The sequence below is a fragment of the Neltuma alba genome, unplaced genomic scaffold (assembly GCF_004799145.2).
Source record: "Neltuma alba isolate B1F8T4 unplaced genomic scaffold, ASM479914v2 tig00011873_pilon, whole genome shotgun sequence".
Classification (NCBI taxonomy): domain Eukaryota; kingdom Viridiplantae; phylum Streptophyta; class Magnoliopsida; order Fabales; family Fabaceae; genus Neltuma; species Neltuma alba.
Genome location: NW_021636475.1, coordinates 1 through 68,657, shown reverse-complemented (window position 1 = coordinate 68,657; position 68,657 = coordinate 1). Strand labels below are relative to the sequence as shown.

The 68,657-nt window shown below is 34.9% G+C and overlaps 11 protein-coding genes, 1 non-coding gene and 1 pseudogene across 15 annotated transcripts; 7 read left to right on the top strand and 6 right to left on the bottom strand.

Moving 5' to 3' along the window:
• The first annotated feature begins 196 nt into the window (after positions 1–196).
• On the top strand, positions 197–3,358 carry LOC114718843 (uncharacterized). Of its 2 annotated transcripts, none has more exons than XM_028904286.1 (4): positions 197–331; positions 896–1,777; positions 2,666–2,798; positions 2,915–3,358. In XM_028904286.1, the coding sequence occupies exons 2-3, from the start codon at positions 1,240–1,242 to the stop codon at positions 2,773–2,775; spliced, it is 648 nt and encodes a 215-aa protein (XP_028760119.1). In that variant the 5' UTR covers positions 197–331; positions 896–1,239; the 3' UTR covers positions 2,776–2,798; positions 2,915–3,358. The 2 variants fall into 2 exon arrangements, with proteins under 2 accessions (XP_028760119.1, XP_028760118.1); XM_028904285.1 differs by lacking the exon at positions 197–331 and adding an exon at positions 344–446.
• A 1,642-nt stretch (positions 3,359–5,000) lies between these two features.
• LOC114718844 (cell wall / vacuolar inhibitor of fructosidase 1-like) lies at positions 5,001–6,031 on the bottom strand. The gene has a single exon (XM_028904287.1). It carries the CDS (start codon positions 5,807–5,809, stop codon positions 5,216–5,218), a length of 594 nt encoding a protein of 197 aa, XP_028760120.1. The 5' UTR covers positions 5,810–6,031; the 3' UTR covers positions 5,001–5,215.
• A 2,693-nt stretch (positions 6,032–8,724) lies between these two features.
• LOC114718845 (cell wall / vacuolar inhibitor of fructosidase 1-like) lies at positions 8,725–9,772 on the bottom strand. The gene has a single exon (XM_028904288.1). It carries the CDS (start codon positions 9,467–9,469, stop codon positions 8,948–8,950), a length of 522 nt encoding a protein of 173 aa, XP_028760121.1. The 5' UTR covers positions 9,470–9,772; the 3' UTR covers positions 8,725–8,947.
• A 70-nt stretch (positions 9,773–9,842) lies between these two features.
• On the bottom strand, positions 9,843–9,914 carry TRNAW-CCA (transfer RNA tryptophan (anticodon CCA)). The gene has a single exon. It is a non-coding gene; the product is annotated as a tRNA-Trp (tRNA).
• Positions 9,915–14,902: 4,988 nt separating this feature from the next.
• On the bottom strand, positions 14,903–20,687 carry LOC114718842 (nuclear poly(A) polymerase 3). Of its 2 annotated transcripts, XM_028904282.1 has the most exons (10): positions 19,785–20,687; positions 19,557–19,634; positions 18,626–18,733; positions 17,903–17,965; positions 17,651–17,812; positions 17,237–17,350; positions 16,961–17,023; positions 16,548–16,853; positions 16,117–16,281; positions 14,903–15,615 (listed from the first exon to the last, which is right to left on the bottom strand). In XM_028904282.1, the coding sequence occupies exons 1-10, from the start codon at positions 20,052–20,054 to the stop codon at positions 15,286–15,288; spliced, it is 1,659 nt and encodes a 552-aa protein (XP_028760115.1). In that variant the 5' UTR covers positions 20,055–20,687; the 3' UTR covers positions 14,903–15,285. The 2 variants fall into 2 exon arrangements, with proteins under 2 accessions (XP_028760115.1, XP_028760117.1); XM_028904284.1 differs by lacking the exon at positions 16,117–16,281.
• Positions 20,688–28,635: 7,948 nt separating this feature from the next.
• On the top strand, positions 28,636–34,354 carry LOC114718839 (protein REDUCED WALL ACETYLATION 2-like). The gene is given in 17 exon segments (XM_028904280.1): positions 28,636–28,873; positions 29,065–29,156; positions 29,638–29,769; positions 29,872–29,928; positions 30,014–30,086; positions 30,686–30,844; positions 31,087–31,236; positions 31,337–31,592; positions 31,672–31,793; positions 32,007–32,093; positions 32,190–32,278; positions 32,366–32,428; positions 32,652–32,708; positions 33,214–33,310; positions 33,389–33,494; positions 33,497–33,546; positions 33,996–34,354. Coding segments are annotated over 17 exon segments (1,629 nt in total). The 5' UTR covers positions 28,636–28,840; the 3' UTR covers positions 34,002–34,354.
• A 2,700-nt stretch (positions 34,355–37,054) lies between these two features.
• On the bottom strand, positions 37,055–37,627 carry LOC114718838 (uncharacterized). The gene has a single exon (XM_028904279.1). It carries the CDS (start codon positions 37,625–37,627, stop codon positions 37,109–37,111), a length of 519 nt encoding a protein of 172 aa, XP_028760112.1. The 3' UTR covers positions 37,055–37,108.
• A 2,680-nt stretch (positions 37,628–40,307) lies between these two features.
• Positions 40,308–41,903, top strand: LOC114718841 (F-box protein At5g49610-like). The gene is made up of 2 exons (XM_028904281.1): positions 40,308–40,545; positions 40,639–41,903. The coding sequence occupies exon 2, from the start codon at positions 40,667–40,669 to the stop codon at positions 41,747–41,749; it is 1,083 nt and encodes a 360-aa protein (XP_028760114.1). The 5' UTR covers positions 40,308–40,545; positions 40,639–40,666; the 3' UTR covers positions 41,750–41,903.
• Positions 41,904–45,427: 3,524 nt separating this feature from the next.
• LOC114718846 (uncharacterized) lies at positions 45,428–52,070 on the top strand. Of its 2 annotated transcripts, none has more exons than XM_028904289.1 (10): positions 45,428–45,716; positions 46,399–47,505; positions 48,651–48,780; positions 48,951–49,396; positions 49,629–49,709; positions 49,791–49,895; positions 50,350–50,508; positions 50,687–50,773; positions 50,970–51,041; positions 51,451–52,070. In XM_028904289.1, exons 2-10 carry the CDS (start codon positions 46,696–46,698, stop codon positions 51,772–51,774), a joined length of 2,214 nt encoding a protein of 737 aa, XP_028760122.1. In that variant the 5' UTR covers positions 45,428–45,716; positions 46,399–46,695; the 3' UTR covers positions 51,775–52,070. The 2 variants fall into 2 exon arrangements, with proteins under 2 accessions (XP_028760122.1, XP_028760123.1); XM_028904290.1 differs by having other exon boundaries at positions 45,478–45,778.
• Positions 52,071–52,873: 803 nt separating this feature from the next.
• On the top strand, positions 52,874–55,402 carry LOC114718847 (uncharacterized). Its single transcript, XM_028904291.1, has 5 exons — positions 52,874–53,216; positions 53,665–53,719; positions 53,838–53,894; positions 54,160–54,237; positions 54,802–55,402. Exons 1-5 carry the CDS (start codon positions 52,929–52,931, stop codon positions 55,278–55,280), a joined length of 957 nt encoding a protein of 318 aa, XP_028760124.1. The 5' UTR covers positions 52,874–52,928; the 3' UTR covers positions 55,281–55,402.
• Positions 55,403–57,247: 1,845 nt separating this feature from the next.
• Positions 57,248–59,931, top strand: LOC114718849 (desiccation-related protein PCC13-62-like). The gene is made up of 3 exons (XM_028904292.1): positions 57,248–57,665; positions 57,759–57,984; positions 59,402–59,931. The coding sequence occupies exons 1-3, from the start codon at positions 57,355–57,357 to the stop codon at positions 59,777–59,779; spliced, it is 915 nt and encodes a 304-aa protein (XP_028760125.1). The 5' UTR covers positions 57,248–57,354; the 3' UTR covers positions 59,780–59,931.
• A 442-nt stretch (positions 59,932–60,373) lies between these two features.
• Positions 60,374–63,149, top strand: LOC114718850 (desiccation-related protein PCC13-62-like). Its single transcript, XM_028904293.1, has 3 exons — positions 60,374–60,717; positions 60,812–61,037; positions 62,526–63,149. The coding sequence occupies exons 1-3, from the start codon at positions 60,407–60,409 to the stop codon at positions 62,901–62,903; spliced, it is 915 nt and encodes a 304-aa protein (XP_028760126.1). The 5' UTR covers positions 60,374–60,406; the 3' UTR covers positions 62,904–63,149.
• A 3,821-nt stretch (positions 63,150–66,970) lies between these two features.
• Positions 66,971–68,652, bottom strand: LOC114718840 (lysine histidine transporter 1-like; annotated as a pseudogene).
• Positions 68,653–68,657: the final 5 nt, after the last annotated feature.

Genomic DNA, 68,657 nt, shown 5'->3' with positions numbered 1-68,657 from the left:
AACTTCATTACCAAAAAAAAGAGCAAGATTCTAAAAGAAAAGTTAGATGGAAAATTGAAGGTAAAAAAAAGAGCTAATTTTGAAGGGAAAGAAAATAAAGATGACTAAATTGGGGGGAAATTATAAAAAGAAAAAGGATTAAATTGAGGGCCACGGAACACAATGCCAAGCTGGCGACTGTCGGTGAGGCATTTCTTCAATCCTTGGCTTCCTTGCAATTCCATAGTACCCAACACAGCATACCATGTTATGGTTTTGGTTTTAAAATATGACGTTTTGAAAGGATCAAGGTGATCTCCCTGGGAAAGAAAGCAAGCTCCGTGCTTTCCCGGTTATTTCCTTTCCCATCTTGTTCGTTTATTATCTCTGGCTTTCCTTACCTCTGGAATTTTAACTCTTCCTTTCTTGGCCTATCATCTGATGTGGGGCTCTCTCCTTTCTTGAAGGTTTTTTACCTTTCTCCTTGTTCGTGTTTGTTTGTTGTTTATTGTTATTATGATGGCGGACCCTAGTTTCATGGGGTTGGGTTTTGGGCTTTTGTGGGTTTTGAATCTTTTGATTTATGTGGGATGTATTGAAATTGGTATTGCAAGCGACATGTAACTTCATATGACGTGGGTAATGAGAGATTTGTTTCTGCTACATTTTGTGGGGTTGATTGATTGAATATTTTTCTTGTCATCCCCTCCTTCCGGCGTCAAGTCTGAGATGCACTTTGGTGCTCTTGTTAGGGCCTTGCACGTTTTCCTGGTGATGTTCCTTGCTTTTTTCTCAAGGGTTTCTTGAATTTTTTTCCCCTTAAACTTTTCTGTAATTGTAGTCTGTGAATGGTGCCTTTAGCTTGCAGTTTCTTGATTTTCAATGTAACCGCTTGTATTTCGACCATGTAATGCAGAGTCAGTTCATCCTTGGGATTGCATTTGAATAGTTGGGAATATGAGATTTTGACAGAAGGGCTTCAAAAGAAGGAACTGAGCAGCTTGCAGTTAGCATTGAGAATTTTCCATACGTATATACATTTTGAAACGTGGTCAGTTTGAAATTTTCTGGATTCTCAGTTGTGGTAGTAGAACAGAGAAGGTATTTCTTGATGATTTCTGGCCATTGCTGGTCCTTACCATAGAATTTATGCCCGAGAGGCTGGTAGGAGCTACGTTTGGAAGAAATTTTTGGGCTAGTGTACTTTTGTAGTGTGACAAGAAGAGATAGATTATAGACTGGATTAGGTTTGGGACATTCATGGGGATGGGTCTCATAAATGCAGAAGATAAGGATTCTGAGTTTGATCTTGAAAAAGGGTGGTCTGAAACTGAAGACAACTCAAAGAAAGAATCTAATCCATGTGCTGCAAAACAAGAGAAGTCATTGTTTGCGAAGGTTTCTGGTGGGCTTGTTGGTACAAAGGAAGAAAAGCCAGATTTGTATTGTAATGAGTCGAATTTAAGCAGTGTTTCCAAGGATGTGCCAAGCAAGTTATTCTCTGGACAAGACTCAGTTGACATGGAGAACACTCAAGTAAAGGAGAAACGTAAGAAAGGCAGTAATAAAAAGGCACCCAAACCTCCAAGACCTCCACAAGCTCCATCACTGGACGCAGCTGACCATAAGCTAATCAGGGAGCTAACTGAACTTGCCGTGTTGAAGCGTGCAAGAATAGAGCGCTTGAAAGCCTTAAAGAAGATGAGAGCGTCTAAATCATCCTCTTCCACCACCACCAGCAGCAGCATACTTGCCACGGTTTTCACTATTGTCTTTTGCATCGTGATAATATTGCAAGGTAATGTTTTGTGATTGAAGTGAATATTTATCCTTATACAGAATTGTATTGCTGATACTGTGAAGTGAAAACTGAATTGTGATTAGAATTAGGCTCATACATGATATAACCATCGGAATGTGCCCATTGTTGAGTTGAGTTTTAGACCAATGTAGGTGAACTTTGGTATCTGCTTTCTATTTACTTCCCATGCCAATTATTATTGTCTGCAGAGCTAGACCTTTCTAATCTCCTGATTAAGAGGTCTGTAACATCTCTGTTGTTTACACGAGAAGTCATTATTTGGTGATCGTTGCGTGTTGAATGGAGACCACTGTAGCATGTGTACGATGAGTAATCTCTAATGAAATGCAATGATTTGAAACTTTAATTATCATTTGCTAATTCTAGTTCTAAGGTTCTCTTATTTGATCCCTTTTTTTTTTTGGCCATCTTATTTGATCCTGATTTGGGATTGCTAAGCCATGGTAAAATTTTAAGATTCAAAAGATCAATGAGGCAAAAGCCTTCCATTATAAACGAGTCCTTTTAGATGTTGAGCTCATTATCTTGTCTTCAAATTAGGAATACTTTAATATCCACCGGATCTTGAAACTTGCTTGAAGGGTATTTTATTGACAAAGAGTATCCATGCTCATGCAATATATTTGGATCGTGGATTTTGGTGATGGCTGACCTGACTATATTTTGGATTTGGTTTTATACGTGCTTTCTGCCATGTTTACTCTGTCTCCTCTATCCCCCATTATTCGGGGAAAATTTTCAGCATAAACCTACTTAGAATGCAAGTTGGGAAATTGAGTCCCAGTGACCTGGTAGCCTTTCATGCCATTTTTGAGGAAACTGTAGCTTTCCTGTCTCTTATGGTCCAAGAAATTTTCTCTGCAGGAATGTCATCTGGAAGCAGTTCTGTGGCAAGCTTCCAGGGATCTCCTTTAGTTTCAGCTCAATACCCTCTCAATCCATCAGCAAATAACCCTAATGCTCCCAGTTTATAATCTCACAACAAGCAAGTTAAAATGTAAAATACACACCTTCTCAACCTCTCCTCTGGCTGTAGATCTTTCAACTATATTCATATAACACCATGTTGCAGCCATTTTAATGTCAATTTTGCAATTCCATGGTGTCTTGCAGTTTTGTAAAGCAGGTCACAAGTTCAGATTGGTCAGAACAAACGAGAAGACGCACGGATGAATGCATTTTTTTCCCAAGAATAACAATGGTGCAGTATTTGGCCAATATAAAAGGGTTTAGTGTTCTTATTCCTCTCACACGAGCCCTTTTATGTGTTTCGTTGTTCAGATAGTAATTCGCTTTATGTTATGAAACTGAGTGACAGAACCTGGTGAGTAACTTACCCCTTTATGTATATTAATCAATGTTTAGGGGGTGATGTTTCATTACATAGCTGTACTGCTAGTAGTGTTCTTCATTGGCTTTGCCCAATTCTTTTTTTCTTTTTTCTTTTTTTCCTTTTTTGGTCTCTTTGGCTAATGGCAACTTTCTGTTGCCTAATTGTTTCAATGGTTGTAAGTTGCATAATATTCACCGAGTGTTGAAGGAAAATTTTCCTCTAGATTCTTCAGGAGCACATGACTATCCTCACTTTTACAGAATTAATGAGTGGCCAAAAATTTGGAGATCAAATATATTATTTTAGTAAGCTTTTACAAATCTATTTGAAGTTGTTTTAATTTATTAATTTTCAAAAACTGGGTCTATCTAAGTTATCATCATTACGCATCTTTTGTGGGTTCACCTTGATTGCAATAGCACCCAGTGATATTGAACTAAGGAAAAGTGAAAGAAGTCATATAAACTATAAAGCATATGGCACCATTGACTCTGCTATGCCAGCCTCACAACAGCAATCCCTCCGATATTAAAATTCATGATTGATTCCCTTTTTATTATTCCCTCCAAACTCCAATGAAGACACAAAAACCCTAAAACTGGAGGGTGGGGATTGGTAGGGAATTCATTATGATGTTTTTTAGGTGCATCTATTGCATTCCCCGCTCATGTCTCATAGTCATAATGAGTCCTTTTTCTTTTCCTTTTTAAGACGGACCCAAGAATGTGGATGTTAAAAAAAAAAACAAAAAAGAATTCAAATTTAGCCTCTCTTTTTTTGGCAAGAAAAGAGGCCTCAGGCCCATCAAATTTAGCCATTTTGTCGTTTTTATATGATACATATGGCACTAGCAATTGTGAACAATAAAAACATGAATATAAAGATAAGATTTGAATTTCACCTGCCAAAAAAAAAAAAAAAGAACACTATCATGTTAAAGCCTTGTCATTAACTAAGAACATGTTCGGTTTTGCATTAAAAATCACGAAAATCATAGTTTTGGTGGAAGTAGGGATACCACTTGCATCAAATAAAATCATAATTTTGGTATTTTCTTACGTTCCCACCAAATTGTAGGTTGTAGTTTCTGTCTAGGAACAGAGCCAGGAAAGTTTCTCCTTCTCTGAATTGTTTCTTTTATCTGGTAATTGTTTGATCTCTTGAAGGGAACACATTTTCTAGGAAACTTAACCTAGCTTGCAAGAAAACACAAAAAGTTTTCATTTACGGGCCGAAAGGTGTGCCAGCCTTATTATCATTATTGCTCTCAATTTTCATTTGAGATGGTTGGATCTTGTTAGGGTCAAATGGGGTGTGCCAGTTTGGACCTTTTTTTCTGTTTTTTTAAAAGGAATATATTGAGGAATAGTTAAAACATGTGATCTCACATGTGACACCTCCGTCTGTCAACCAGAAAAGAAAATACTAAGGAAAAGTTGACCTACGAGGCTTCGCCATCTGATAGGAATTTGACACCTGTAACATCTGATCACGTTCACCGAAATGAGAAAATTCCAGATGCTTGGGACTGAAATTTGTTTGTTTTTTTCCATATGGTGATTTTGTTCTAGTCGTCTTCTTCCTCCAAGCCCACTCTCATATATTGAACTATGGCCACTATCTTTTCTTTTAATAACCACCAGAGATTGAGAAATGGCAGATAATAGAACCTTTTGGACAGCTGCTTGAGACAAACTTGCGAAATCTCAAGTTTCTCAAGATTGACTAATTTCTTTGGAGGATTATATCACTTTACCTCTTTTAAAATATGTTACAGATTAAAATATAGTAATTAATAAACTAAGCAAGTAGATGTCGGAAACGAATAAAAGATCACATTTTGAAACGTTTTCTGCGGAACTGGACTACAAAAATAAAAGGAAACATAGTATTCAAAATGCTAATAATCTTTGTATATATGACTAAAATGCTGAAGCAGAGGACATGGTACAATGATGAGAAAACTCGACAGTGACGGAAGAATACCTGCTTCAAAGTACAAATATATATAGTTTTGTACAAACCCAATAAATAACAATCCAAATTAGAGTAATGCCTTCTAGATCGGGGTGAACGAAAAATTAACCCTTGAGTAGTAACTTCATTATAGCAGAAGCCACACCAACAAGCTTCTGCAGAACCCCATTTCTATCCCCCAGAAGAGACTTATTCTGAGCAGAGCCTGAGAATCTCTTATCACAATTATTGATTTCTTTGGCAGCATCAGAGATACAGTAACTGGCAAACCCAAATCTGCCTTGGCTCACAGCATCGGCTGCTTGTGGAAGAGTGTACTTGACGATAGGTATGTAAGACTCTGCACAGAAAGCCAAGGCTTGCTCTAACTGTTGATCTGAAGTCTGCTTGATGAGCCCTTCTATGTAATTCAGAGTGTCACTTGTATTTGCCAGAAGGTTATTCACCATTACAAGAGCAGCCCCTTTGAGATCAGGTTTTCGGGTGAGAGGATTTGAATGGAGGGTGGCGATACAGAGGTCATAAAAAGGCGTCTTTCTGCATATCTGGTCTATGAAATCGCCATTACTGCTTGTATTAAGGTCAGAGGATTGGTGGGTTGGTGTGAAGAGAAGTGAAGCAACCAGAGCAAGAAGAAGAAGTGGAAAGGAGGAGGAGGAAGAAGAAGAGAGTACAGAGGCTGAGCTGAAGCTTCTCATTCTTCTGTCTCGAGAGAGAAAATGGCGGATGAAGAAGAAGATGATGGAGGAGGAGGGAGGGCGAATGTCTCTGATGTTCGTGCCTGAGGCTGACTGCTATTTATGGTTAGTTTGGTCGTTTGGTGTGTTAAAAATGGGGAAGTTAGTTTGTCGCTATTTGGAGAAAAAGAAAGAGGTGAAAATATTTGAAATTTGTTGTTGGCATACGTTTAGGATTTGAACACAATTAAAAAGAAAGAAAGAATATTTATAAACAAATTTAGTCTATGGAACAGAGATGTATAATAATCATATCATGTGAGTGAGCATGATTAAATTAAAACGTTTAATGTCCAAGTCTAAGAAATGGAAAGCGATGAGGCAGCTGTAAAATAATTGGAACAATGCATTTGTTAATGATGAAGTTCGAAGCATTATTTGAAGTCTAATCATGTGTGTGTGTGAGAGAGAGAGACTGGGAGGGAGGGAGGGGGTAATTGAAATTTGCAGGTTTTGAGGATACCATGGGCTGGAAAGAAGGAAAAGGAAGAGGTGTGTACACAAAGTTTAAGGTTTGAGGAGCTTGGGGCTGTCCCATGTATCACGGATGTCCTTTTTCTTCTCCTCCTTTTTCTGTTGGTTCTGATCCCATCACTGATTGATTCTGGGGTTCATGGGAGCCAGAGAGGGGAGAGAGAGAGGTGTGAGAATCAAAATTTCAAGTGAGGCTATAGCTTTGGTTCTTAACTGGGCTCTTGTGTTTTTCTCAAACTTTACTCCTTTCGTTTTAAAATATAAACTAAATTTTATCTATTGTTATGTTTATTAAAAAACTAATTAAAATCAATTTAAAAGAAAAAATATGTGAGGCATATATTTGTTTTTCTTAGTACACCCTTATTCATTAAAAGAATAAGTAAAAGATGTAATAAATGAATTAAAGAGGAGAGATAATATATAGAGATAAAATTAAAAAAATCTCATTAAATACTTGGACAAAAGTAAATGTTATTTTATAAAAAAAATAATCCCTTTAAGAAAATTTACCTTATATTTTGAACCGGAGGGAGTACTATCCAGATTGCAGAAGGTACCCCTAGTTTGTATATGATTTTACTTAAATTTAATAAATTGTCTTTTTATAAAAAAAATATGCTTTTTATTTTTGGTAGAATGGCATTTAGGTTTTAAAAAATAAATTAATGACAGGTGGATATTTTAGTCTCCAGTAAATTTTTAAAAAATAGTTAGATTAATATCTGTAACTCATTTTTTCAAAAAAAAAAAACCGAACCTGAGCAGTATTAATTTTATTTTGGGACTTCAATGCCACATCATTTTCATCTTTAGTTAAAAATATTTTTGAAAAAAATTTTTCCCACTGAATTCTTCCACTCACCGCATTCGTGTTTCTGTGCACACAGGTTTCGGCTTTTTTCACTTTTGTATGAATTCAAGATTTAGAATATTCATATTTATATTTTTAATTAACTTAAATTAATGTTAATTAAAAATTAAGATAAAATCTCACACTCTCCAAGGACTACCTAATTCCTGTATTAAAAAAAAGATGAGACGGACAGAACAACAACAGCCAATGCACTGGGGAAAAGAGACATGAATAAACTAATAATTTAATTTCCTTTTGTTTAATTATTTAGGTCCCAGGATTGAAAATACTAATACTTTAACATTGTTTATACATACCTAAAAACTCAATTAACAAACAAGATTGCCACTCTGTGTCCAAGAAAAGGAAATAACAATAATAATATGATTGCCACCTCATCCGTACCGTTCCATGTGTCAATTGATACATAATTAGCATTGGAGCTAACAACAACAATCATAACGAACAAATTTCCACCATTTAAATCATCGAAATTCTAAAAATTCATTCAAAATTTGTTTTCTTCTCTTTATCAAGTTAAATAATTTTAACAGTGTCAGGGATTTGTAATCCAAACGACATCAAGAGTTTTCCTTAAATTTTTTTTAAACATGATATAATGATTTTTTTTCCAAACATATGCATCTTATTTCAAGTCTGGACACTTCTTCCAATAAAAATTTAAATATTAATTTTCCTATGTGAATGGTAACAAAATAAAGTAAATCTAACATCTTTCTTATGGGTATGGTTGCATTTATAAATAAAAATAACAAAAAAAAAAGCATGTTTATAGCCGAACAAAACAGAGTGTAATTCATGGGGAAAACTCATTTGATTGTCTGAAATTTTGTTGGTGGTCCCAGAAAATTCTGTTTGTCTTTGTAAGTCTAGAGCTCAGGTTGGCATTCCATCATTGCGTTACTGTTCATTAGGATCATTTCTGAAGGGAGAAAACAGAGTTTTCTGTTTTTTTTTTTGGATGATAGGAGAAGACAGAGTTTTAATGAGATTTCTTTAAGATCGAATGCCTCTCTCATGATTATAAGTATATTAAAGTAATTTAATCAACTATAAAAAAAAAAAATTGAACCTTTTGTGTGCGTGGGTGCTTGTTTTCTTTTATAAATTTTATTTTGCAATAATTACAAGAATCTTGGTTTTTGTTTTTGGGCTATGGGACTCGTTTGATGAGCTTAATCCATACTTTTGTCCTGTTTGGATGGGGAAAAGATATCAAGAGAGAGATGAGGAGAGGTAATCAGAGTAATAATGTTATAACTCGTCCATCCTATTCAAATGAAAAAAAAAAACAATTACTTCTTTTTTTTCAAAATTACTGCTAATCTTATTCTGACGGATATTAAATATGAATACTTTTAGATTCAAAATTTAATTCGTGTAAAACTTACCCCTTCGCTACAGACTCAACCCATCAGTGATTAGACGAGCTCTTGATATGGGAAAAAACCACGAACAGCGTATTTGCCGCCCAGAGTTGATAAAAGACAAAGCTTGTGAAGTGGTGGTTTTTGTCTGCTCTTCCTTATCAATTTAGCCCCATACATTTATTGAATTTGAATAAGACATGTTAATGCTCTCCGTGTGAAAACGAGAAAAAACAGAGGAAAAAGACACACCAATACTTATCCCCTCCCAACAATTCCCATCAACAAAAAGCAGAAGTGATTGTGATCTTTACCACGCCAATACCGTTAACTGAACTTAAATCATTATCACAGCAAAGAGATCATTCCAGGAACAAAAATCTAAAGCAAGTTTCTGACAATAGCTGCAGTAACTTGAGCAATATCATGCAGAGCATTGTTCTCTGGTGTGAGTGGCGATTTCCCAGAGGAGAAGCCACTTTCACAAGAATTGGCTTCCAAGGCTGCGTCATTAGCCCCATCTTCTGCAAACTTAGGATCCCCCTTTTGCAGAGCTGCAATAGCTTCTGGAACATCAGCTTCTAGAACTGCTCTGTACTGGTCTGCACAAGAACGCAGGGCTTGCTTTTCCCTATCACTGTGGCTTCTTCGCTGAAGCTCTTGGCGGATTTTGGCGAGGGCTTGCTTGGCTTTGGCTTTCATGGCGTCCACCATGATGAGAGCTAGCCCTGAGATGTCAGCATCAGAGCTTCGAGGGTCTGATTTGAGGTATTGCAGACAGAGGGCTTGGTTTGGAGTGTGCTTGCAGGTTTGTTGTATGAGGTTGGCATCGTTGAAGGAAGATGAAGTTGCAGACAGAACGTAGAAGAAGAGGAGGAGAGGTAGGAGCTTGAAGTTGGTCATTTTGTCGAGAAATTGGTATTATGGGAAACTGTACTGAGAACTGAAAGATGATGAGTAGATTTTTATGAAGGGAGTGGGATTTATATACAGTGAGGAAGAATGGGATTGTGGCGTGCAAGGAAGGGATGAGTTATGGTGGGCTTGGTTTGTGGGCTTGAGGGTTTATGATGAGATGACTTTAGGCAAAAAGGGAAGGAGTTGGAGATCAAAAGAACAATCCGGAGATTCCATTATTGCCATTAGAGTTGCCACAAAGACACGCCTTTCTTTATTTGCTTTTCGGCCAACGCTCTATCATTCAGTGGATCGATTAATAATGATTATTGATAATAGTTGGGCTTGTAAAACGGAGGCAATTAAAAACAAAGGGGATTGAACCCGACGTGAATCGAACACGCAACCTTCTGATCTGGAGTCAGACGCGCTACCATTGCGCCACGGATCCACATCTGGTCCTTGTATTTAAACTTATATGAAAACGTATTTTTAGATTGTTTAAAAAGGTCATTTACTTTTTAAATATTTTATAAAAATCAGGAGTTATTTTTTAGGATTAAAATATTTTAGATTGCCCTATTAACATCATTAATCTTTGCATAGAGACTAAAAATACTAATAAAACAAAATTATAAGATTTAATATTTCTAAAAAATGAAATAATTTAATTAAAAAACCATATAAGTATCAAATTAAATTATTTAATTACGAGTATGAAACATTATTTTTTTTCATTGCAAGTAGTAGCATGTGAGCATATGCTCGTAACATCAAGCCCACAATATGATGCAAATAAAAGTAACGATGTTCTCGTTCGATCACAACAGTGCAACGCTTCAATTTTAAGGTGCAAGATATAATTTAAAAAAAAGCTAAATTTTGAGTAATATTCATATTACCAATATATATATATATGAAAAAACTTGGATTTCACATTTCGTAAAAAAAATTAATTACATAATTTCTTTAATATTTTTCCATTTTTTTTACCAACAATAGTTTTGAATTAATGCACAAAATATAATTAAAATGATATAAATGAAAGCAAATATTGTGGGGTTCCCCCAGTGACTTAAATAATAAGCACTCCATTAATTATGGACGTTGATTATGAAGACAAGTCGTGTCAATATGTTCGCGGACTTGCCCATATCATATGTCTTCCACTTTAATGTGATGTAGAAATTAAAAACCCTAATACTATGCAACCAGATGGGCAATAATTACCCCTTGGAAGATGATGTAAATTTAACTTCCTCTGATCTGTTCGTATTAATTTTCTTTTTATAAAAAAAGTTTACATTTCAAATTCATAGCCAATACAAAACAATATGCTAAATAAAATATCGGCTAAGTACTTTTGATCCTTTAATTTTGTACAAGGTTTTAATTTAGTCTCTTAATTTTAAAAAGTATACTTTTAGTCATTTAACCCTAAAATTTTTTTAAAAAAATGGTGACATTAAGATCTTAAATGTTGAGAAAATATTTTCAAATGCTAACATATTGATTTTAATTTTAAAATATCCATGATTGTTGCAAAAAATCATCATCAAAGCCTAATAATTTTAGAATTAAAGGATCAAATGTATGCTTTTTAAAATTAAAAGACCAAATTAAAACTTTATACAAAATTAAAGAACTAAATGTATACTTTAACCATAAAATATAAGATATTGTTGGGAAAAGAGGACGGTACCTCTAAATTTTATTAATTGCCCTCGCTTAAAATGGCGGAGGAATACCATGGTTACATTAAATACTCTCACCATCACAAATAAAATACAACATCTGACTTATACCCCAAAAAAAAGTTTTTTTTTTTTAAAAATGAGACTTCAAAATCCTATTAACCTATGAGTAATATCCCTCCAAGACTTCATTCATCAGGGTGGGTGAAGCACTGAATCCCAAGAAGAAGGCTCCCTGCAAAAGTTTTTCTCATACAATAATGCTAAGTGGCATTCATATATGCCAAGCGAATAATTAAACACAAGGGATTCATTAAGTAATCAATCAAGTGTATAAATAAGCAGATAGACAATCTACAGTATCCAATCCAAAAATAATGCAGAAGCACTTGGCTGACTTACTAACCTTTTAAGCTGCTCAAATTAACTTCATAATCACATGCATTTTGTTTGTCTGGGTGACATGCTTGAAAAGAGACGTATTTGAGATACACTTTGTCAAAGGTGCAAAAGTGCCTCTAAAGCTGTTTAAGTTTGATGGAATTTCCATTGATCTACCATATGCCAAACTCAAAGCATTGTATGTGAAGAGTCAACAAATTCTTGAACGTCCATGCTCGATATTTCCTACTGAATAAAATTAACTAATTGTTTAGTTTTGGTGCCATGGCATTGTTCTGATTTTTTCTGACCTTTGTCTAACAAAAAATTCCTTCACGTCTGTTATTTATTCCCTCATATATTGGGTTGCAAAGCCTTTAGTCAAACCATTCTTCACAAGGAATAGCTGGAAAAACCTGTCCGTTCCAAATGTTGAGGTAAGATGCATGCCACTCTGTTTTCTCTCATGTCATCAGGTTCTCTAACTTATGTCACTTATGTCTAGGTAACACAAAATAAATATTAAACCAGCATAATTTCTTGCTGATTAATTTGGGAAACAATAACAGAATCCAATTGGTCCTGTTTTGCTTCATTCCTCTTAGGCCGTCTCGGTTTTCTAGCCTCTCACGCGCAAAAACTGTTTTCAGGACTTCCAATCTATGCTGAGATTTCTTAAATTGCGGGCAAAAAGGCGAGGAGTGCATGGAACTGTAAGTGCATTCGTACCAGAGTAGCATTCACTTACATTGTCTGCTTCACTTGTGTACTTAAGTGCACAAGCTTTAAAGCTTATGTGAAAATACATTCTTGTTTACAGTTCCTTGGTTATTTGGGAGGAGTTCATTTGGCTGTCCTTGCAGCTTTTATTTGTCGAAGACATCCAGATGCCTCCTTAAATGCTCTAGTTTTGCACTTTTTTCAAACATTTGCCTTTTGGCCCTGGCCTAAACCAGTAATAGTGCATGAAGGGGTATTCCCAACAGTAACAAATGTTATAGAGACACAATCCTTGATGCCCATACAGCTTCCATCTAGTCCTCATGAGTATTGCCATTCAAATATTATTAGAAGCATATTCTATCGAATTAGGACCGAGTTTCTACAAGGATGTAATATGACATGGGGTATTTAAAAAAAAAAATCAAAATTACATAGATATGCTTTTTGGCATCTTACCTTGCTGCTTCGTTGATAACATTATTCACAAGCACTTAATCATAATGCTCCATATGTTGCAGTGCCTTTTTGATCTTGCTGGCCGACCATAATAGTAGCTTGTTCTACTATTTTCTTTCAATAAATTGCATATATGCGTGAACTGAAAACATGTTTGCTTATATGCCTGGAGTTTCATTTCTTTATTTTGGTTGCATTGAAAGATCTTTTGAACTCAGACTTTCATTGGGATAGTGTTTCTAAGCCTTCTTCATTTTCAAAAGAATATTCACTATTTGCCAAGATTTACCTCTCTGCTCCTAATAAAGATGATTTTGGAGATTGGGTTTGTTGGGTCAAGTATCAGCTTTCATGATTTTCTCCTCATGGTATGTATTTTACTTAGACTATTGCTATTTAGTTGAGTTACAGCATAGACCTTCAAAATCAGAATACCATCACTTATGAAAATAGTCATGTAGCCTAATGAATGACATGAGTAGTCATTGGTTAATAATAAGTGTATGATTTTATCTCATTATTTCAATAGTTAATCTTTTGGTGTAACTTCAGACTCTTGTCGATCACAAGACACAAAATTTCTTAATACTAAATGAACAAGAAATGATGAAGACAAATGCTTAATGACATTATCAAAAAAGTGGGATGCCTATTTCCTTTCTTTACAGATTTTTCCAGCATAAAAACCAGCAGTAATTAGAGTGGCCGTTTACAAATATGTCAAAATACTACATAAATGGACTGACTACATAATAGATGACAAGCACTTATCACTTGAAAGTTCCCATGATGACAATAAGGAATCATTGCTAACAATATCCTCTTTATATATTATCCTCATATCATTGTGTAGTTTCACTTTTGCAGCAGGAAGGAAGTCCTAGATTTTTGTGATCCCAACCTGATAAAATATGTGAATACTAAGAAAACTGAGCCTAACATGATTTTCCATTGGGGGCTTTCTAAACGGTAAGGATAATGTAACTGACAAGATACAATTGTTAGAGAAGGAGTTCATGAGTAATCTTAGCACATGCTACAATGTTTCTCTTAGAAAGATGAAATTGTCCATTCTACTGGCTTTCGAGCTGCCTAAGAATACTGTCTAATGATGACTTATTGCAATGCCTACAAAGACATGTTGAAAGAAGACAACTGACATTAATAAGCCAAAAAAACCCCTTAGAATAGTCACAGCAGTATCTTCCATGTCAACAAGGGCATCTAATAGTGAAGAGTTTGAGTGCTTGGGATCTCTGGGATAGATTCTAATTTATTACATTTCTAAACTTCCTACATATACTACAAGTCCTGTATTTTTAAGTTTCAATATTTGCATAGGTTTTAGGAAATACATTGTACAAGTTCTAATGAACAGGTCTCTTTAGCTGTAGAAGAAGAATGAATAGTCTAAAGTCAGCTCAAGATTTGCTTGGGTGAATCGAATAGCAAAAGAAAGAACCATTTAACAACAAAAATCATTCTCCTGGACGGATGAGAAAAATTCACATCTCGATTCTCGAATGTACAGAGTCTCAGATATACAAACAAGAAGATTATCAACCATACAAACAAAAAGAGAAGTAGTTATTCAAAATCATTAACATTAATCAATTTAAAGTATAAAGCGTATAGAAGCTTGTATATGAACAGTAATAGTAATATAAAATGTAATAGGATGTTAAATTTCAAGTAATATTTCATTTTATCGAAATGAAAACATTACATTACATTACATAATTTATAAATTTATTAATCACACGATTTCGATTTCAAAATATAAAAGTAATGGTAATTATAGTACTTTAATTCAGAAATTTAAGAGATATATTTACTATTCTAAATTTCAGATTAGTAAGCCATATTTACCGGGGGAATCACTCGCCTAAGGAGGTGAGAAAATCTCACGCCTAATGTCTCTTTAGAATAAACAAGTTTAATTGATACATAAGCAGACAGCAAAATTATTACTAAATTACTAATATCAATTTAAAATATAAAAACAGTATGGCACTATGATTTCAATATACCACATATAATAGGATGTTAAATTCAGTGATCTCTCGTGTTATAAAAAAAATTTATGAAAAAATTACATTTCATAGTTTATAGAACAAAAATTACATGATATTTCACTGGGTTTCAATTATTGCACGAAACATTAAAATGGTGAAAATTGTAATGATAAGCAATAAAAACTTTATAATTCCGAGCCTATAAAAAAAATTCTTGCATAATTTCATGACAGGAAAAAAAAAAAATCAGTTTTCATCAATCTGGCTTAAGCATAGTACAGTGAGATTTTATTCATATTCACCTGAGCAAATCCTAAATTAATTTTCAACACTATTCATTCTTCTTGTGTGACTAAAAACAAAACTATTCACAAGGACTTGTATCATCTATTCCCTAAAACCCAAGCAAATATTGAAGCCGAAAAAATACAAGGCTTGCAATATATACAGGAAATTGAGATATGAAATAAGTTAGAATCTACCCCATAACCCTAAGCACTCAAACTCGCCACTACTAGATGCCTTTGTTGGCAAAGTGATCTGCAAGACGCTGCTATGAGTATGCTGAGAGAGTTCTTGGCTTATCAAGGTCAGTTGTCTTCTTCCAGCATGTTTTTATAGGCTTTGCAGTATCATCATCAAGCAAAGCAGCATTCTTGGGCAGCTCAGAAGCCAGTAGAATGGACAATTCCATCTTTCCAGGAGAAATATCATGGTATGTGCTAAGATTATTCATGAACTCTTCCTCTAGCAATTGTATCTTGTCAGTTACATTATCCTTACCGTTTAGAAAGCCCCAATAGAAAACCACATTAGGCTCAGTTTTCTCAGCATCGACATATTCGGTTGGGTTAGGGTCACAAAAACCTTGGATTTTCTCCAACTGCATAAGTGAAACCACAAAAGAAGATGAGGATAACATATAATGGGGATATTGTTGGCAATAACTGCTTCCCGTCATCACTATTGTGAGCTCCCATGTAATAAGTGCTTGGGGTCTATTATATAACGAGTCCATTTATGAAATATTTTGACATGTTTCCAAGGCGACACTTTAATTACTAGCGATTTTTGTGCCAAAAAAAAACTGTGAAGAAAGAAAATAGCCATTCCAGTATTTTTGATATTGCCACTAACATCAATCTCCATTATTTCTTGCTCCTCTAGTATAAGAAATTTTTATCCTCATGATCAATAAAAGTTTCAAGTTACATTAAAAATAAATTATTGAAATAATGAGATAAAAGCATACACTCATTACTGAGCAATGACCATTCTTGTAATTCATTCAGCTCCATAACCATTTTCATAAGTGATGATAGCCTAATTTCAACGGTGTAAATTGTAACTCATACAGATAACACAATCCAAGTAAGGCACATACCATGAGAAGAAGACTACGAAACCGTGACTTGACCCAACCAACCCAATCTCCAAGATCATCTTTATTAGGAGAAGAGAGGTAAATCTTGGCAAACAGTGAATATTCTTTTGAATATGGAAAAGGCTCAGAAATACCATCCCAATGAATGTCTGAGTGCAAAAGATCCTTCAATGCATTCAAATAAAGAAATGAGACTCGAGACATATTCATAAGCAAACATGTCGTCAATTCATGACATATATGCAATTTATTGAAAGGAAACAATAGAGCATACTTCCATTGCAGTTGTCAAACAAAACCAGAAAGGCACCACAATATATGATGATGCGATATGATTAAGTGCCCTTGAATAAATCATTGACAAAATAAGGTAAGATGGCAACAAGCATATCAGTGTTAATTTTTTTTAAAGAAAAAACATAGTAACATACCCATGTCATATTACGTCCTCGTAGAAACTCATTCCTAATTCGATAGAATGTGCTTCTAGTAATATTTGAATGGCAATACTCATAAGGACTGGATGGAAGCTGCATAGGCATCAAGGATTGTGTCTCCATAACATCTGTTATTGTTGGGAATATCCCTTCATGCACTATTACTGGTTTAGGCCAGGGCCAAAAGGCAAATGTTTGAAAAAAGTGCATAATTAGAGCATTTAAGGAGGCATCTGGATGTCTTCGACAAATAAAAGCTGCAAGGACAGCCAAATGAACTCCTCCCAAATAACCAAGCAACTGTAAACAAGAATGTATTTTCACATAAGTTTTAAAACTTGTACACTTAAGTACATAATTGAAGCAGAGAATGTAAGTGAACGCTACTCTAGTACGAATGCACTTACAGTTCCATACACTCCTCGCCTTTTTGCCCATAATTTAAGAAATCTCAGCATAGATTGGAAATTCTGAAAACAATTGTCGCATACATGAGATATAACAAAACCAATATGGCCCAAGAGAGGAGTGAAACAGAACAGGACTACGGTTCCAGTCCTTCTTTCCCAAATCAATCAACAAGACATTTTTCTAGTTTTATATTTTGCATTACACAGATATAAGTGCAAAAAGTTAAAAAAACTTGATTTCATATGAGAAAAAAAGACTGCCATGCATTTTACCTCCACATTTGGAACGAGCTGAAGAATATGCTTATTTGCACGAACTCCAGACAGGCTTTTCCAGCTGGTGCCATCAATATTCCTTGTGAAGAAGGGGTTTAATATGTCTACATGCTGCGGACTAAAGGCTCAGCAATCCAATATATCCAAGGAAATAATTAACAAGGGTAAAGGAATTTATTAAACAAGGTCAGGAAAAAAAGAACCATAGCAATGTTCTGGTGTTAACACTAAGCAACTAGTTAAAGAGCCAATGACATATTTAGTAGAAAATACTGGGCACAAGTATTCAAGAATTTATTAACTCTTCACATATGTAATTGCTCCAAAAGTCATGTTAACAAAGTTTCATACCTAATAAATGACCCCAAAAAACAAAAAAGTGTTTCATAATTAGAAACTAAACATGCTCACCTCAGGAACATATAAAACTTTAAGTCGAGCATACGGCAGATCAATAGAAATTCCATCAAACTTGAACCGTATTAGAGGCACTTTTGCACCCTTAACACAGTGTATCTCAGATACTTCGGGTCTCTTTTGAAGCATGTCATGCAAACAAACAAAAAAGTCCTCCTGCATAAATCATAAGTCATGGAGATCAAGACAGTTGCTGCACAGCCAAATAGAAAATTACTGATAAATAGAAGAATACAACAGACTTACAGCCATTGAAGCAAAGAAAGGAGCAACACAGAGAGCATCAATATCAGATTCTGGACTGTGAACCTGAACATATTAAAAAGTTAAGAAGACAAAATAAGTTTTTGACATGTCAATAAATTGTGGCAAATCACAATAAATTAAAATATAAATGTTAGCTGAAGATCAAAAAGTAAACATTAGAGCTTTCAGCTTTAGGAGTCCTTAATGAGCCCCCGCAAAAGGCTTAGATACTCAAAAGATCAAGTAAAACCAAGTAACAGTGTTTTCATGGCTAAAAGCTTTAGACCAGACAAAGACAAAGCAGTTCATCATTTAACGGTGGATCACAATTCATTTTAAGTAATATAATTAAGGATATACCTCCAAACAAAAGAAAAATGAACAGTGTTTTATTCGTCAAGGAACATCTAATAAAGCTACAGAATCAATGAGTTGGGAGCTTGGTCACTTTGTTTATGTCTGTTCACTTTAAGGGGAAGCCTGTAGTTCAGTCATGTGTCAATTAATCCACATCTCTAGCAAGTAAGCATTTTATGAGCACAAATTTTTGCAAAGGAGCCCTTAAATCAGGTAAAGACCCTTAATAGTGAAAATGCAATATGATCAACTGAATTCAAAATGTTATATTTTCAAACTTCCACCACCGGGCCAAGACATAAAATATAAATAGCAAACTAACATCTTTGAAATTATACGGCACAAACTGAAATTGAGAGGACGTACTCCAAGGCCATAAGATCCATAAGTCAATATGGTGGCTGAAGTGACAGAAATTTGGTGCTTGGGAAGCCCATGATTCTGTGCAACCTTCTTAATCCAAGATGAAACAATCTACAAAGTTATGTGCAACATCAGATAAACAGTTTTAGAGATGAGGCAATATAATTGAAGTGCAGGATTGGTAATTGATTGATAATATCATCAAGATAGTACAACATAGAACATTTAAAACAATTATTCTAATGCAAGCATATCAGAGGAAACAAATACAAGATCAAAAGTAATAAGGGAATCCTATCTTGAACCTCCGCATTCATCATGTGGCAGGTTGCAATCTTCACATAAGGTATTATGATCAAGATGTCCTTACTCTTTCACTAAAGGCACAATTAATGCAGGGTATTTTATTTAGGTCATTAGCTACAACACAAATTTCTACAACTTCAAATTGAATGACCTGGCACTCACCCATTTTAAGGGAGGGATTAGAATAATGAATTCATGATTTTACATATTAGCTTTCACACCAAAGGCACGATACAACTCACCATGATGTGAAAAAGAAAGAAAGCAGGGGGAAAAAAAGGCATCTTCAAAAAAGATTGTCCAAGAATCTCCTGGGAACTATAATCAAATTTCTCCAAGAGTGAAAAACAATAGATGTCTAGATGTCAAGAATACATAGCCCCAATAAACTAAACAAGTACACTAGACATAAATTTCTAATACGTCAAAACCACAATTCATTGACAAAAAATATGGAATTTTCACGGGCAAGACAGAACACAATTCTATTTCCCAATCAAAACACTTAAAATGCCAAATACCTGAAGAATGATCTGAAAAAGAACTCTATATCTAAGGCACAAAAGAGAAAAAGGTAGAATGAGTAAACGGAGGAGACTTAGTAAAATGCTATGTTGAGCAAGAAAACCTGTTTGAGCTTCTGAATGGCAACTTTCCTTCTTAACTCCTCTTTCGGCGATGGAATAAGTCCTTCGTCAGCCATAAACTGCAAATTGAATTGAACCCAGAATGATAAAAGAAACTAAAAACACAGCCCCCCATGAACCCGCAAGAAAAGAGAATATTGAAAAAAGAAAGAACTACCAGAAACACAAAACAAACAAAAAGAAATAGTTGCCTCCAGAACATATATTACCTGATGCAAAGACATTGATCTTTCCTCGTCTACCTTGATGAGGAGAGCTGGATTCAGAGGGCACAATGATGGAGTGAATGAGGTTGGATTATGATGAACCAGCACCCCGAAGGGGGGCGGCGGCGGCACAGAAGGGTCAGTCAACGAAAATGGAGGACAAAGAAAGGGAATGTTGGGGTTCACATTTCCAGAATCATCGAACTGGTTATGCAAACCGGGAAGGAAAACGATGCCACTTTGAATCGGGTGGTGATAAGCATGCGCTTCCATACAAATAGCAAGCCCCGCCCAAAGAAAAATATGGCCTGAGAACAGACAAATCAAGAAGACGCACAAAATAAAGACGGAATCAATTCCAACGGCCAGCGTTAGTTACTCCCGAATCCGAAAAGCAAAAGGATCTTTAACTTAGTTGCTTTCCGTTATGATCTTTCCCGATAAGAATTCACAAGCCACCCTGTATTCAGAACAGAACAGCTCTCGCCTTCCTTTTATCTTTCTATCCGTGGCTTCTTTCTTAGACTCTCTTTTGTATCCTTCCTACTGCTCTGCTTTGCATGCTTTCTTTAAGTTTGATATCTATCGTTGGAAAGACGTTTTGAGGTTACTGGGCTGTGTACTGATTCTGACGCCGCGTCAGACACGTGTCCCAGTTTCTCGATGCCACGTGTAAAGATCCCAAAGATTTGTTAGCTGAGGCCTGAATTTGTTAATCGCGTTTCCCGTGGTCGGTCCGGTGCACGTGCCCCGAATCTTGGGATTTTCTTTTGGAAAATAATATCCAAATAGTGTAATTTCAACTCAGTAATTTGTAAAATTAATATTTAATTACAATAACTCCGCAGCATGTGGACGAAGGGAATCAAAAATAGGTTCTGATGTTTGTCTTTATTTTTTGGTACATTTTTTTAACGCAAATCTCCATTAAAAAAAACAAAACAAAATCTTTCACATCGTCCGGCACCGTGGCCCCCGGGGTGGGGGGTAACCGTTAGATCCCATCACCATTTCGGTTTTGTCTTCTTGTGTTTTGGGCTAAATGGGCTTGTTTTTTTTTGTTCATATGTTTTCTTTTCCCTTTTTAGGAGGTTCCAGGCTTCCAGCTTGTTATGGGCCCAAGCCCCTCTGGTCACAAAAGGAAAATTCCGTAAAGACTAGGATACGATTCGCCCTTTTCTTCTCCTCTCTCCTTCTTCTTCTTGTTTTTTTTTAAAAAATTAACTAAATTTGCCACACGGAGTGTTGACACTATTTTGCTGAGCTAGTATACGTAGTTAATGCTTTTTATATTTAATTAACATTTTTTGGGGGCAGTTAACTGGTTGGAAGAACTTATCCAATAAGAAGTTAGCTGGAGAGTTTGCGGGTTGGAATGGAATGATCAAACAATCTAGAAATTCCAGCGCGCATCATTTTCTTTGACTAATTAATTTCAAACAACCCAAAGTTCAGGAGAGGCCCAACTCAGTGATAATTGTTTTAGGTTTAATCCTTATGCCGCACGTTTGTGTCACATGATCACAGTGATGATTTTACCAAATCATGTTTTCACTCCTACTTACCCAATCAATCATTCAATCCTAATCTTACATCTCTCACTCAAATAAATCTTTCACTCAAACCTTGTGATTTATACTTATTACTCCTCCGGTCCTAATTATAAGACCCAATTGACTTATTTGAGGAGATTAAGGAAGTAAGTTAAGTTGGTTATTTATAATAAATAAGTATTGTCATTCCTAAAATATCCTTGCTAATTAGGTATATTGGCTAAAACTATCATTATTAGAAGGATTATCTTGGAAAAAAATGCATAAATATAAAAGACAAAATGGATTGGAGTCTTATAATTAGGACCAAATAAAAAGTCAAATGGGGTCTTATAATAAGGACCGAAGGAGTACTTAATTACGTCTTCTACATTGTTGGGGCATAAATACTTAGATATGCACTTCTTTGATGTCAGCAGCAGAATTGGTGTCCCCATTAAGGCAAAGAACCTCAAGTCCCTTGGAAAAATCTTTCCGGCTTTGTAAATCATTGGCAGTACAAAACATAGCTGGTTTTGCATCGTTCTGTGCCCCTACCCAATTGGTAACATCATTAAATAGTAGTAATCAATATCAATAATTAATCAATTCAGAGAGACCCGGGAAAAATTATATATCTCATAAGCTTGATCTAGTAAGAGAAGCCAGAAAACAGTCCAAGTTGCTTAGCTTCAAAGCTACCAAACAAGAGAAAACAAGGTAAGTTACCACCCATTATACTGTTTTTTAACCATTGTTACAAGGAAACGAAACATTTTTGGCATAGTTCTTCACATATTCCTTTCTTCACCTATTCCTATATTTTTTCACTGAAATTTTATCAGTGATGAAAAGTATGGATATTTTATTTTGTTTTAAATCAATAAGTATCTCTACGAAACAAAACTCAGTTGAGTATGGGGTTTCGGATAAGAACTATGATATTCTACCGGAGTTCATCCACACAACTCTGTGGAAAGTTCAAGAGCATCCGGGAAACTATCAACATAATGATCTCAATTCTTAAACTGGAATTTTTTTTTTTAAAAAAAAAAGCTAAATGCTAACTGCCATGGTTTGTCGATTCGAACAAATACCGATATATCCGTGATTTGGATTAACAGTGACGAAGGAAATCCCAAAACAATATCCGGAAACGCCGCTACTTAATGTTCCAATCTCCGACTCAAGAACGATCAGAAATATGCTGGAAAATCAGTTAATAGCTTAAAGACAAACGAAGCAAATCTATAGTTATTCTGAAATTATATGTACAAAGATTGCAGAAAGAATGAACGAAAAAAGAGGGTGGATCAGAGAGTGCAGCCACAGAAGAGGAAGAAGTAGCAAAGCATGGAGAGCAGGGCCACAGACTCCAATACCGTCACGAAAGCCCAGACGACGTCGTCCAATATGGAGAAATCGAAATTCAGCCTCCATAGGCTCTCCAGGTTCCAATCGCTCGTCCACCGGAACATCGATGACGGCAGAGAAAACTCGAATTGTGGCCACCGGAGGATCTCTGCGTACCACCACCTCAACATCGAGCACATGTTGCCGGAGCAATTAAGCGGAACTATTCAGGACACCTTTTTTAGAAATTTTGGGAGGTCATTTGGTCTTTTTCATAATATATAGATGCCTCATGCCCGACCCAAATAAATGAAGCAGATACGCAATGGTGTAGCGGGAGTAAACGTGGAGGTATGGGGTAGTTGGCGCGTTGATAATTTGTTTTTTCTTTTGCCGGAATTTTCTTGCTGATTATTATTATTTTATTATCTCATTGGTTTTTTTTTTTCTTACCTTAGTTTTTTTTTCCCATTTCTAGAGATAATTACTTCGTCTATATATCTCCTTATATATTACTTACAATTCTTAATATAAAAATTGGTTTAACTTTTAATTTAGTCTTAAATATAAAACTTTAATTCACTTTGTTTATTTATTCATTTATTTTTCTAAAGATAGTTTTTTAGTGGTTACACATGTTGAATGTTTCATTAAATAATAATTCTAACTAATGCATGTGATCAGTAAGGGTATTTTAAAGAAAACAACACATATTTATTACCAATAACTAACTTAACTAATTTTCTTAATATACTTAAATTAGTCAATTAGCTTTTATATTGAGGATTGAAAGTAATTTTTTTAATATAACTCATAATATTTTAAAATCATTTTGGATTTGAAACTAATCTATATCAAGCCAAAAGCATTAAAGTTAGAACTTTCACAGTCGCGGTGTATTTTGTATTCAAATATTTTTCTTGAAACATGAGTAATTATTTCAAAACCCTAGATAGTGGCATTTGATCATGTGTTTGAAGAAGCTACTTCCTCTAATCCTTAGTATACAAATTTATTAGCTAATATGTAAGTATTAAAAAATTAGTAAAAACGGTTATTTTACCGTAAAATATGTATTTATTTTCCTAAACTATACTTATTTTTATACATACAATTGAAAATATCCCCTTTCCCACACTTTCACCCTTCCATGACAATTTGAGTTATAAAACACATGGCCTCCTTTATGAGAGAGTATACATGTGATGGCAGATGAGTTATAATTTTTTGATGGACTTCTTTAACTACGTGCATTTAAACTGTTCAGAAACTTTTTTAATGCTATTTTCGGTTTTTAATATAAAATTTTATGTGACTTTTATTTTTATCATAAATATAAGACCGCAATTCATTTTTTTGTCATATTTATTTATTTTTCTCTAATATAGTCCTTTTAATAACAGTAGCTCAAACTAATAAATTTAATTAGTAAGGATATTTTAGAAAAGATAGCCTATATTTATCACAAATAACTAATTTAACTTGTTTTCTTATCACAAATAACTAATTTAACTTATTTTCTTAATCTACTCAAATTAGTCAACTAGCTCTTATATTTAGGATTAGAGGTAGTATGTAGAATCAAAAAAGATATCTTAGAAAAAAATAAAAATTTGATAGATACAGTGAATTGAGCTCTTACATTTAAAATCACATCTAACCTCCAATTATGTTTATATCTCTACTCTTTAATATAAGACCTAGTTAACTAAATTAGAGAGATTAAAAAAATTAGTTAAGCTAATTATTTATAGTAAATAGATGCTGTATTTTCTAAAATATATTTATGAATTACGTGTGTTTATAATAATTTCTTAACATATGCAATTACTATAATAATTACTTAAAGATAAAATAATAAATGTTAAAAATAAAATAAATTAAAATATTATATTTGAGATCAAATTACTAGTTAAAAAATAATTAAGATTAAATTAAATGTCAAATTATCTCATAAGTTGGTATTAAAAGGTTGGAGATGAGATAGTAATTTTGATGCTGACCAATTCAGTTCACCATACTCATGATGGTTTCGATGAATGTGCTGCTTTTAGTAATTTCTAGATACATCCTGGACATGAATTGATGTCTATTTTTTATATTTGAAAAGAATTATGGAAAAATGTTAAGCGGAGACATATGGCTGCGTTTGGCTCCAGGCGTTTGGGAGTGTCGGTGGTACGATCCGATACTCTCTTTGAGAAATGTGGTGACAAAATTTGAACGAGAAGCGGTTTTCAAGGGGACAGTATTGTTGGGGGGTGAACATTGAGGTGTCATCGTGGGTCATGGAGGAATGGGACCAAGCACCTTCTTCCCATCTTATGCTTTACTCCCTTCTTCAACTTCTCCTCTCAAGTCGTTCCATTTTAGAATTCCTTGGCTATTATCTTTCGTGTTTTTTTTTTTAAAAAAAACTGCTTGATTATACAATTTTTCAGTTGGAAAAATAGATAATGCAATTTGTTTATGAAAACTAAAACACATGCAGAAAAAATGATTAAAAGAAATGATATTATTTGAAAGACGCCAACAAATACTACCTCCAGTCCTTAATATAGGACCTCGTTTGACTTTTATTTTAATTCTAAATATAAGACCCCAATTCACTTTGTCTTTAATATTCATGTTTTTTTTTTCAAAATAGTCCTTTTAATAATGATAGTTCTAACCAATATACTTGATTAGTAAGAATATTTTAAGAAAAACAACAGCTATTTATGATAAATAACTACCTTAACTTCTTTTCTTAATTTCCTTAAATTAGTCAGTTAGCTCTTATAACTGGGACCAGAGATAGTATATAGTAATGATAAGTAATTAACTTTTTTGAGTAGTATTCTTGTATAACATCTAATAGGCGAATCGATTTTTAATCTGGATTATTATATACACAAAAGTCGACACGGCTTGTGTGAACAAGAATAATTAATGGCTTCTATTGAGGAGCACTTTTGAGATGCAATCCAAACAACCCCCCGGGATTGAAAATAGCTTTGATTTCGTATTTGCTAATAACAAAAGTATAATCTCCACCCCACTGGATATTAATGAAGTGAATCATCGTACTAGTACCCATTTCCACACAGGCATCTCCAATTTCCATATCGAGCCTTTTTGGGAAGAAAATTACAAAAAATCGGTACAAACACAACAAAACAACCTCTGATGGGAAAGACAATAACATAACTTGTTGCAGGTGACATTAGGCATCGAACAAATGATGGCAACATTTACATGAATTTCAACTCACATGACACAGAGTTTCCTTCGAAGTGATGCCAAGTATATCATCTGGAGCATATTGGGATTCTTTCGTCATTTGAGTCATTAATTTGCTCACCGAAATATTGTTAGTCTCCGCTTAAGATCCGAGCCTCGCAATTCCACTATAGTATAAATTTTGGAGTGAATGAGTTTCTAAATGTAGTACTCCTTCTGTTCTTAATATATGATATATTTAACTAATTTGATTAAATTAACGAAGTTAGATAATTTAGTTAATTATATAAAATATGATATGTTTTTTCTTTCTAAAACACTATAATCATTTTTCTTAATATCCTCTCTCCCTTTTCTACTTGTTATGGTTGAAGGAGTATCTAGAAGGGTAACTTAAAAAAATTGATAAATATAAATAATAGATCTTATATTTATGATCAAAATCAATTTAACAATTAGGTCGTATATTAAAAACTGGAAGAGTATTTCATTAGTGATTAACTTACCAAGTTTCAAGTTTCAAAATTTTGGTTTATCTTATATGTGACTCTTTGTATTATACTAGTTCTGATCATTAGTATAAAAAGTACTCCATCTGTTTCTTATTATAAGAGACATTTGATGCTTATGGTATGTTCCCATATATAAGAGACACTTAAAAGTTGTCTCTATTTTTTGTATTGATTTCCTATTTTACCCCTATTTATTTTGCCTCTAACTCATACTCTCTCTCCCTCCTACTTCTCTTTCTTTCAATAATTTAATTGTTCTCTTTCATACTTTCTCTCCTTATTAATGGGGGGTATTGTTGGAAAAAACATTATATTTTTTACACATTAATTGTCCTCAACTAATTTTAACTGTTTTTTATCAACGTAATTTAGTTATTTGTCTCTTATAATAAGGAACAGAGGGAGTAATTAGTATTTAATTTGATTCTAGGTACAAAACCATAATCTTTTTTGTTTTTAATATTTATTTATTTTCTCCTTAAATAATCTATATGGTGATTACACGTGTTAAAAAGTTGCCACTTTCCATTAAGAGTTGGTTTCAATGCCCATGATTAATAAATGTATTTTAAAGAAGACGATATTTATTTGTTACAAATAATTAATTTAACTAATTTTTTTAATATTCATAAATTAATTATATATTTCCTATATTAAAATATTGATGGCGCGATTATACGTGTTTTGGGAGGACTGGCTTAGGGGCATTTCCATGGCGGAGGGAGATTTCTATTTTTGTTTCTTTTAATAAATGCAGGATATTTCAACCGCTCTCCAGTTGCCACTAACCCTCCGTTTGGATGACAAGAAAAGTTGAGCGGAAAAAAAATAAGAGGAAAGAAAATGAAGAGAAGAGAAAATTGGAAAGAAAATATTATTACATTTTATGTTTAGATGGATAAGAGAAAAAAGAAAAAAAGAGAGTAAATATATGAATGACTAAAATATCCTTTCTGTTATATCAAAATATATCTTGATTAAAATCAAATTAAATATCACAATGAAAAACCATATTTACATTAACATAATCATATAATTTAAAATCAAATTATTTGATAAAGATATATTATCATGTTATTATATTTTAATATTAAATAATTTTGTGCAAAAAGAAAAAAAACATTTTGTATAATGTAATGCTAAAAGAACCAAAATAACAACTGTACTTGTTTTTTTCTTTTGGTTCATTTTAGAAGGATTTTGTAATTTTAGTTATTTTATTTTTAATCAAGCAAACACAAAAGAAAGACTTAATAATAATAAATAAAGTGAAAAAAAAAGGTATTATTTTGCTGAAAAAACATATGTAAGAGTAGAGAGGAAAAATATGTTTTCTTCTAATTTTCTCTCCATACATGGAGAGAAAAGTTGGGAGGAAAATAGACTATGGGACTTATCTCATTTTTTTTTTCAACTTTTCTTTCTTCTCACTTTTCTTCCCTGATCCAAACAGGAAAAAACCACTTCTCTCTTCCTTTTTCTTCTTAATTTTCCTTTCTCATTTTCTCTCCATCCAAACATAGCATAAAAGAAAAATTTTAATCCAGTCTTCTAGTCCCATATTTTCATTTTTTACCCGATTTGAAATAAGAGAATCCCACAAACATACTACTACCCTCTGTTTTTAACACAAAAGATAACTAATTAATTTAAGTAGATTAAAAAATTAGCTAAGTTCAGTTATTTGTAATAAATAAAATACCCTCTAACACGTGCAATTACTACAAGGTCTATCTTAGAAAAATAAATAAATATAAGAGATAAAATGTATTAAAATTTTATTTTTAGGACCAAATTAAATGTCAAACTAACTTTTATCTTAAAAACTGAAGGTAGTATTTCAATTTTAAAATCCTAAATTCATAATTTATGTAAAAATGTGTTATTATTTGGTTAATAAATACTACTTTCGATTCTAATTATAAGATTTCGTTTGTAAATTACAAACAAAGTTTTATAATTAGTACATGAGGTAGTATTAAAGTATATAGAACAAAAGTGATTTAGGATTTTAAAATTCGGACATATTTTTGTGAAATTTCTCCCATATGCTAATAAAAATTCTCGCATTTTAATTTTAGTCTCGGGGTAATTTTCTCTGCACGTAACACAAAAGGGTAAAGGAGGGTGAACGGGTCGGGTTGGGCGGAAAAGTGCACGCTCAACGACTATCCAGAGTGGGACATCACATTTATAGAGAAAAACAACTCGTCGGTGTGTGCTTTGAACTCGTTTTGTTTCATCTCACCTTCTCCCGTTTCCTCATCACTCTCCTCTTCTTTCTTACTGAACAAAGCCACCATTGTTTCTCCGCAAATTCTTCTCCTTCTCTGCTAGATCTGCTCTCAGATCTTCATCGCATTCAATGCTCCTGCGTTTTTTGCACCAATTACCGTGATTGCAGTGACCTGACTCTTCTTCCTATTCACTCTTTTCCAATATGATTATCTCTAGTCCTGTGACTCCTGGTCAGGTACGTCTTTCTGCTTCTTCTGCTCTTAGATCTCGCACCATTTTATTCTGTCTTTTAATGTCGTATACTGAAATGGAGCGCAACTTTGAATTTCGATGTGTTTATGGCGGGTTAGTGTAATGAACTAACTTGTTATCCACTGCCTTTGTTGGTTTCAAACTTAGTTCTATATTTATTGTTCTTTTCTGCAGGTTTCGTGCCTGCTTGGAATTATTCCTGTCGTCGCCGCATGGATATACTCGGAGATATTGGAGTATCGGAAGAATTCATTCGCTTCCAAAGTGTGAGTTTGATTGGTTATTTCACTCTAGCTGCTCGTGCTGCTGCAATAGTTATATTTTGTTGTGGAATGTATTGTATTATTATCTTGCATTTCTAAGCTGTCTGATGTATCAAGTAGGAAATTTAAGCGCTTGGCTTCCGTAGGATTGACAAACGCGTATTTTGAAGTATTTGATTCTCGATCAATGACTTCTGTTTGGATTATTAGGTGTGGTGTTTGTGCTAATGGTTGCTTCTTTAGGCAGAATTTCAGAACTTGAGATTTTTAGTTTGATAATTGTGCGCTATGTTGCATATTTTTACAAATTATTTCAAACTTAATCCGTTTTCATTTACCTGATAAGTCTAGAGAGAGGAGAAAAATTGTTAGATGGTGATCCCAGAAGTGTTGTTTTATTTTGTTCAATAAGAATAAGTTTGGAAATTAAGCACTTATCCTCATCATTAATGATAAATATGTTTTTATTGGACGCTACTAGTAGGACTTCGGATGTCAATTTGGTTGAAATGAGCAGTAATGCTGTTAAAGAAGAGGATACAGAAGTTTTATTAGAGGGGGGAGCATTGCAGACAGCCTCTCCAAAAGCTCGTAGTCCCACATCACCAATTTTTCGGTTTGTAAAAGAGGACCCTCTTCTCCTGCTTACTGTAATTCTGGTTCTATCTCTGCTTAATCTAAAATTGTATGCTCTGGGCATTCTTATTTATTTCTTCAGATTCCTTTTGATGGATGAAAGTTTTCTGATTGAAAACCGTTTGACACTTCGCGCAATGTAAGTGGAATATATGATTCAAAATATGCTTTGTTAATTGGATCAGGATACTGACTTTCATCTCATTTGCTCTTCTTTGTTCCAGGTCTGAATTTGGTCTCCTTTTGGCTTATTTTTATTTGTGTGATCGCACAGATCTGTTTAACTCATCAAAAAAAGTTAGTAAATTTTGTTACTTCATTTTTCTAGTTCACTTACTATTTCTTAATGCTCTCCAATTTTTAATGGGATATGCTATTCAACATGTGCAAGTTGCAGCAAGTCTCCTGTGTCTTTTTAGCTGACACCTACTGAGGCATTTTGCAATGTTTCAGTATAATTATGTCTTTCGTTTTGATATTTATTTCTAGTTCTGTCATGCGTGAAGCAACTGCAGACACTCTTTTGTGGTTTTGTTTATTACGTTGTCAAACAACTGTAAAAGGTTGAAACCTTTATCAGCAGTTGTTCCCACTTTAATATTAAATAACAGCTGCGAGGGGAAAAACCATGGTTGTTAGAGTTCTTTATTATTTTTCACTTCAGTACCTTATTATATCTATGAACAGATTGGCATGTGTCTGACATTTCATAATTGAGTACCACGTCTCTGTACTTTTTCATTTTGTCCTCTGTATCTACACATTGTACGGATAAAATGTCCTTGACTGCATGATTTAATCTTCATTCACAAATTGCTGATTGGTATGTTCTGTTATGTATTTTATGTATTGCTGATATGATTTTTGGGGAAAACTGACAATTGTATTTCTTCCAGAGTTACAACAGGGATCTTTTCTGGTTTCTCTATTTCCTCCTCATCATAGTTTCGGCAATGACTTCTTTTAAGATACATCATGACAAGTCTCCATTCTCTGGGAAATCCATACTTTATTTGAATAGGCACCAGACTGAAGAATGGAAAGGCTGGATGCAGGTTGGACACTATTTCATGATGCCATATCTAAGAACTCTCCTATTATTCTGCAATGGAGAAAACCTTTACTTTGAAACTCCTAGATTGAGAAATCTAAAATCAACACAAATACATTTATTTGGTTTGAACCTTTTGTTCAGATTTTTTGTGTTTCTCTTGTAAACATATTGATGTTTTGCTTTGATGCTGCTACCATTTGACATATGGTGCCTTTCTTGTGGTTTCACTCTTTCGTCTCACAGGTTTTGTTTTTGATGTACCATTACTTTGCTGCATCTGAGATCTATAATGCCATTCGTATCTTCATTGCTGCATATGTCTGGATGACTGGTTTTGGGAACTTCTCATATTATTATGTACGGAAAGATTTTAGTCCTGCAAGGTTTGCTCAGGTATGCTGATGTCTTGGACTATAAGAATGCTTTTGAATATTTGGTAACCATTCTGCTATGACTGTAAAGTCTTCCTCACACTGCTTTTCTGGTTGAGCAGATGATGTGGCGGCTTAATTTCTTGGTGTTGTTCTGCTGTGTTGTCCTTAACAACAGTTATATGTTGTATTACATCTGTCCTATGCATACTCTTTTCACTCTTATGGTTTATGGGGCACTTGGTATTCTGAACAAGTACAATGAGATTGGGTCAGTTATTGCAGCAAAAATCATTGCTTGCTTCTTGGTGGTCATACTAGTATGGGAGATACCTGGAGTATTTGAATGGGTCTGGAGCCCATTTTCTTTCCTGCTCGGTTAGTAACTTTTGTGATGTTTAGCTTACATCTAAAAGCATTGTGGTCTTTCTGACTGGGAGTCTGGGATTCGATGCAGGTTATACTGATCCTAACCCTGCAAAATCTCACCTTCCTCGTTTGCATGAATGGCATTTCCGCTCCGGTCTTGATCGCTACATCTGGATAATTGGAATGATTTATGCTTACTATCATCCAACTGTAAGTTTCCAGTTCATGTTCTTGAAATAATTGTAGAAACTCTACAGATCACAGATCACCTCCAGCTTTTCTGTGATTGATTGATGAATATGAAATAGGAACATCTCTATGTTCTTCTTCTTCTGCTGCCGCTCCTCCTCCTCCTCCTCCTCCTCCTCCTCCTCCTTTGTCTTTTAAGTTGAATTCCTTAATGAATGTCACAAAATTTGATAGGTTGAAAGATGGATGGAGAAATTGGAGGAAGTGGAAATCAAGCGTAGAATATCAATCAAAGCTCTTGTTGCAATAATATCTTTGCTGGTATTTTATTTTAATGGTTTTCTGATGTCATGTAAATGTTATACCTTCGATTTTCTTCATTCATTTGCAGCACTGACCTATTGAGTTAATTTCCAGGCTGGCTATTTATGGTTCGAGTATATATACAAGCTGGACAAGATTACTTACAACAAATATCATCCATACACCTCATGGATTCCTATAACGTATTTGTTTATTTCCATATTGTTCTTTTGCTTTTCTGAGTTATTGAAGGCATTACTCTAGATATTCATGTATTATTTTTTTAACAGCGTATACATATGCCTCCGAAATGTTACTCAAAGTTTCCGTGGCTACTCTTTGACCCTTTTTGCGTAAGTGGTCTTCATTTCAGTTCAGTTTTTATTCAACTCTTTCTCTCTCTCACTCACTCTCTCTCCCCTCATACACCCACACGCAATTTCTCATGCAATTTGACATATGCCTGTGATGAGAATTTGTTGGTGGATGCTGTCTAATAATAATTGAACTAATTTGTGTCCTTGATTTAGAACGCTGATTTGTGAATCACTCTGTTGGTTCCTTTTGTTCTGCTAGATGGCTTGGAAAGATCACATTGGAAACCTATATCTCCCAGATCCATATCTGGTTAAGGTATACCTTTGTGCTCATGTATTGTGTCCCACATGGTCTTGTTGTTGGTATTACAAAAGGTGACACGAAATCTGTAAATGCCTCATATAATTACCGGAAGTTGCAGATGCAATTTAGTTGAAATTTACCCTTTTCAGGAATCATGTGAATGAGTTCACCAGAAAAGAAAGAAAAGAAATGATGTGAATGAGTTTTTAAGCTTTGGGATGATTTCCGTGCATGGAAGGGATTTTAGAATGCTTCTCAGTTTTTCAGTTTTAGACGATTATTGTATGTATACCTAAAAAAATTTGGTTATAATTACTTCTTAGTCATGATGCAAAGGGAGGAAACACCTTTCACATTCAGTACACGTATGTTAGTGGGTGATGAGGTGTTGATGCTTGGACGCATAAGTGTGCATGTTTTGTTTGATTTTTTTAGGAAGTGCACGCGCGAGTGTTGCTTTTATTTTACATTGTTCATCAAATAAATTCTCTTATACCATGTCTGTGATTGATTTCAGGTCTGGTGTTCCAGATGGTCAACCCAAATTATTGCTTTCTTTAATCCCAGACTACCCAATGTTGAATTTTATGCTCGTTTCTGCTATATATATCGCAGTAAGTACATGATAATGAGAATGATATATTGGAATTTTGTAAACTGTGTTTCACTCTGAATATTCTGTTTCCCCGCAGATTTCTTATAGGCTCTTTGAACTGACAAATACACTGAAAATGGCGTTTGTGCCTAGCAAAGACGATAAACGTCTTGTACACAACATAGTTACGGCTACAACAATCTCAGTGTTTTATATTCCTTGTCCTTTGTCTTCCTTAGGTTACCTCTAATGTGGGTAAGTGTTAATGTGTAATTCCTCTGGACATTTTTGGGCTGTGTCAGCTTTTAATCCTTATGCGTAACTCATAGCTATCCGTTAGTCGATATTACGTTCATATATGCATCCGCACATAACTGAGTACGTGCAGATAAACACAACTGCATGCAGTATCCATTTTTGTCAAAACACATTTGTCCTGCGCAGGAGTAGTGATGCTGATGCTAAGAAAACTGGTTTCATTCACTGAGTGTAAATTTATGTAATGTTTTTGTTGTCTGGAAAATCTTCAGCACTCGTGAATTATATTTGTATGTCTGAAAAAGTCTTCTAGGGAATTGTTGGTATGGTTGGGACTTGTTTTGTGCCCCTGAGAATGGAAATTTGTGCGGCGTCAGTTTGAACGTTAACTAACACTAGAATAGTTTTATCTTAACTGCATATTGCTGATAATAAAAAATTCACAGGTTTGAGAGTTGAGACATGTATATTACGGATTGCTGCAAGCTTACATGCCAGATTCCTATGGACTCGGAAGAATTCTGCGCAACTTCTACAGTTTGCTTGTCAAACCAAATTTTCAATGAAGGATGCCTTTGTGTTCATCCCGTTATTGAGACTACCTACACGGGAATCATTATAATAGGATTCTAGCTGGTTTCAGAAAGTTGTATATTTGGGGGCGGCTAGTGGATGGCGTCTGTTTTTTTTTTTTTTCCACATTTGGTTGTAAGCTAGGTCGGTTTATTTCAGATGAGTAAACGACATGTAAATACCCATACGTTTGATTTATAATAGATTGGATATGGTCATCTTTGATGAAGAGGCTACCATCTCCCGGCGACAGATGGTATTAACCCTGATGCGTTTAAGACAGCCCTGTTACGAACCAGGTTTTGTTTTGTTTTGTTTTGTTTTTTTTTTTGGGACTTGGAGTAAACTAGTTTATTCTTGAGACACTAAGCAATAAGCAAGCAGGTTGGAGGGGATTATTTTGGCTGAAATCTAAGTTCAGAACTAAATCGAACGACGTAAGTGAAGAAACATCTCCAATATAGGAAATTCAAACATAATAAAGACAATGAATTGACAAAAAGAATTGTTAATGACTTGCTCTTAAATCTTGATCTTTGTGCTAATATCTGCTAATTACAACCCATTAGTTCTGCAAAATGCATAGACAATGGATAGGGGGGCCAGCTGGGGGCTGGTGGATGAAAACCCATTGTCCAAATACATTAGCAAAACAGTCGACTTTCTCAAGATGCAAAGTCGAGTGCTGGGTATCATTAAATCAAAAGCAGTACTTATCAACCGGTTTATCCCTTGGACAAAAGCACAAAAAAACGGTTGATTTAACATTGATCACAGTCAATCAATCCCGACCCAGTTCATCTATTTGCGCTTTTGTGGATACACTAATTGAATAATTCACCTTCCATGTCAGCTAGCTCATCCTGAAGGGAGTCTGCTCCATGTTGACGACTCAGGTTTTGCATTAAGCTGCGAGCAATTATTATCAGGTTGTACATGTCAACCGCTTTATAAAATGGTGGGTTCCTAAGAATTGCCCACCTCAGCTTCAACACACCAAAGCATCTTTTTACTGCATTCCCAGGGAAGAAGACTTCATGCTTCGTACCACATCTAGCGGTAACCATTAGCCCCGGGAACTCGGTGAGACGCAGGTTCAGACTTCAGGGTGAGCAATTTGGCGGGAAAATGTTGTAGATGTGAAAATAAAAAGAATAGGAATATTATTATTGTCTAATTTGTCTTTTTATGAAATATTCCCTTATATTAATGTAAAAATATTCTCCAGTGTAATACTCCTACTATCCTAAGTATATGAACCAGGATAAGGATAAAGAGTTGGTTTTGGTCTTAGAATATAAAATCTTGATTTGTTTTACTTTTCACATATATATATTATTTTTCACAAGTTAATTGATCAAATTTATGAGTTAATATATAATCTAATGTTATATAAGCGTGTTATAAAAAGATTATGTCATATTATTAAAATTGAATAATTTATTTAGCTTTTTAAATTTTAAATTAGTTAAGTAGCTTATACGGCAAGGAGCTAGGGAGTATTATACCAAAAAGTCTGTATTATTGAACATGATATCCAAGATGTAATAAGTTTCAACAGTTCAGAACGAAGGATACGTGCGTATATAAAATTATTCATATGTACAATCAATAAACCCAACCCATTAAAAGTTATAACAAGTGCTAGATATTATAAAAATTACAGTATAAATAATAAATCAAATTTATGCATATATAAATAAAACGTCTATAATTAACAATTCACTAATCAAAATTTTTTTTATTTTTTCTTAATTAATCCCGGAAATAACAGAGCAACAAAAGCATTATACACAAAAACATTCTGGGAGAGATGTTCCATGTCGCCTGGAAAAACCCAAAATGCTCATGCTTCATTATCACAATTTAAAGAGATATGGATGGGAAGGGGGTTCCAAAATAGTACGCACATGAGTACTTATTTACAATAATAGAATGCAAATAAAAATTAATACAAACATATTTAGTGATAAATGTCCCTTTTCCGGATCAACAGTGAATATCAATTAAAATAAATCCATATTTTTAATACTAAAAATAAAAAAAAATTAAAAAAAAATGCTGAAACATCTCTGATTGTGATATTTATCATCTGAAAATACCAAAAATTTATTTAAAAACTCAAATGCAACCTTTTTTTTTGGCGAGTGTAGCTCATTTTTAGTTGTACACAACCCAACCATGTTGCAGAATATATAGAAGACACCACCTGCCTTTCTTTAAGTATATTTTCAGATAATAAATTTTGCAATCAAAATTGCTGATTGAACTTGAACTACATGAATCAGCCTTGAACGTCAATATATAATTCATCGTAAACATAGCTTTCCAATATATAGAACCATAAGAGCCTCTCTCTCTCTCTCTCTCTCTCTCTAGTCCTCACAACCACCTTTTTATATTCCTTTCTCGCGCTAAATAATATTATCTCCCGTTTTTAATACAAGATTTTGTTTGATTTTTATTTTGATCCTAAATATAAGACCCCAACTCATTTTGTTTCTTATATTTATGTATTTTTTTAAGGTAGTGTTTTAATTCTAGCCAATACACTTGATTAGCAATAATATTTTAGGAAAGATAACACCCATTTATTACAAATAATTAAGTTAACTTTTTTTTTAATTTCTTCAAATTAATCAACTGGTTCTTATAATTAAGACTGGAAATAGTAAATATGATGCCTGCCACGCATAAAACAAAAACAACACACGCACACGCATCCATATTTCCAATATTGCGTGACAGATATGGGAAGAAAAGAGAGAATATAGCACCTGAACCGAAAAAGCATATTCTGGATCATGTAAACGAATCATAATCTCTAGAAAGCAGATTCTTTCCTGGCCGCCCCGTCTTAGTTTAGTTACATTATTATTCTAAGAGGCAGAGCACTTAAGCAATACAAAATGTACAATATTACATCGGTGAATAATAACAATAATAATCCCTTTATTTTTCCTCCTTTGATTTTTACCTAATCAATTTACAGTTTGATCGTTTTCCACCATTTCTCCACCATCCTTGCTTCTCTCGGAGATGCTTCTTCTTCTTCCCTGTCTGATTTGAAGAGAGACAGAGGGAAAGACGTGGACAAGCCAAGCAGAGACCTGAAGGTAATGACAGAGCCTTGTGGAGGAGGAGGGTCTCTGACATAAATCTCGATCAAGGTGAACCAAACCAGGAAGTCCCTAGCTTTGACCCCTCTCAGATTCTTGATCTTGTTTGGCTCCAAGAATGCCGTAACCTCGGTGTCGAAGCATACGAGGATGTTGTCGAACCTGTGCTCTTTCTTCTCCCTAAGCTTCAGCCAAACGAACCCTATCTCCTTCACGAAGCCACATTCCTGGATGATATTGTTCTCCTCCTCCTGCTGAAACGTCGTCGTCAAGAGCCCATCTGGTAGCCCCATCTCAGCCAGCAACAATGAGAACCTCTCTTTGCAAACTTGGCCTCCATGGTACACCTCAGGTTTTGTCTTCAGCTCCTCTGTTACTAAAGACATGGTGGTTCTTTGGTGTCCTGAGAGCTTCTAGGTGGTACTGATAAACTGATAACGGACAGAAAGATTGAAACTTTGAACCAATTCTGGTGTGGGCGATGATCCTTACGATGGGGGTTTTATAAAAAGTTTTGGCATTTGTCCCCTATAGAGTGGTGGGGTCTTAAGCTTACGTGGCCTGAATTGTCCCATAATACTCATTTTGAGATGAAAATTTTATGTTGGTAACGATGGGTTTTTATCAAAAGGAAAAAAAAAATAGAGAACATTATTTCTTTATTTTACAATTGTTTTAAAATAAAAAAGGATATCATCATTATGCCCAACTAGGGGTGGAAATAGGCCAGGCGGCCTGGCCTGGCCTATTTCCAAATTAAAACAGGCTCAGGCCTTTTTAAAGGCTTATTTCTTTTAAAAGACTAGGCCCAGGCTCTTTAATAAGCCTATTAAGCCTGTTAGGCGACCTGGACCTGTTATATTTTTTTTTTAAAAATATTATAATTACAAATTTATAATTAAATTTTTTAAAATAATATCATGTTTTGATTAATATTGTAATATGCCTAATACCACATTTTTATCCTGAATAAAACCATGTTTGGATTACTCTTCAATATACCTTGAATGATGATTTCTATAATATACACTTTGTTATTCGTTCAAATCCTACTGCCCGATAGAGGTGGTAATACGGGCTGGCGGTGCGGATACGGGCTAGCCCGCGGCGGTATGCCAGCCCGAGCCCGCCAAGGCGGGTTGGGGGGCCAGCCCGCCTAAATATTCTTTAAAAAAAAAATAAAAAATATTATTATTAATATAGGTTGAACTTAATTTGAAATGTTAAAATTAGGCTTCGAATCTTGAATTTGAGTAGTGAGTTATGATAAAATAAAGTGAGGATTAATTTATAATTTAAGAATATATTTAGAAACTAATATATTTTTTTATAAATAATTAATTTAACTAGTTTTTTAATTCAAAGTAATTTAGTTTTCTTATCCAAATTAATTAAGTAGATATTTTATGTATAAATGTATAAGTATCACATGTTTATTTAATTTTATAAAGGCTTTTATAGTGACACAACAAATAAATGAAAAATAAAAGATGGATGATGATCTTCGTATAACTACACACAGAATCACAAATATATAAAGTGTTTAATTACTTATGTAATGATATGAAAGAAGCAATGTTTAATTGTTCATGTGGAATTTAAGAGTTAAAATATTTTAATTATATTATAAATTATATGAAAAATTAAAAAAAAAAATCGCGGGCTCAAAATGGTGCGGGCTGGAATAGCCCGCACCTTGGTGGGTTGGAATAGCTTGCACCTTGGCGGGCTGGCATATTGCCAACCCGAGCCCCCCTTTTTTGGTGGGCTGGCGGGCTGGGCTCGACCGACTCTACTGCCCGATGATGATTTCGTGTTTGTCATTTTTGACTTTTATTTACCTATACAAAACTACTTAATTTTTCTAATGTACATCACCAACAAGCGACAACAGAAATAACCCCTCTATGAATTTGATTTCTGTTTATCCCTTGTATTGTGACCATTTTAACTACATCTTCTCCTCAAGTTATTAAATATTTTTCACTTAAATAATATAATTTGAAACATGAACAACAAAATAATATACTACCATTTGAATATTAAATATTTTTCACTTAAATATTTTAGATAATTTTTATATTTGTATTTTAGATAATTTGGATTGAGTTATTATAATTTTGAGTTGATTTAAATATGTTTAAATTTTTTTTTTAAAAAATACAGGCTTCTTAACAGGCTTCAAGCCAGGCCAGGCTTTTGCACAGGCCAGGCTCAGGCCAACAGGCTTCAATACAGGCCTGGCCTGTTAAGGATAAGGCCTAGCCTGTTTCCACCCCTATGCCCAATCAAATTACACAATACGCATACATTAATTTTAAGATTTCTTAAATTACATATTAAATTTAATTTTTTCCTTATCGAATTTTAGGTATAATTTATGTAACTTATTTTATATTTTTATGAAAATTTTGTAAAAAATTTAAAAATAAAAAATATAATTTTAACAGTGTTGATCATATGATTTTTTTTTTAATAACATATATAATAGTAGATAAATTTCTATTTTTAATAAAATTTCGGAAAACTACGCAATTTACTCAATCAAGTTGATCTGTAAGAGTCAAATTGTAATGCAAGTTAGTAGCAATAATTTATGTGCGGGCCCAAAAAGAAAGGTAGTAAAAGTTTGTATAATTTCTCAAACCACTTTCTAAAAATGCATTTGTACTGGTCAACGCGCCGCGAAAGCAAATAATTTTCTCGCATTTTCTGGATGTATGGTTTCCGACCTTCATCAGTTGTCTGTCCTCGAAGGGAAGGTTTTCCCACCCTGGGGTTAACTTGCGAAATCGGAGGGAAAACTCGAAAAAGCCACGTTTCAGCCCAATCCATTTTCACTTGCTTGTGGTCTGCATCAAAAGTTCTACGCTTTCCCAGAGCCCAAGAAGCTATGGCATAGCGACGAACTGATCCAATGTCCAATTGTCCCCTCGGTCGTCACATCATTCATCATCAGTTGCTTCTTTTTGGTCCACGCTCCACGTGTCTCCGGTGAGCTTTCGATTCCCTCCTGTCTCGCTTTTGGTCGCCCCTTCGGCTCTTTATCTTCAGTGATACTCCATCCTCTCCCCATCTTTCATAAGCTTGATCCACTCGTTCGCAGTTCTTTTTCTTTTCCTGGGGTATTTTCGCACCAAGGTGAACGCAATCGTTTCGATAGGTTGCGAAAATGATGAATGAATTCAACTATCTCCTTTTAAATTGTTGAGAAGTGAAGGCAAAATGAAAATCCATTCTGTCTTTTTGTGCATAAGAACCGTACGATTCTCAGGTTAAATTCTTTCCGTCTCCATTTGTTCAGGTGGGGTTTCATCCGATGCCCATCCCCGAAGTTTGTCACGGTAAGAAAAGCTCGTAAAGTCACACGTTTTTCGTTTTTGTTTCGAAATTCCAGATTTGTTTGCGCATTTGAGGTTTCAATCATGAATATGCGAAGGGATGGGGTTTTCCCAGAGGAAGTGGTTATTCAGATTCTTGCAAGGTTGCCCATCAAGTCACTTTTTAGGAGCAAAACCGTCTGTAAGCTCTGGTATAGGTTGCCCTCGGACAAGTATTTCATTCAACTCTATAATGAAATATCTAGTGAGAACTCCATGATCCTTTTGGACATTTCAGACGCATCAGAGTCAAAATCTAGCTTGATCTGTGTTGATAAAGTAAGGGGCGTCTCTGAACTTTCGCTGGCATTTTTGAATGATAGGGTTAAGGTTAGGGCATCTTGTTGTGGCTTACTATGTTGCTCCAGTATTCCTGATAAAGGTGTCTACTACGTTTGTAATCCAATGACTCGTGAGTTTAAGTTGCTTCCCAGGAGTAGGGAAAGGCCCGTGACTCGGTTTTATCCGGATGGTGAAGCAACACTGGTTGGTTTGGCATGTGATTTGACATATCAGAAGTTTAAAGTTGTCCTAGCAGGTTACCATCGCACCTTTGGTCATCGTTCAGATGGAAGTTTCATATGTTTAGTGTTTGATTCAGAGTTGAACAAGTGGAGAAAGTTCATTTCATTCCAAGATGATCATTTCTCCCATATGAATAAGAACCAAGTTGTTTTTGTCAATAATGCTCTGCATTGGCTGACTGTTAATTCGGCTTACATACTTGTGCTTGATCTTAGTTGTGATAATTGGAAAAAGATGCAATTGCCATATGATGTGATTTATGGAATGGGACACAGAATATATCTCCTGGAGCTCAATGGTTGTCTGTCCATTATTCAGATTTCAGAAGCTTGGATGAACATATGGGTACTAAATGATTACTGGAAAGAAGAATGGTCTATGGTGGATAAGGTGAGTCTGAGGTGTATCAGAGGGATGGTGCCAGGAATCTTTCCGATAAGTCAGACAAGTGAATATATTCTGCTGGCAACTCATAAGCAGGTTTTGGTTTATCATCACAGGACCCGAATTTGGAAAGAGATGTACTCTGTGAAGTACAGCTCAACACTCCCATTATGGTTTTCCGCCCATGCATACCGCAGTGCATTATTCACATGCAATTGAGCTGCGCTTGAATTTGGTGATTTCTGTACATATTTCTAGCTGCAGTATATTGTAATCATTGGACGATTGTTATTTGTTACACGTTAATGGTCTTGTATATTCCAGCACATTATATCAATTGTAGAGTTATTAAATCTGCCTTGCCTTGGATAAACCGTGCAATAGTGGCTACATTGATATCTGAACATCAGCTAATTGGCCTTAATAGTTTTCCTGCCATGTAATAGAAAGAAGACGAGTTGAAATATCCTCAATCATATAAATACTGCAAAGCTGGCTCTTGTTATAATTTATTCCTGGTTTTATATTGTATGCTTGTTATTTTGTGCCATGTCCATGGTATTAATGAGTTATTGCTTTCTTATATGTACTGATGATCTTCCCAAGTAGAGACAGTACAATCTAAAAAGCAACCTTCATTGGGCTATATCTTATGTGAATGTTGGGTTTGATTTCAATGTGCGGCTTCCCTCATTGAGTTACATTTTTCCAATCATCTATCAGTCACGTTTCTGATTTTATCCCTTGGCAGCTATCTGGATACAGCCACTTTCTCAATAGATTATTAGTAGAATAATTGAGTTCATAACTGTCCATGGGATAAGGCTTCTTGTTGTCATTGAATCATAACTATTTTGTAACTTTAGTTATTCAGATTGAGCAGCTTGTTGCATGAAAAATTATCACACCCGTCTGTTCAAGCATCTCTAGAGGACATTTTGTTTCAGAATACCCACATCTAGAACTGATTTTCACACGAGTCCGTAGGGAATATTTGACTCAACCCTCGACAGTCGTTCACCAGGACATTAACGTTCAGACTGCCTGGTTTCTGAGCTGATTATCTCATTCTTAGATGTTCTTGTTAGATGCTCTTGGGGGTTTATTTATAGCCTAGGAAGTATGGGCATCAATACAGGAACAGGATTGGACAACATGGTAACATGGTAGAATATGGGATGCTGTTGTGGAATTTGAAGAATGGCCACGTATGATATGATCGTCATCACCACTAGGTTTTTTCCTCTTTACTGTCCATTGCTTGGTAGGCTATGATGCACAGCATCTGCATCAAGAATCCAATAGTAACCATTTGACCTGTTAACTGAAAATGTGGTTAATCATGCATTCAGTCTCATTTACTCAATCCTATCTTCGAGCTAATTGATTACAATTAATGGATCTTCCACATGAACTATCCTTGAGATAATCTTCCCTATCTTCTGTGGTTGGAAGCTTGAATGGGTGTGTATTCAGTTCCATAGGCTGAAGTAGTGTGTGTGTGTGTGTGTGTTTTTTTTTTATTTTTAATTTCATACTGTAGTGTGAGTATATCCAAATCTCAAATCTCAAATCTCAGTAATCCTCAAGACATTTATTTGCCAATAAGAAGGGAATTCGAGGGGGATCTTTTCTTTTTCTTTTCTTGCTTCTGATCTTGACATGAATGACTGAATGAGATCAGATATAGGAGTGTGGTTGATTACATGTGAAGGATCTCTCTCTATCTTTGTTCATATTTGCTGTGTCTGGTATGTGATCAGTTCAGTGATCACAGCCTTTCTCGGGAACTACAGCGTAATCTTCAAAAGACTGCTGTTGAAGCCAGAATCAGCCTGTGTTATCTTTTTCAATGTGTGATTCTGCTGTCATATGTATGACTCTGTCTGTCGTGTGATCATTAACAAATGATCTGCATCTTCCTAAATATTTTGTCCCCTTAGAGCCTGTGTGACTCTTTTTAAATCAAACGAAATATACACATATACATGCTTAAAGGAAAAACCATTTGGATGCTTTATTTGGGAAGAATCAAATAAATAACATAATATTTGAAGAGACATGAGAGTCCTTTTCAAAGGGAGGTGGTAAGCGACCTAATCTTCTCATTATCCGTATTCGGACCTTTTGACTAACTCGTGCCTCATGTAAGACTGGTTGACCAACAGGCTGTTGCCTTTTTCATTTGGCCAGCAGAGTTGTTTGGCAATCTTAACTTGCTGCCCGCTGCTCATTTCATCTGCCCCGCGGTGTCAATTTTACTAGCAATTTTAATTTTTAACTTGAATATTACCTCTTATCCTTAATATAAGATCCTGTTTGACTTTTATTTTGATCCTAAATATAAGACTCCAATCTACTTTGTCTCACATATTTATACATTTTTTTTCAAAATAGCTCTTCTAACAATGATAGGTCTAGTCAATACACTTGGTTAGTAAGGATATTTTAGGAAAAATAATATTTATTTAGGACAAATAACTAACTTAACTTACTTTCTTAATCTCCTTAAATTAGTCAATTGGCTCTTATAATTAGGACCGGAAGTAGTATATTAAAAAATTAGATAAATTAATTATAATAAATGTGATATAATATTTCTAAAATATTTCTTTCAACATTAAATTATATATTAATTTTTATGTTAGTTAAATTAGTTTAAAAAATAATAAATATAGAAATAAAATGAATCAAAATCTTATATTTAAAATTAAACTTAATTCTTTATATTAATTGTTTTCCTTCTATATTAAGGATTGGAGGGAGCATGACTATTGACAAATTTAATGATCATCATATTCTCTATCTTTTAACTTAAAAAATAATTTTGAACTAATGACAATGTTACTACATTGTGTGTTTTTTTTTTAATATTGTTAGGAAGAAAATTTTACAGGCGTTTCAGTGTATTGTAAGAGAATAGGGTCATCAACTTGCTAGCATGAAATAAAATACACGAGGTTGGAAATATGTTACCAAAACAACACTCAAGTTTAGTGTTCATTGTTTCATATTTTTTGTAGTTTTCCCCTCCAAAATTTTATTTGTTCTCAATAAATGTGTTTCTATTTTACTTTTTTTCCCCTAAAAAATTAGATCCATTTTATATTTTTATAAAATATAAATTGGTAAACTCATAAAAGTGACACTAATGTAAGTCGAATTAGGTGCAAATTTAAATTCAAGTGACCACTCGCTTTTAGTCATAAATATTCTTAACTACAGAGCTTATACGGTCTTAAAGCTTTTTCTCATTTATTTGCATTAACCTCATTTTTTATCTGTTCCTTTATAACATTTCAGTTATGTTTAAAAATTAAAAGCTGAAATAAGTGAAAATATCCTAATAAGGCTTAAATGAGATATATGAGATAATAATATAAAATAATATAAAATAACAGATATGATATTATGAAATAGAAAATAATATAAAATAAAAAGGTATTGTTATAAACGAGGAATGTTGTCTTTAAATACGAAAAAAAATTAGTAAGAATATTGCATGTCTTATTGATCCAAAAAAATATTGCATATCTTGATTTTTGTATCATAGAAAGAAAATCTCCTTTTAAACTTCATATTAAATGAGACCTAAAAACGGCATGGATGATTTTTTTTTTTAATTTGCAAATAAGGGCGATTGTGGTGTCATTTTTATTACATATTCAATTTTCATTTGTGAATTGTGTCAAGTTTGTAGAATGAATAAATTTTCACAATAAAACTGTACACAAAAATATTAATTAAATGTTCCACGTTTAATCAATTAAAAAATTTAAAAACTATGACGAGGTCAGCATGGAACGTGGGCATCGGCAGGGATGCTCTTCCGTGTTTGGAACACGAATAATGAGTAAGCCAAACAGTGCCTTATTCAGCAGCGTCAGTGGCCGTGGATGAGAGGGGAGTAACAAGGCCGGGTCAAGAAGGACGCTTTGCCATTCTACAGCTTCGTGAGTGGCTCCCTCTCTCTGCAGCCTATACTCACAGCTTTTGGCATCTTCCCCTTATATAGCTTCCCTATCCAATTCCTACAAGATGAAAATACGCCAAACAGCAATGTTGTTTTGGGGTTTTTGGTACCCAACAATCCTCTGGTGTTAGGGATTTCCATCTTTCTATCTCTCCTTGCTTAATTTTTTTTTCCATTGGGCATCTCGTCTGTATCATCGTGGGGTAGCTTAAGGTATGTTGTTAATGATGATCTCCGGCTGCACATTCTTCTTGCATGTAATCTTTCATCACTAGGTATTCTTTAACTTTATCGCGGTCTTCGTTTACGTTTTTGTTGAGATATTCGTTGAATTTCATGTGGGGGGCTGTGTGAATGATAATGGGTTTTGCAACATCTAGGATTTTGGGGTTCTTCTTTTAAATACTTTATTGGGTTCTTGAGTATCAGTTTTCTTACTGATGAACTGGAAACTTTGTACACAAGCTATGGGTATTACAAGTTAAATAAGAGACTTAAAACGTGTTCGTAACTAGCGTTTAGCATGTGACGACTTGAATTGCTGTCTGATAATGACACCTAGGCACTGCCTTTGCGTTCACCTGCTTTCTATCCCGACAATTAGCATGCATCGCACACCAGCATAAGATATAATTAAAGTTGCGATTGACCTCATATTTGTCAGATTCTTCTTGTGGATAATTTTGCATCCGACCACATGCATTCACGTTGACCACTACTTGTATGAAGTAGTTTGCTTAGCTTATAGAAGCACTTGTTCTTATCTGTTCTACGGCGAGTCACATATATAACATTATATTGCCATCATCGCTATATCTTTCATATTAAGTTACTCACACCTCGAGTAATCAAGTTGTTGTTAGGAGTTTTCTGATACTCAATTATGTTGTTATAGGGAAATTGCAATCAGTGAAGAGGCTTGGCGTCATTGGGGTTGAAATTTTCCATCAATAATATATTGATGGTTAACTATATATCTATGTAATCTCTTACGACTGGGTGAAAACTTGACATGTCCTTCATAAGTGCAGTTCTTGCGTTGAGATACCTGCAATTACATGCTGAAACTTTCTATTCTATAGCTCCAGAAACCGGGCTTAATACCACCATTGTGGCATGCTTCGTCTGATGGAATTAAAAATGGCATAATTTGAGATCTCCTTTGTACTGTTCCTCAAGATATTGACGATTTATGGCTCGGAAAGGTAATCAACAGAAAAACGGAATGGATCATCATGGTTTGAACCACAAAAAACCGGTTTCTGGGTCTGTGCTTTCAGATGTGAAAGGACATGCTAAAGGTGGCAAGGTGAAGGTCTTCCCTGGCGAAGAGGTCCCAGATAGAAACCAGAGCAGCAGTCCTTCACAGAATGCCCAAGAAACTACTGCTGGAGATGGTAAATACAATGTGCGAAACTGTGAGAAATTTTCCAGGAAAGAGAAGCGGGGAACAGTTAATGAGCATGACCTGGGGGAACCATTGTCTTTCAGGAGTAATTCAGGAGAAGGCAGTCAGAATATGGAAATTCCTATAGAAAAAGAAAATGGGGCATTACCTAGAAGTAATCAAGGTCAACTAAATATGAAAAGTTGGTTGAGCTATTTCCTGAATTGGTTTCACATCCAAAGTATTGTAGAAAAAGTAGATGTTGCCAATAATACGTATTTTTGGAGATTAAGGGTGTGGTTATCATCCATCTTTGCAGCAGTTACAATGTGGCTAACCAGACGGAAGCCATTGTTTGTATCTGTAACGTCCAGTATTTTCAAAGCGTGTGATCATCTTAAAATGAAAATCCAGCAGGCATATCCCGTTGCTTTGAAATGGGTTTTACAGTTTGGGAATATACTGCTTCTTTTATCAGTTTTTTGGTTGGACTGTGCACTTAGGGGTATTGATTCCTTTGTACGAATGGGGACTGTTTCCTTCTTCTCTGTTATATGGTGCAGCATATTCTCGGTGATTGGTATGATAGGGATGCTCAAGTTTCTTGTTATTCTGGTAAGCGGTAGTTATTATTGTTTTTACCTTCAAGCTAGGTTTTGATCATTGTTGTTTGTTGTTGTTGAGTGAATATACTTTGTTGAATCTTTTTAACCGTTATTCATATTTCTCGCTTCCTTATATGTAACCTCTGTGTTAATAAATTTTGTATATCTTCAACACATTAGGTGCCCCTAGTGACTATTTGATGTTATGGTCTTGCTGTTTTGATTCTCCATTTTCTTGTCATGGTTGGAAGTTGGAATATGTAAATGATGAATCATGAAAGTGGATTTTAGAAGATCCCAAAAGTATCATTATACCTTTTTGAGAATTCAATTTAGCACATTTGAATGAGTCATTCATGAGTTTCTATGTAATTTATATGATGATTGTGTATTTTTATCCTCAATGTGAAGAACAATGGATCTAATAAATTTTCATGAGCTCCAAAACCTTTGCTGTCTTCAAGTGTGTAATAGGTGTTTTAAATGTTAAAGCAACTGGCACGGAAATTTTAACAGCCCTTCTGGCTTTTTTTGTGTGATTGGTTTTGGTTACGGAGGAGCCAACTGTATGATTTTCACCAAAAAAAGGAGCCAACTATATGATTGAGTATGAATATTGTGAACTTGAAAGAATTCCAGCTTTGGATTATGAATATTTCACTGCCTGTTGTCTCATTTATTTGTAGCTCAGTAGGTATAGATTTTGGGTGAATACCGTGCTTTATTTTCATCATTTATCTGTAAGATCGCTATTTAATATCTAAATGTTGACCTGCTCCTAAATTATTTTATAGCCGTTTTTTCTCTCTCTCACAATTTCACTGTCAGAAGCTGGAGGCATTGGATGCCATTTGCAACTTCTAGATATATGCTTGTTCTCATAATTGCAATTTTATATTGAGAACTAAAGATATGCCCGGTAATCCAGCGATAAATGACCAAGCAATATGCCAAATTCATAACTCCCATCATCACACTCCCTGTGGGGTGGAGATGCACGTTATCTGTTTTGTAACATTTTGTTTTGTGCATGGTGTTGATTTGCATATAGCGTGACTCACCATGATTTTCTTTCCTGAAATTGGTTTTGAGTGCCTCTTGTAGCTGAAATACGTGTTTTCCTATATACTCTAACTGGTTCTCATAATGGCTCAGGGCCTGGCTGCCTTGATTGGATTCTTCCTTGGGCTTACTCTTGCAACTTTGGTAGTTGCAATCCTTGGACTTGTTTTCTTGTGGATTTATGGCAGCTTCTGGATAACTGCAACTTTCATCTTCCTTGGAGGTGATCTGTTGGTCTTTTGTGTTGTTTGGATCATTTTCTCTGTCTCTCTGAGCTTTTTGTGTTTGCACCCTCACAATACATATTTATGTTCATGTACAAAGCATTAAGATATGCTGTTATCATGCATTTTCCTGGAAAAGTTACTAATGCTTGTCAATATTTAAATTCAGGACTGGCATACAAGTTGAGCCATGAACGTCTTGCACTACTTATCACCACTGTGTATTCTGTCTATTGTGCTTGGATGTATGTTGGGTGGCTTGGCTTGCTATTGGCTCTAAATCTGTCATTTATTTCAAGCGATGTTCTAATATACTTCCTCAAGAAAAGGATAAATGAGCAAAGTCAATTCAATGCTTCTGAACATAGAGCTGGAATGCAAGGTCAGCCAGATTTCTCTAGTGATGAGCCAATGCACGCTTACTCTGAAAATGGGGCTGGATTGTCTGCGGATCGAAATGCTGGAGTACCTTCAACTAGTGGGGTTGACTCTGATTTACCTTCTGAAGATGAAGTCGTCCGTTTGTTGAACTGCTCTGATCATTACTCAGTATTGGGCCTGACCCGCTATCAGAACATTGATGCCTCACTAGTGAAACGGGAATATAGGAAAAAGGTTATTGCCATTCTCTGATGCTGATACTGGCTTAACTATGTCTTGTTTCTTAGTAGATCTATCTAATATGCTATACTCTTAGTCTTAGGTGTTACAGGACCGTTAGTGATCGTTTGAGCGGTTATCTAGTGCTTATTGTTTTTCTTCTATAAATTTATAACAAACTTTTTGCATCTTGCTGCTGTTGCTTGATAATTTCTTACGTGAATTAGATGTTTATATTGAATGTTAGGCAATGTTGGTGCATCCTGATAAAAATATGGGTGATGAAAAGGCAGCAGAAGCTTTTAAGAAACTTCAAAATGCTTATGAGGTAAGTTTGCTGTTTTTGCTCACTCAGAAAGTCGAGCAAATTCCACCTGAATCTTTTGTACAATCATAATAAATTCCCCAGGTTCTTATGGACTCCTTGAAACGGAAAGCTTATGATGATGAATTGAGGAGGGAGGAGCTTCTGAGTATCTTTCGCAGGTTTCAGACTGCTTCTCAATCTCAAAAGGTATGATGTCTGTATTTAACATAGTGATCAGCATTAAGTTTATGAATATGGCCAGTGGAAATAGTTATGGATATATAGATGACCCTGGAGGGACGGACTCGTTACCATTGTTTATAAATCATAATAGAAATGAAGCATTGCTCCTTTGATATATTACATGTGCTATATAAGAATAGATTAAATGAGAAAAGCAGACATGATTAACTGCTATGCTGTCTTAACAGCAATATTTGTGCAAAGTTTACTAACCTGGAATTGTAACATGAGTACATCAAACATACGGTGGGTATTCAAGCATTTGTATTTCCCACTGAAAGGTTCATCTGATTTTTTTTTTTTTTTTTTAAATTATTCGCTAGGTCTTTGAACTTTACCAACAACTTGAAATGCTTAATCATCTTTCTAGTTTTGGTGCTCATATCTTATCTAACTTTAGCCCTGGATGTTTTGGTAGAATGGTAGGCATGGATTCTTCCCTTCAGGATTTGCACGATCAGATGCAGATGGTGATGACCCTTTTGGTGATTCAAGGCGAATATCATGCAAAAAATGCGGCTGCTTTCATATATGGATACACACAAAAAAACAGAAGTCTCGGGCAAGATGGTGCCAGGTTTCCCTTCATCTCCTTAATGGATCCTCTGATACTTATGAATGACTGTTAGTTAAGCATATCAGATTTTTCCACAATATTTACCTTTGTACAGTCACATGTTTTCCTTGTTGAGAAAGCTTTTCTTCTTTTCCCTGGCACAGCACTTATATTTTCCGCCGTGTTGTTTCATTTAAAGGATTGCCAAGATTTTCATCAAGCCAAAGACGGTGATGGATGGGTTGAACAGTTGTCCCAGCCATTTCTTTTTGGATTGCTGCAGAAGGTGAGGGTCAAAGTACCATGTCGGATGGAAAGTCTTGTTATTGGGAAGCATTTTGTGGCCTATAGTCTTGCTTTCTGATTTTAACCTTTTTCAAAACTAGCATTAAAATGGAATTTTGGCGTCGTTGTTGCATGTATTATTAGTTATGACGTCAGAATATGATATTCTTACTGCTTTTTTGCCCTTTTTTTCCCAGGTGGATGTGCCTGCTGCTTATGTGTGTGCTGAAAGCCAGATATATGATGCCACGGAATGGTATACCTGTCAGGTACTGTAGTGGTTACTCCCCCCCCCCCCCCAAAAACCGGGAAAAAAATTTTATTTTTATTCATCTTATGATGTGCCGCTTGTCTTTGTTGAAGTAAGCATGAGGAACCTGCCCTTAGAAACTAACTAGAAAGGAAAAAGAACTATGCCCTTAATCTCGGCAAGAATTACTTGTGGCCACCCAACATGGGGATTCATCGTGGCATCCTTGATTGCATTACAGGGCACTCGCTCCAGCCAGCAGATTGGAATGAGGAATGATTTCTTTTGAAGTGCTAAACTAATACTTGGACTGCTTCTTGTCTTCTCATGAAATTGTTTAGTTTACCTTGCTTCCAAGCTTGCGCCTTGAGGTTTATATGGAGATTAAGATATTCACAAGACACTAATACTGAACATATTTGCTGCAGGGTATGAGATGTGCGGCAAATACTCATAAGCCAAGTTTTCATGTAAACACTAGTTTAACATCAAAGCATGGTTCAAGTAAAGGATCACATTCGGGTCAAAGAGGTGGTCGGATGCCAACAATGAATGTGGAGGAAACCATGACAGAAGAGGAGTTTTTTGAGTGGTTACAGAATGCAGCACAGGCAGGCATGTTCGACAATTTTGGTGGCAGCACTGCTGCCGAGAGTCCGTCTAACTCCGGGAGCGGGATGAAAAATCCTGGCAGTAGCGGCAGCAGTGGAAGCGGAAGCAAGAGAAAGAAAAAGGGAAAGAAACAACGATGAGAGCAAAGTCATCTTCTATATCATTGAGGGCAGGACTTGTGGGTACTTTTTAGTCTCGAAGATGGTGGGAAACTCGGAACCCATTGTATAGTGTTATTATCCCCAGTTATATCTGCTGTCCCTTGATTTTCGGGTATTTTGTCCACTGCAATATGATAGCCTTAAGAATAGATGGCATGGCAATGATCCTTTTGCCCTTGATTTTTCCCAGCCAAGTTGCTATACGCTTAAAACCTTCAGAGTTGAACCTCTGAAGAGAGGGTGATAATAGTAAACCCCAAACATCATACTTAGTCCTCTTCTGCTCATGTTCAGAGAAAATGTTGGTGTTATCACCAATCGATGCAGTTAGATCAGCGAAACAGCTTTATATTATTGTCAGAGGACATTTGGAATAGAATAAGAGCAATAGCACACGAGATATTCACAAACTTGCTCTTTTGAAGCTGCTCTCCTAAAATTGTGGTATTAATTGTTGGTGGTCCAAGCGCAAGGAACAAAATACTTACTATTTACTGACGTTACCCTCCTGCCGCGGGACTTGAAATTTTGGCAGTGTCGCAGTTAAATTTAATCAGCCTATAATGACTGAAAAAATTTCCGAAATCTTTTTTAAAATTGAGTCTGGATAAGACTTGATGCTTCTTGTTATCTAGGCTAATTTGTTTCATCATATGCCTCTCACGAGTCAAACCACTTAAATTGAAATATAATTACGGCTTTTTCTTCTACTGAAGATATAATCACAGGTTAGCTATGAAGGATGCGAGAAAGACAATTTTGTAAGAAGCATCACCCATCCATAGATTGAAGAACTATGATACTGTTTTAAAACCTTAATTTAAGATAATCGAAACCCTCAAATAAGCAGTTAAACATGAATATCACTTCTAACTCAATTGCGAGAAAAATGAGTAAATGACCTTTTTGTGTGTGTGTAATTTCTTAGACCGAAGAGTAAATTATTGTTCAAGGTAATCATTCAAATTATCACCAAAAAAAAAAAAAGTTGATAACTCAACTATCAAAAATCAAAACAAATTTGAAAAATAAAAATTGAAGCTTTAATAGAAAGTAGCCTTACTCCCTGGTGACGCTTCGCGGATATATCACTGCCGCGACTTTTTTAGCTGTTTCTCTTGTAAACTTCCTTCATGGAGGTACTCCTACCGACTTCATCTACAGCTTATCTTCCACTGAAGCCTCCAAAGATGATGATGGGCAATGGAGTTAGAGCGATAAATTACAATCCCTGTTCGATATCCGCTGATAGGAATCTTTCATATTCTTCGTTTTCTTTCCTGCCATTTTCTGGGCGTAGGAAATCAGTATCATTGATTGTGGGGGCCTGTAACAGGGACAAAAAAGAAGATAGCCACAGCTTCATACCCAAACCCGACGAGGCCACAGGGTTTTTCCCTGAAGCTGTTCTCCTTAAACAGGTTAGTTTCGTACAATTAGAAGCCCACGTTTTGCTATTCTTGTTTCCCAGTTTCATAGTACAGTTTTCCCTATTAGATGACGGATGCTTAGGTTTGGTCGAGAGAACAATGGAACCCTTTGAAAGATTTTCTTAGCTCAGAAAATATCAGTAGAATTGACATGATTCAACCCATCTTCTCTCTTGTGAAAACTTATCTGCGCTCTATTAATTAGATGGAGAATCTCACTAACAAGAGTATGGGTATTGGTTTTTTTTACCCCTCCTTGTTTCTGTTGTTCTCTTTGATAATTCCTTGTTAGACTTGAACAAGATTGGTTTATATCATATTATTATGTCGCCGTAGTGTTTGACTGTTTGTCCACTTGACACTAATGTCTAGCCCGTTTTCATTATGAGTTGATTTTTTTCGATGACAATGAAGTGAAGTTTGTTAATTCCAATTTCAGAAGAAAGTTGAGGAAGACGGGAAGGTTCTTCCAGAGTTTGCAGATGCTGAAGAGAGTGAGTGGTCATAATTCATTTATTCAATTCCTTCTAGTTGCCTCCATCTTTTATTTAAAGATTTTTATCGATAATGGATACTGTATTGAGCCTTTTGTTCATTTGTTTTAATTTGCAGGACAGCTCTACGAATCTCTGGTGCTTGAGCTGGAAAGTGATATGGATGTAGATCAAAGTAAGTAGGGCGTTGAATCAATTGTCCGTTCCTTTCTGACTGGAAAAAGGATTAGAGAAGTAATGTTTTATGTTGTCGTTTCTTGTATCTGACCAATGAAGTCACATATCTGTACATGTCAATTCTAAAAATTTTAATGCTTCGATATCAATCATCTTCTATAAGGTGCAAACAATAAATGTTGTTTGTTTACTGATTGTTTTATAGATCTCATGAGCATTTAAAGTCATTTCTCTCACAATATTTTGCTTTTTTAATCTTACAGTGCGCCACTATGAGGTTGTTTACTTGATTCACGAGAAGCACGAAGAAGAGGTTGCTGCTGTCAATGAGAAGATTCAGAGTACTTTTTCTCTCAATCTTTTTGCGCCCTGTTGCCCAAAGTCCCTGATGCTATGTAGAATTGGTTCCTTAATTTCCCAAGATATTTGAGTGATTCATTTTCTGGCCTGGGAATTAGCAAACCTCTCTTTCTGGCCTTAGGAGATTTATGAAATTGTTCAGTATATAAGTGAAACATAGATTTTTCATTGTATTAGTTTTCACATAGCTATTTCTGTTGAAAATAGAACAAAAAATATCACAGAATCCCAGTAATAACTAAACCAGGTAGGTCAGATGACATATTTTGAACCACATGGGCAAATTAGTTGCGGGTCTAACTTTAAAGGGGTAAAACTATAATAATATACTTTGCTCAAACTAAGAAAAACTCCTAGATGCATGATATTGTAGGATTGCCAATTTGATGCCTGCATGGCTTTGAGTAACATCATAAACACTAAAACTGTTGCATCAATTCCTTAACATTAACCTGGACACAATTACTTGCTGTGTTAGAGATCAACATTGCCTTAATAGCTTGATCTGGTCATCCTCCTCACACTTGTGCAAACACAATTTGCAGACTTTCTAAGGGAGAAAAAGGGCCGAGTGTGGAGGCTCAATGATTGGGGAATGAGACAACTAGCTTACAAGATAAAGAAAGCTGACAGAGCACATTACATTTTGATGAACTTTGAGGTTGATACCAAATACATTAATGAGTTCAAGAGTCTACTACTGGACCAAGATGAACGAGTCATCCGGCATCTCGTAGTAAAGAGAGACGAGGCTATCACAGAAGATTGCCCTCCTCCTCCGGAATTTCACGCTCTGCGTGCTAATGTTGATGATGAAGGAGGAGAAATTGACGCGGAATATGATGGAGATTATGACGACGATTGGGACGGGGAGGAAGAGATGGATGGCGATGATGGAGACAATATTATCTACATAGATGGTGATGAAGATGTTGAAGCTGATGGCAGAGAATCTAGAGATGAGACATTAACCAACATAAGACAGCCAGAAAGAAGATTGAGAGCTGAGAAAGTAGGCAGGTAGGCAGTGGGTAGGTGTCATTTTGTATCCTAAATTTCTTAGTCTTAGAGCGATTTTACGCATTATGACTTTGCATTTGTAGAGTTTAAAGTAATTAAGATGAGTTTTGTGTTGTTTCACCCAAACTTAAAATCATGAGTTGGCTGTGTTTTCGTCTATAAGCTACGTGCATGCTGATATAATGCTGCTGCACTGATAAATGTCACATACATGAACTTCAAAACTTTTTTGCACCCAACACGTCTATGTTTTCAGTGGTAGAGTTCTAGGACTTCAATAAAGTTAAAATTGAAGTACATTTATGTAATTTGCCCCCTTTTTTTTTTTTTTTTTAATTCCTTCTTAAGTTCTCATGTTTGCCTGTACTGGAGCAACCATCAGAATTCTATGGAAAAAGAAAATCATTATTTCAGACTAACGATATTAGGATGAAAGGATAAAAACATATTTTTTAAAATTAAGGTACTAAATTTTAACTTTATATAAAATTAAATGATGAAATGTGTACTTTTGTCAAACTTTGCTGGCAACAATCAAATCTAATTTATCTAGTTTTCATTATTATGCATAATTTTTTTTATAATAAGAATTTTTTTTCGATAGTGTAAACTTCAAGAAAACAACAAAATTGTGATGAATGGTGACGGATGATCAACGTTTTCGAGATAGGAGACCTTTGTTATTATTTAGATTTTAGAGGGTGCAATATAGAAATAGAAGAAACATCTTAGTTCCGAAATGCAGAAATAAGTGGAAAAATATCACTCAGAAAAAATTATTTTTTAAATAATAACAAGGAAAAATATTTAGTGACAATAAGGTTCAAAAAAAAAAATAAGGAAAAAAATATTTAATGACACTTCTAGATTCACCATATCCTTTTTGATTTAATCTCTGCCGTTGTTGTTTTTTCTTTTTTTTAATATAGCATAAGTTTGGAGGAATTACAGTCAATCGTCTTACAGTCAATCGTCTTGATACAAAAACAAATTAAAAATAACATTGGTAGCGATCTTATGTCTAACTAATAAATTAAAAAGTAGATTTAATGGATCAAGGTTCGAATTTCAACTAAGAAAAATATTTACTTTTAGTATTTGATAGTACCTTGAATAAGATCGTTTCTAATAAGAGGATATTTGTTCTTATTTAAATCTTATAAATGAAAAAAAAAGAGCAGGTTAGTCAATGATTGAATTAAGAATAATGGCGTCTGCTATAACAAGGAAAGAATGATTGATTCCAGGGGCTTAGATTACTTGCAAAACTGTCCACGCAACACGAAATTTGGGAAGCTAGCTTGGAAAGGAAGTTAGTCAAGGCAGCTAACATAGGCAAACCTAATCTTAGCACAAGAGTCAGAATGAAAGCACGTGAAAATACGTTAAAAATTCCAAACTCATACATTTGACAAACTTGTCGGCGCACTTCCTTGCCCTGAAAAACCATCAATCTCTCTCTCTCTCTCTCCCTATCTGATTCGCCAAAAAGAGATAAATCTTATCTCTTTCACTCTTCTGACATTAAGTTAATGAAAACCTGAACTTGTTAAATTAACGTTGCCATGAGGGTTTTTCCTGAGTGCAGCAGCGTGATCCAACGATTTCTTGTACTGCAAGTTTTCAAATCGTCATGCCCTTTGACACGAACCCACGTCCCGTTTTCTTAATCTCACCATCATTATATTACTGTGTGAATACGTTTGAAAAATTTTACATATCAGTCTAGATGGACTAATCTGTTTTATTATCTCGCCTTCTTTTCTTTTGGCCTGGGTCATTTTCAGAGAAACAATAAAAATATAAAGGCGTTTTTGTTTAGTTCAAAACGGAACGCCATTTCACTTGGTTGAAATTATTTCGTCAATCAAATCAACTTAAAACCTGGGAGCAATCTTCATATGGCATGTCCAGAAGGCATTCTTTAGAAAGCATTCACAAAAAGAACACGTAGCAACAAACCGACCCAAACTGTTTGTCAAAGGACACGGCCGGTTACTTGTATATATAAGTCATACGTGAATCACGAGAACACAGACCAAAGACAGAAACACCGAACAGAAAAACAGGCAAGAAAGATGGGTTTTAATGATACTGCCACCTTAAAGACCTCCATGAATGTGGCTCTTCTTAGCTTTCTGCTGTTGCTTGTAATTGTAAATGGACGCATGACGAACAATGATGAAGATCTTCTGGAGTTCCCTCTGAATCTAGAGTACTTGGAAGCTGATTTCTTTCTGATCGGGGCCTCGGGTCATGGATTGGATTCAGTAGCTCCACAACTAGCTGATGGTGGACCCCCACCAGTTGGTGGCAGATTGGCTAATCTGGGCTTCTTAGTCAGAGACATCATCCTCCAGTTTGGATTCCAGGAAGTTGGTCACCTAAGGTTGTTCTTGAACTGTATGAAACAAAACATGCTTGATCTTAATATTATTTTACTGTTAAAATTCTGGTTTGTTTTGTACGTGTAATACTGCAGGGCTATAAAAAGCACAGTGAAAGGGTTTCCAAGGCCATTGTTGAACTTGAGCAGTGAAGCATTTGGTGAAGTGATGAACAATGCATTTGGGAGGCGTCTATACCCTCCTTTTGATCCCTATGCAAATGAAATAAACTATTTGCTTGCGTCTTACGTCATTCCTTATGTTGGCCTCACCGGTTATGTTGGAGCAAATCCACAGCTCCAGAACTTCACTTCTAAGGCGGTAAGCCTCAAAATCAACCTTACGCATACGTTTAACAATCTCTAACCTCATTAGTTTCTCTCATGAAACTATATACTACCTTTAGTCCTTAATATAAGAGCTAGTTGAGTAATTTGAATAAATTAAAAAATTTTATTAAGTTAATTATTTATAATAATTAGGTATTGTCTTTCACAGAATATCATTACTAATTATTTGTATTGGCTAGAACTATCATCAAATTTGAATTGGGACAAGAGAATTTGCAATCCCCTCGACATGCCACCAAAATGATGCCAATATATATATATATATATATATATATATATATATGAGCTACCCCTCCAAAAAAACTAAAAAAAGGAGTTCTAAATTGGTTTTTTTTTAATTGTTTATATTTTCAGTTCTATTTTTCTTAATCCCATTCTTAAAAGAAACCCTTCCCCCATTTTCACAACTAAAATTTTTTTTTAAAATTGAATTTTAACATGTACAATTATTATAAGGATTACTTTGAAAAAAATGAATAAATATAAGACACAAAGTGATTAAAATCAAATTGAATGTCAAGCCAACTCTTATATTAAGAATTGGAAGTAGTAAAAATTAACTTGGCATGTTTAAACACGATTGTGTATTAGACCTTTGAGAAGCAGGTATATATTGGGGCTGTCTTTCTATCAAAATACCTAAAGCCGATTTGATAGGACCTACCTTAAAACTATACTTTCAATTTATTATTGATAAATCTCTATTTCCCCATGTTATTTTATATACTCCTCCGGTCTTAAATATAAAACCCTTATACACACTATAAAAAAGTATTATTTTAGAGACTTTTATTTAAAAAAAAGAGTTAGATTACATTTATTGTGATTATTTTAAATTAAATATTGATTACATTAAAATAGGGTTTAAGAGGATATTTTTATGTTTGCTCTTAAATAATTAATTCTGGGACTTTGTAATACTATATTATCTGAGATTGTTTTTGCAGGAGGACAAATTGAATTTAAGAGGTGGAAAGAGAGAAAAAAAATAATAAAATCAATAAATGAAGGACCCAATACACACGGTTTTTTAAAAGAAGTAATTATCTAATTAGTTTATGTGGAAATTTCTCATATATTATAATATCCTTCCTACTACTATTATTATTTATTAGGCATACCATGTTCATTTGATTCTAAAAAAAAAAAGAAGGTATGCCATGTTCATTTTTTCCTCAATCTTAATTATTTTGTGTCCCAAATTGAATGATTCTAATACCATATTAGACTCTTGAAAAATAGAGATATATACATATATATGTATATTAGGCTTGTTATGAAAATAGCTTCATACGACTTTTCTTAAAACTACATATATACCCCGAATTTGTTCCATAATGAGTTGGCATGAAACTCTCATATTCTAATAGTGAGCATGTATTTTACAGCTAGTGGCGGGGCTCCTGGGGGTGGAATCAGGACAAGACGCGGTGATCAGAAGTTTGTTATACGAACGGCGGGAGGCGACGGTGGCGCCTTACGGAGTGAGCGTGGCTGAGTTCACGAATCGGATATCGGCTTTAAGGGACAAGCTGGGGAAGGAAGGGCTGAAAGACGAAGGGCTCATAGTGCCAAAAAACTTGGGAGCAGAGGGAAGAATTTCAGGGAATGTGCTTGCTGGTGACAAGAACTCGCTTGCATACGGAAGAACCCCTAGGGAAGTGTTGAGGATAGTTTATGGAAGTGGTGATGAACGCTATCCTGGTGGATTCTACCCTCGTGGTGCTGATGGGCGTATTGCCAAATCTTACAGAGCAAATAATTAGTCATTCTCATAATAGGCTTTTGTTGTTTGAGGCAGAAGATCTTAATAAGTTATATAATAATTAGAAGATTTCTGCTTGATCGTTTATCTTAGACTGTACTTAGTCTGTGTTTGATTTGGATTTGTTACCGCTACAGTCTTACTTCAACAAAAGGCCTTGGAATGGTTGGGATAATGTTTTATTGAAGGGTAATTTCGCTTAGAAAAAGAGCTGTTTTCTTCTGTTTTAAAAAAAAAAAAATATAACATTAGAATACGAAGAGGAGAAAAGAAGCTGCAAATTTAGATCCCAACTTGGAGACCTTATCAAAATTCAATCTTGCTGCCATTTTCAGTTCCCCTACTGGCAATGTTGTACTATAACCACTCTATCTGCTTTAAAAGTAGCTTCATGATTGACACACAGGATTTCTCAAAATTCTGGTATCCAATCATCTGCCACATTCATACAGATAACTATCAACTATCTCATGAGGATTTGGTGGCCGATACAAGATAACAAGAGGTAGTTAACCACCTGAACTTTTTAGTTATTACTCCAGACATTAGTTGTATATATAAGTCATACGTGAATCACGAGAACACAGACCAGACACAGAAATACTGAAGAGAAAAACAGGCAAGAAAGATGGGGTTTAATGATACTGCCACCTTAAAAAACTCCATGAATGTGGCCGTTCTGAGCTTTCTAATGTTGCTTGTAAGTGCAAAAGGACGCATAACGATCAATGATGAAGATCTTCTGGAGTTCCCTCTGAATCTAGAGTACTTGGAAGCTGATTTCTTTCTGATCGGGGCCTCGGGTCATGGATTGGATTCAGTAGCTCCACAACTAGCTGATGGTGGACCCTCACCAGTTGGTGGCAGATTGGCTAATCTGGGCTTCTTAGTCAGAGACATCATCCTCCAGTTTGGATTACAGGAAGTTGGTCACTTAAGGTTGTTCTTGAACTGTGTGAAACGAAGCATGCTTGATCTTAATATTGTTTTCTCTGTTAGAATTCTGGTGTGTTTTGTACGTGTAATACTGCAGGGCTATAAAAAGCACAGTGAAAGGGTTTCCAAGGCCATTGTTGAACTTGAGCAGGGAAGCATTTGGTGAAGTGATGAACAATGCATTTGGGAGGCGTCTATACCCTCCTTTTGATCCCTATGCAAATGAAATAAACTATTTGCTTGCGTCTTACGTCATTCCTTATGTTGGCCTCACCGGTTATGTTGGAGCAAATCCACAGCTCCAGAACTTCGCTTCTAAGGCGGTAAACCTCAAATCAACTTTACGCATACATTTAACAATCTCTAACCTCATTATGGTCTCACATAAAGCTATATACTACCTCTAAATATACTACTTTTGATTCTTAATACAAGAGCTATTAGCTAATTTAAAAATTTATTGAGTTAGTTATTATAATAATTATGTGTTCTTTTTCATAAAATACCTTTGTTCATTATATATATTAGTTAGAACTATTATCAAATTTTAACGGGGAAAAGGATTTGCAATCCCCCTTCTAACCGCTCGACCGTGCTGCCAAAATTATACCCAAAAAAATGAGAATACCCCAACAACTGAAAAAAAGGGTTCTAAGCTTCTTTTTTTTCTTTTTTTTTATTTGTTTGTGTCTTTGATTCTATTTTCCTTAATCCCCTTCTCAAAAGAACCCTTCCCCCCATTTCACTACTAGAATCTTTCTTTTGATTGAACCTTTAACATGTATAAACTATTACAGAATTATTTTAAAAAAAATAAATAAATATGAGAGACAAAGTGAATTGAGGTCTTATATTTAAAAACAAATTAAATATTAAACTAACTCTCATATTAAAAACCGGAGGTACTAAGAATTAATTTGGCATGTTTAAACAAGAGTGTGTATTAGACCTTTGAGAAGTAGGTGTATATTGGGGCTGTCTTTCTATCAAAATACCTTAAGCCGATTTGATAGGATCTGCCTTAAAACTATATACCTTCAATTTATTACTTATAAATCACCATGTTCTTTATATTATTTTGGAAACTTTTATCAATTAAAATGAGTTATATTGTATTTATTGTGGTTATTTAAAAGTAAATATTGATTACATTAAAATAGAGCCTAAAAAGGGTTTTTTTATGTTTTGTCTTAAATAATTAATTTGGGACTTTATGTTAAAATAGAGCCTAAAAAGGTATTTTTATGTTTTCTCTTAAATAATTAATTTTGGGACTTTATGATACTATATTATCTCATATTATTTTTGCAGGAGGACAAATTGAATTGAAGAGGTGGAAAGAGGGGGAAAAAATAAAGTCAATGAATGAAGGATCCAATGTACACCGTTTTTAAAAAGAAGCAATATATAATTAGTTGATGTGGAATTTTCTCAATATTTTAATATCCTTCCTGCTACTATTTTGTTTCCTTTTTGCTTGGGCATGTACTTCTTTTGACTCTCGAAAAATCTTAGGTATACCATCTTCATTTTTTCCGCATTTTTTCGGTATTTTTTAATTTCATTTTTCCTTTTTTTTTTTTTTACTATCTTCATTCTTCCCCCCTTTTTTTTTTGTATTTTTCCAATCTTAACTATTTTGCGTCCCGGATTGAATGATTCTAATACCATATTAGACTCTTGAGAATATATATATATATATATATTAGGCTTGTTATGAAAATGGCTTCATACGACTTTTCTTAGAACTACATGTACCTTCAATTTGTTCCCTAACTAGTTGACCTGAAAAGTGTGCATGTATTTTACAGCTAGTGGCGGGGCTTCTGGGGGTGGAATCAGGACAAGACGCGGTGATCAGAAGTTTGTTATACGAACGGCGGGGGGAGACGGTGGCTCCTTACGGAGTGAGCGTGGCTGAGTTCACGAATCGGATATCGGCTTTAAGGGACAAGCTGGGGAAGGAAGGGCTGAAAGACGAAGGGCTCATAGTGCCAAGAAACTTGGGAGCAGAGGGAAGAATTTCAGGGAATGTGCTTGCTGGTGACAAGAACTCGCCTGCATACGGAAGAACCCCTAGGGAAGTGTTGAGGATAGTTTATGGAGGTGGTGATGAACGCTACCCTGGTGGATTCTACCCTCGTGGTGCTGATGGTCGTATTGCCAAATCTTACAGAGCAAATAATTAGTCATCCTCATAATAGGCTTTCGTTGTTTGAGGCAGAAGATCTTAATAAGTTCTGTAATAATTAGAAGATTTCTGCTTGATCATTTATCTTACACTGTACTTAGTCTGTGTTTGATTTGGATTTGTTATCCCTACAGTCTTATTTCAACAAAAGGCCCTCGGAATGGTTGGGATAATGTTTTATTGAAGGGTAATTTCGCCTAGAAATAGAGCTCGATTTCTGCTTTTTATTCAGTTAAAAAAAAAATTGTAACATTAGAATAAAAACAGGTAAAAAGAAGCTGCAAATTTGCATCCCAACTTGGAGACCTTATCAAAATTCAATCCTGCTGCCATTTTCAGTTCACCTACTGGCAGTGCTGTACTATAACTGCTCTATTTGCTTCAAAAGTAGCTTCATGATTGACACAGAGGATTTCCCAAAATTCTGGTATCCAATCATGTGTCACATTCACACAGTTACCTATCAACTATCTCATGAGGATTTGGTGGCCGATATCAGATAACAAGAGGTAGTTAAACCACCTGAACTTTCTAGTTATAACTCCAGACATTAGTCTTGTCGTCTATGATTTACTGTTGTTGAAGTTGTCGTGACAATGATTCCTCTGTTGCATCTTGCATGGTGGCTTGCTACCGTTATTTGAGCCCGTGTGTCAGCTATAATGCATCACAGTTCTTTCTTGCTTGATATTGTCTAATTTTCTTTTTTGGTTGAAGTTTTCACGTCTTAGTAATTGAACAATCGGCAGCTTAAACAGCACCTAGAGCAGAGAAAGATTGCATGAAATGTGTTGTGAAGAATCTGAGAAGCATTTTTAAAGATCATCAAATCAACATTGGAAGAAGAGATATGAAGGCCTGAGGATCCTAGTGACATCGTTCAATACCCACTGGATTAAACTGATGAACTCAAGGATTCTCTGTCTGATGATCCTTCATGTTCTACTGAACCTAGGAAATGCACTTCATCTTCCAGAAATATATAACAGAGAGAGATCAGTGCAATTCATCTTTTGATTTTAGTATGAGAAAAGAAACAAATATGGGCTTCTCTCTATTATATACATTTTAGAAGATGAGCTGCAGCTACTAGGTGAAGAAGAACATGCAAGGATGAACAGACAAAGGATACTCAAGTTCATCAGTTGAATCTTGTGCAGTACCAGGCCACTAGGATTAGGCCTTCATTTTTCTCCTCCAGGCATTGATTGGTTGATCTTAAAAATTTCTCTGGATTCTACACAATTTTTTCATGTGATATTTTTTTCTCTCCAAGTGTAGTTTGAACAACCAATCATTCATAGACTAAGAGTGAAGATTCAACCAAAAAAATTAGACTACATCAAGCAAGTAGGAAGTGTGATGAATTTTATAGCCAAAATTTCCTCTAGCTTTGTTGAAGTATGCCCTTGTTTGAAAATTGGACAATTGGTTCAACCAAAAAATGGATGAATCAGTAAGTGGTCTAGTTTAGAATGTAAGAGAAACTAGTTGAAAGAAACTAGTCAAGACCTAATAAAATTGGTGAAAGGTGGGAAAATCAATGGTTCAATCTATTCCTATGATTGGCAATATGACAAATAAAATGGATAAACAATTTATTAAGATGATGGAGATTGAGGAGGAAGAGAGTTGCGATACAAGAACCACCCTGTCAAACTATAATTATGAGGAGACATTATCATAAAGACGTAAAGAAGGGACTAAGGCCTTCAAGGAAGGAAATGCACAAAGAAAAATGAAAACTCAATGTCTAAGAGTTGAGAGGCTGAGACATGTCATTGTAAAGGAGAAAGTCGAAAAGAAGAAGATGAATTAGAGGCTTAGGTATTTGGACATTTAATATCAGAATGAATACATTAGATACAATGAATTAGACTTGGTATGCATGAACCATACGCTAAATTTTAAATTTAATTGAATGAATGAATATATTAAATAGGCATGTCAAATACAAAAATTAGACATGGTATATATTAAGTATGCGTCTCATTTAAGTTTATCTGAATATATTGAATAGGCGCATGAAATGCAGTAAATCATACCCAAAATTGATACTTTTTGAATATATTTGGAGGTATTGAATGACTACATCATACATGCGTGCTAAATACACATCAAATCAGACTTTAAATTTCAAATTCATTGGAAACATTGAATTGATGCATCAAATGCTACGAATTTCACTTGATATGCATGTATTAAACAGGCATTAAATTTCACATCCATTTGAATGTAAATGAACCTGCTAAATACAATTAATTACATTTGATATACATCAAAATACACGTCAGATGTCAAATTCAATTTATAATATTAATAAAGAAGTGATGAGTTAATATTACTAATGATGGGACAAAAATTTCCATGAGCCGATGGTGCAACTTCCCTCGTTATTAGAAATAAGGTTTATGCAAGATCTCTTGACAGAACCATCTACATCCAATTGTAGTCGACTTATTTGTAATGGAGATAAGAATCGTCCACTTGTAATCTTCTTCTACAGCATTCTGAATACTTTTATGATCTCATTTAAAGTAATTTCAACATATTTCATGAGAACTAAGAACAATTTTAAACCTCATTACAAATTTAATAACTTTCAGCTTACAAAAAAAATAACAGTTTACAGAAAAAATAAACTAAGGGAAAATGATACATTCATATTATAATTTAGTCAAGTGACTCATTAAGATTAATAAAATATTTTTTATTTGCCTTATGAATAACACCAAATAGAAGTATATCTAAATATTACATGTTCTCTCATATTTAGAGTTAGGAAAATAGGTCAAACCGGTTGGACTGACTCATTTAAATCAAAGGCCGGGTTATGATTTGAAAACTCTAGAGGGTAGTTAGGTTTAAAAGGACCAGCTCTGACCCACTATTTTTTTTTTATACCTTTTCATTTATCTTATGATTTTATTTGTGAAGTTTATATGATTTTTTTCTACTACCTCTCTAGTGTTCCAATTCAGGAAATACATTGATGTTGTTCTTTGTATTAAAAAATTTATCTTATGATTTTTAATATATTTTTTGTTGTCTTGTTTATGGATGTTTTAGATGTTTTTGGATGTTGATGAATGTTTTGTATATATGACTTGGTTTTATTCATATTTATGCCTTTTATTAGTAATTTTATTACTTTATTTTTTTTATAAAACATGTGAAGAATATACAATGGGCTGAAAAGCCTACAAGTTGATCCTGAACCGTCTGCTTAAAGGTTGAGCTTAACAAAATGAAATATCTTTAGAATTTCGGCTTTGTAGGGTTGGCTGTTTAGACTCGGGCCCTTGAGTATTCTTAGAAATATCTCTGGTATTGCTTGTGCTGATATTATCTACCACATAATGTTTCTCATTTTAAAGTTGCTTGCATTTTGATATGATTTTCAAATTGTCCAATTTTGCCGTGTTATAGAGAAAAATTCATCACACACAGACGAAGCTGTTCGTGCCTTGGAAAAACCGACACAGAAGACTTGAGAGTCTCTTAGCCGGCCATGAAAGGTTAAAATTAATAGCTGAAAATTGTTAATATGCTATTTTCTTCCTGGAAGCGCAACCCAGAAAACACTAACGTGGTTTAAATTGGTTATCACAGTTTCCAAACATAACTAGAGACTTTGGCCAGGAGATATTAACTTGGGATGGACATGAAACAAAGACATACTCTGGAGTTTGAATCAAATCATGGCATGGTTTCATTACCTTCTTAGGAAAAGAGGTACACACAAATAATTATTCTCTTTATAAGGTCCAAAGTATCGTTCCCCCTAAAAAAAGAAACAATATAAAACAAACACGAGTCAGTCAGTTAGATTTCTAGTTTAATTGCCTCTGAAGGATTGCAAATATCTGCAAGTCCCACTATCTCTTGTTCAACTAAAATCTCCCTCTCTCTAAATTCTTGGTAGTGTTGGAATACATAACTAATAAAAATATCATAAAGATCAACAAATCGACATATACTGGACGCTGCTCTAATTGCGGTTGGAGCGATAAATTAAAGGAATAGAAATTCTAGTTTCCCAGAAGAAACACAGACAATAGTTTTCCCAGAAGAAACGCAGGCAACATGTTCTCACGATAATAGAAAGCTACAAATATAATATACATCTGTCGTGAAGATTTGCAGGTGAACCCTAACAAACAAGTCTCTGGCTCCACTTCAGGACCATCAGCTTCATTTGTTTCTATTGATTTGCGTATGCCACACATCACTTTTCAATCAGAGAGTGAATGTTAACTTGAGAGTAGAAGTGATAGGTCTTGGCTTCAATTATGATTGCCCTCAATCGTCCAACAGGTGCGACGATCATTAAGGTCACTCCAAGCAAAATGCAAATCTGAAATCAATCCATCTGATTCCACATGTTAATCAAAAAGGACCAATGAGGATTAATAACATCAAAATGAAAATTCCAACATACCCAGTAGTTAGCCCACCAAGAGAAACTAAATCTCCTTGGGTTGCGGATTGTGGGCCATATCATGCAAGGCAGCTGAAAGTTGAAAGAACATGAATTGTTAAACCAAATGTCAGTCCTCAGGGGGGGAAAGAGAGAGAGAGAGAGATCTTACTAGATTTCAAGCATTCGTGACTTACAAAGCATGTTGTTGGGGCAAAAGCAAATCCTCCGAAATATCCCAGGAGATTATTGAAAAATGGGAAGGTGATAGCAGTAAACATTGTGTGCCCTGCAATATGAAAGTATATCAATGTATACTGACAAACCAAAGCACATCCATTGGAGATATTACATAAACCCATAAGAGTAAGAGTTATCCTCACCCACATAAATATTGCGGACGACAAAACGAAGAAATTTGTAGGTCTGAATTTCAGTTTCCTTACCAACAAGGTTTCAATCATGTCAAACACCGCCATTGCATAAATCTAGATCAAGAATCACAGAACGGCCAGAAATGTAACGCCTTAGGACGAGACATGAAGAAGTTTGCAGTGAGTAGAAGGAATCATATATAGCGAAGTATACGTTTATATATACATATTCATCACCTGATAGCTTCCAATTAAATGGATAACAACAAACAAGTTGGCCATGGCAATAAGCCACGCTGGTTCATTTAATTTGATGAGAATATTCTCACCAACATTCAGATTTCCAAAAACCCAATAACCAAAGATAGCAACTGGGAAGTAGCACGCAGCCACAACTATATAGGCGACAACAACTCCTCTCCACATAGGACCCTTGGATGGTTTCTCAGGTGTAGATGGGATTGCTGCTTGGATTTCCAGCACCACGTTGTGCCCAGCATAGGCAAAAGCCAAATTGCCAAGAGCATTAAGAGGCTGAACACATTCCCTAGAGCGCTATGATCTGACCTGTAAGCATAATCTGCATTGTCAACAATACCCTGTTTTAAACATGCTGCCCAGGCCATTGCAGCATAACTGTGGGACCAAAAAAAAAAAAACAAAGAACAAATCAAACGTTACTGATTATGTGGTTCTATATATCTAATCAATGGAAGCTGGACAGATAAAAGAAAGGACAAGGATGTATATACCTAAAGGACATGACTGCGGCCGCCGGAGATACACCAGAAATAGCGTTGAAGTTGGGGAGATGGGTAGTACAATTGAGCAGGGGCGAAGATAATAATGAAAAAGGACAATTTGATCTTATCGCAGCCGGGACAGACAGTGCCATGGAACTTATGCAATGACTGTCCTCCAGTGACCATGTAGACAATGTACACACCAACTTCAACAA

Excerpts from the sequence above, each read along its gene's own strand:
- LOC114718849 (XM_028904292.1), top strand. The coding sequence starts at position 57,355 with ATGGGTTTTAATGATACTGCCACCTTAAAGACCTCCATGAATGTGGCT. Across the intron at positions 57,666-57,758 it reads CAGGAAGTTGGTCACCTAAG|GGCTATAAAAAGCACAGTGA; the intron begins GTTGTTCTTGAA and ends GTAATACTGCAG. Across the intron at positions 57,985-59,401 it reads AGAACTTCACTTCTAAGGCG|CTAGTGGCGGGGCTCCTGGG; the intron begins GTAAGCCTCAAA and ends TGTATTTTACAG.
- LOC114718843 (XM_028904286.1), top strand. The coding sequence starts at position 1,240 with ATGGGGATGGGTCTCATAAATGCAGAAGATAAGGATTCTGAGTTTGAT. Across the intron at positions 1,778-2,665 it reads CATCGTGATAATATTGCAAG|GAATGTCATCTGGAAGCAGT; the intron begins GTAATGTTTTGT and ends TTTTCTCTGCAG.
- LOC114718845 (XM_028904288.1), bottom strand. The coding sequence starts at position 9,469 with ATGACCAACTTCAAGCTCCTACCTCTCCTCCTCTTCTTCTACGTTCTG.
- LOC114718842 (XM_028904282.1), bottom strand. The coding sequence starts at position 20,054 with ATGGAAGCGCATGCTTATCACCACCCGATTCAAAGTGGCATCGTTTTC. Across the intron at positions 18,734-19,556 it reads CCATTCAGAAGCTCAAACAG|ATTGTTTCATCTTGGATTAA; the intron begins GTTTTCTTGCTC and ends ATAACTTTGTAG. Across the intron at positions 17,966-18,625 it reads ATGGATCTTATGGCCTTGGA|GTTCACAGTCCAGAATCTGA; the intron begins GTACGTCCTCTC and ends TAATATGTTCAG.
- LOC114718838 (XM_028904279.1), bottom strand. The coding sequence starts at position 37,627 with ATGTCTTTAGTAACAGAGGAGCTGAAGACAAAACCTGAGGTGTACCAT.
- LOC114718844 (XM_028904287.1), bottom strand. The coding sequence starts at position 5,809 with ATGAGAAGCTTCAGCTCAGCCTCTGTACTCTCTTCTTCTTCCTCCTCC.
- LOC114718847 (XM_028904291.1), top strand. The coding sequence starts at position 52,929 with ATGGAGGTACTCCTACCGACTTCATCTACAGCTTATCTTCCACTGAAG. Across the intron at positions 53,217-53,664 it reads AAGCTGTTCTCCTTAAACAG|AAGAAAGTTGAGGAAGACGG; the intron begins GTTAGTTTCGTA and ends TTCCAATTTCAG. Across the intron at positions 53,895-54,159 it reads TGATATGGATGTAGATCAAA|TGCGCCACTATGAGGTTGTT; the intron begins GTAAGTAGGGCG and ends TTAATCTTACAG.
- LOC114718846 (XM_028904289.1), top strand. The coding sequence starts at position 46,696 with ATGGCTCGGAAAGGTAATCAACAGAAAAACGGAATGGATCATCATGGT. Across the intron at positions 47,506-48,650 it reads TCAAGTTTCTTGTTATTCTG|GGCCTGGCTGCCTTGATTGG; the intron begins GTAAGCGGTAGT and ends ATAATGGCTCAG. Across the intron at positions 50,774-50,969 it reads TTTTTGGATTGCTGCAGAAG|GTGGATGTGCCTGCTGCTTA; the intron begins GTGAGGGTCAAA and ends TTTTTTTCCCAG.
- LOC114718850 (XM_028904293.1), top strand. The coding sequence starts at position 60,407 with ATGGGGTTTAATGATACTGCCACCTTAAAAAACTCCATGAATGTGGCC. Across the intron at positions 60,718-60,811 it reads CAGGAAGTTGGTCACTTAAG|GGCTATAAAAAGCACAGTGA; the intron begins GTTGTTCTTGAA and ends GTAATACTGCAG. Across the intron at positions 61,038-62,525 it reads AGAACTTCGCTTCTAAGGCG|CTAGTGGCGGGGCTTCTGGG; the intron begins GTAAACCTCAAA and ends TGTATTTTACAG.
- LOC114718841 (XM_028904281.1), top strand. The coding sequence starts at position 40,667 with ATGAATATGCGAAGGGATGGGGTTTTCCCAGAGGAAGTGGTTATTCAG.